Raw genomic sequence first — 72,089 nt, 5'->3', positions numbered from 1 at the left:
TATCTTTGTATGTATAGGGTTCAATATGATATTCAAGTTGTCCAATATAAAACACACTAAATAACATGAATTGACAGATGTTATGTCAGCAACCTGAGTAAAATGCAGCACTGGTTGGAAACCATTTAACTCTTGGCTTATCAAAGGTCAAGAAATGACTGGTGATACAAAGATGTATCTTTGACACAAGTTTATCAAGCCCATATTATGAATGCATGCTACCAACAGAGAGCCTCATCCACAGGCCGTGCACATTGGGAAATTGCAGGCATGTTGCCCACAATTATGCATGATTTCCCAATATGTACAGCTCCTGCTGGTACTGCACATTCACAAAATCAGACCCTATACTCATAACTCTAAGCATGTAAAAATAATATTGTCACCAAAGTGATCACAATGGTTACTGGTTTCAGAATTTCAACAGCATAACATTAGTTGGGTTCTACTTAATGTAACATAATGTCACCCTGTTCAGAATTTAGTTTTGAGCATGGCAGTATGGTATTAGCAAAAAGACTTATGGACTTTTGCCTTGGAAATGGTTAGACTGTTGGGTCAAAGTTGATCTTCTCTTGCAGCAATCTGATCCTGTCTTTCACTTTCTCTTTCTGTAATGGGAATGGTTTCAACTTCAGTGAGACCTGTCATAAACACAGGACAACTCAGTCATTTGGCCTTTTTTTAGCTGCAGGCCTCTCAAGCTTTGCTATCTGGATTTTAGCATTTAGCATCTTCTTCTGTTTCTTTTTAGCAGTAACTGAATTCGCTGCTCATAATACTGTTCAACCTTTCCCTGAACTGAATTGAGTCATTTTGACTCTTTAACATTTCCTTCTGCATAATTTTTTTTCTGTTTCTAAAATAATCTGTTTCTCTCACTGCATCTTTTCCCAGTGTTTATCAATTTTGCCTCTCTCTGAGTCTTCTTAAGACTGTGTCTGTTGTTAGAATTGTCTTTCAGAAAAACTGGTCATTAAGCTGTCTCTTTCTTTTTAGGTTTTCAATATGTTTATTGATCATTTTTGTGGTACTGAAGATTGAGACACAAGTTGACACATCCCAACTATATTCAGAGGGCTCCATCTGGAAATTGATCAATCTCATGGGCTTTGGCGTCTAAAAGGGTAACTCTGCAATTTTGCATCCCTAATGGGGAGCCTCACTCAGGAATTCGGTTGTGTGCTGTGCATGATTTTCCATCCATTAAATGGTTGGAAAATTACGCAATGTGCACCCAAATTTCTAACATGCACCCAAATTTCTAACATGCACACCAGGAGCATATGTCAAAAAGTTACTTCCTAAAGGTCTCTCTTAAGCTGTACTTTAAGCATCTGTTGTCAAATTCTTTTCTCAGGAACTATTTTCAAGCTTGGATACACAAATGTCATAAACCCGTCATAAACACAGGACAACTCAGCCATTTCGCCTTTTTATAGCTGCAGGCCTCTCAAGCTTTGCTATCTGGATTTTACCATTTTAAACATAGAAAATTACATCTTTTTAAAAGTACCAAATATCAAACAGAACATAGAACTTACCCTGTCTGACCTTATTAGATTCATTCCAAATTTTGCTCTAAAGCTGAGAAGCTCTAAAGTTGCATAGCTCACAACAGATTAATATTTAGATTAAAAAACGTGGCACCTGCAACCAGCAAGTGATGTTAGATAGAATCATAGAAAATGTACGGCACAGAAGGAGGCCATTTGGCCCATCGTGTCCACGCCGGCTGAGAAACGAGCCACCCAGCCCAATCCCACTTTCCTTCATTTGGTCCGTAGCCCTGCAGGTCACGGCTCTTCAGGTGCACATCCAGGCACTTTTTAAACGAGTTGAGGGTTTCTGCCTCTATCACCCTCTCAGGCAGTGAGTTCCAGACCCCCACCACCCTCTGGGTGAAAATTCTTTTCCTCATTTCTGCTCTAATCCTTCTACCAATCACTTTAAATCTAAGCCCCTTGGTTATTGGCCCCATCCGCTAAGGGAAATAGTTCCTTCCTATCCACTCTGGGCCCCTTATACACCTTTGTACACCTCAATCAAATCACCCCTCGGCCTCCTCTGTTCCAAGGAAAACAACCCCAGCCTATCCAATCTGTCATCATAGCTAATATTCTCCAGTCCTCATAACATCCTCATAAATCTCCTCTGCACCCTCTCAAGTGCAATTACATCCTTCCTGTAATGTGGTGACCAGAACTGTGCGCAGTACTCAAGCTGTGGCCGAACTAGTGTTTTATACAGTTCCAGCACAACATCCTTGCTTTTATATTCTATGCCTCGGCTAATAAAGGAAAGCATTCCATATGCCTTCTCAACCACCTTAGCTACCTGTCCTGCTACCTTCAGGGATCTGTGGACATGCACTCCAAGGTCCCTCACTTCCTCTACATCTCTCAGTATCCTCCCTTTTTGTGTATTCCCTTGCCTTGTTTGCTCTCCCCAAATGCATTACCTCACACTTCTCCGGATTGAACTCCATTTCCCACTTTTCTGCCCATCTGACCAGTCGATTGATATCTGCCTGCAGTCCATAGCTTTCCTCCTCACTATCAACCACATGACCTATCTTTGTGTCATCCACAAATTTCTTAATCATACCCCCTATGTTTAAGTCCAAATCGTTAATGTATACCACAAAAAGCAAAGGGCCTAGTACCGAGCCCTGCGGCACCCCACTGGAAACAGCCTTCCAGTCGCTAAAACACCCGTCGACTATTACCCTTTGCTTCCTGCCACTGAGACAATTTTGGATCCAATTTGCCACAGTCCCTTGGATCCCATGGGCCTTTACTTTCTTGACCAATCTGCCATGTGGGACCTTGTCAAAAACCTTGCTAAAATCCATGTAGACTACATCAATTACGCACCCCTCATCGATCATCCTTGTCACCTCCTTGAAAAATTCCATTAGGTTAGTCAGACATGACCTCCCCTTATCAAATCCGTGCTGACTGTCCTACATTAGTCCGTGCCTTTCTAAGTGACAGTTTATCCTGTCCCTCAGAGTTGATTCCAATAATTTGCCCACCACCGAGATTAGGCTGACTGGCCTGTAATTACTTGGTCTACCCTGTTTCTGTAATAGTTAAGATATCATGCTGCCACGTGTCTGCGCCCTCAGCCCATCCGCCTTATTTCCTACACTCCTTGCATTGAGGCAAATACATTTAAGGACTGCCAAACCCCTCTGTTTATTTTCTAAGCTTTGTTCCCTCTGCCTTCCAGATTCACTCACTAATTTTCTGTCTTCCATTTCGAGTTCCAAATTTATCCTATCTGAATCCACACTCAGGTTCCCATCCCCCTTCCAAGTTAGTTTAAACCCTCCCCGACAGCACGAGCAAACCTCCCTGCCAGGATATTGGTCCCTGTCCTGTTGAGGTGCAACCTGTCCGGCTTGTACAGGTCCCACCTCCCCAGGAATCTAAAGCCCTCCCTCCTGCACCACCTTTGCAGCCACGCATTCATCTGCTCTATCCTCCTATTTCTATTCTTACTAGCATGTGGCACTGGGAGTAATCCGGAGATTACTACCTTTGAGGTCCTGCTTTTTAATCTTTTTCCTAACTCCTTAAACTCCACCTGTAGGAACTCATCCCTCTTTCTACCTATGTCGTTGGTCCCCATATGAACCACGACCTCTGGCTGTTCACCCTCCTCCCCCCCATAATGTTCTGCAGCCGCTCAGTGACATCCATGACCCTGGCACCAGGGAGGCAACATACCATCCTGGAATCACGCCTGCGGCCGCAGAAACGCCTGTCTGCTCCCCTAACTATGGAATCTCCTACCTCTATTGCTCTCCCGCCCTGTGTCCTCCCCCCCTCCTCCCTCCCCCCCGTACAGCTGAGCCACCAATAGTGGGAGGCAGAAACCCTACATCCACCCCCACCTCAACCAAACACAAATAATTACCAGCTTGGCTTATTCAAGTGAGATTTGTCTGCAATAATGATCTGAATTAACGTTTTAGACAATGTAATGTTTTCTATTTTTTGGGGGGGATGTTTCCTGATTAGAGAGCGTATTGCCGCTACCAGCCTTCACACTGGTAGTTTCTGTAATCAGATTACAATAACCAATTGGATGGTTGGCCCTGTGCAGTGGAAGGATTTTAGGCATCCCATAACCCATCAAAGAAGGGAGGCCACACACACTCACCAGACACAAACCCAGAATTTAGAGCTGGAGCTCCAATCTCCACTCGCTGGGGCTCGAGCACCACACCTACTAACTCAGAGGCAGGATTGCTAACCACTAAGCCAAGGGCTCGCTCCATTATATTTCCTATCATCTAGTACAATTTTTTTGAAGATAACAACAACTTGTATTAAATAGCGCCTTTAATGTAGTAAAACGCCCCACCGGCGCTTCACAGGAGCGTTATCAAACAAAATCAAATCAAACGAATCGGGCCAGGACCTACTCCGTTAATGGTAGGGCGTTGGGGAGAGTTATAGAACAAAGAGATCTAGGAGTACAGGTTCATAGCTCCTTGAAAGTGGAGTCACAGGTGGATAGGGTGGTGAAGAAGGCATTCGGCATGCTTGGTTTCATTGGTCAGAACATTGAATACAGGAGTTGGGATGTCTTGTTGAAGTTGTACAGGGCATTGGTGAGGCCACACTTGGAATACTGTGTACAGTTCTGGTCACCCTATTATAGAAAGGATATTATTAAATTAGAAAGAGTGCAGAAAAGATTTACGAGGATGCTACCGGGACTTGATGGTTTGACTTATAGGGAGAGGTTAGACAGACTGGGACTTTTTTCCCTGGAGAGTAGGAGGTTAAGGGGTGATCTTATAGAAGTCTATAAAATAATGAGGGGCATAGATAAGGTAGATAGTCAAAATCTTTTCCCAAAGGTAGGGGAGTCTATAACGAGGGGGCATAGATTTAAGGTGAGAGGGGAGAGATACAAAAGGGTCCAGAGGGGCAATTTTTTCACTCAAAGGGTGGTGAGTGTCTGGAACGAGCTGCCAGAGGCCGTAGTAGAGGCGGGTACAATTTTGTCTTTTAAAAAGCATTTGGACAGTTACATGGGAAAGGTGGGTATAGAGGGATATGGGCCAAGTGCAGGAAATTGGGACTAGCTTAGTGGTATAAACTGGGTGACATGGACATGTTGGGCCGAAGGGCCTGTTTCCATGTTGTAACTTCTATGTTTCCATGAATTTGATACCGAGCCACATTAGGGGGATATTAGGACAGATGACCAAAAGCTTGGTCAAAGAGGTAGGTTTTAAGGAGCGTTTTAAAGGAGGAGCAAGAGGTAGCGAGGCGGAGCGATTTAGGAAGGAAATTCCAGGGCTTAGGGCCTAGACAGCTGATGGTACTGTGGCCAATAGTGGAACGCTGAGATAGGGAGGGGTGAGGCAATGGAGGGATTTGAAAACAAGGATGAGAATTTAGAATCGAAGCGAATACATAGTAATGTTGATGTACTGGGTTACTGCCAATAGCAAACTATTGGCATCAGCAGTACCTTTGTGATAACATATAACTCTGAGTGGATGATTCAGTGATTTATTTAGCTTTTTTATATCTCTTTCCCTTCTAATTCTAAAATGAGGCACGGTACTACCCGCAACTTAATACTGCAGTGATAAAACTCCACTTAATCTTTTAATTTTGACACAGTCTGTAATACATGAATGCAAAATAAAAGTTTGATACCCTGAAGTAATCACAACATTAAAAACTTCAACATTGCTAACAAGTTTGGGCTTGTTTTTGCATGTGTCTCATTTTGATCAGATTGAATTTTTTTTCTCCCTAACAGCCTTTGGGTCACTCAGTTATTTCTGATACTGTTAAGCTTGATAAGCAGACCAATTTAACTGCAGGGTGAGTTAAATTCAGAAGCCTGTGCACATTACTTCTGTAAGTTAGTTTTAAATTAGCTAACTGAGGGTTTTAGGCCTTTCTACAAAATCATCTCACGATTAGATAAGCTGGAGCTCTTCAGCCTCAAGAGATGTCTCCGAGCAGACCTGATAGGGGGTTTACTTAATGGGATAGAGAAAGTAAACTTGGAACAAAACTTTCTGAGAAGCCAAAGCGGCAGGACAAGGGGGCACAGGTTCAGGGTTGTAAAGGGCAAAATGGCAGTAAATACTTCTTTACGCAGAGGGTGTTCAATAGCTGGAATGGATCAGTAGGAAGGGTAGTTAAGGCCAGGACACTGGGCTGAATTCATAAACAGGTAAACGCTGCAATAAGAAATGGGATGTTGGATTCAGGAAGGACGAGGTCAAATGGGACAAAAAGTCTCCTTCGTCTGAACCTATCTCGTGATCATTCATCCTGTCGTGGGCAGGGAGATGTCATAGTTCTGTGCCCTTCCTCCAGTTGAATATCCTAAGAAGGTAAAGTGAGCAGTGAGTTCTGTAGTTGGGGCTATTCGAAGAGCAACAGGAAAGAAAAAGAGACAGATGGAGAGAATTTTTTCAATTTATTGAACAAAATTCCACAGAATTATGTGCAAAACTCAACAAAAAAGGTGGTTTGAAAAGTATTAGTGGAAAATAATAAAGCATCAGCATCATCATGTTTGTTCTATGGCAATAATGCAGTTCTGCACATTTTTAATATGTTGCAGAATAAATTTTTACTCTCATTTATTTATGGGGAGGACAAATGATAGAACACATGCAATTTCACATTATGATATCCATGAATTCTTTGGCATATTTCCTGCTATAATTGTCATGTAGCCTGAAAAAAGTTTACATTTTTATAAAGAGATGAGTACTTGTTTCAGTCAAAGAAGATTAGTGCAAATTGCTATTTAGGATTTCTTTCTTATATATGTTCAAGTGCCAGCACATACATATAGACCACACAAACAGTGCTACTGAAACCCTTAGGCACAGCATAATCAAAATGTGTTGCAACTGGACTGAGAGCAGTAGACAAGATAAAGTCTGTCAAACAGGGAAACTTAAGGTCAACATACAAACACCCAGAGTATGGTAATCCTCCAGCAGGGACCAGTAGGTGCCAAACAATCAATACAGCTTTGCCATTTATAACACATTCTCATACATTTCTGCCTGATGCTGAAGTCAACTTCAGGCAGAATGGATACAGGCTTTGCATTAGGGAATTTCCAAAGATTGCCTTCCTGTCAGGAGAGGGACTAATGTCAGAATCCATTTCATGAGGAACTGCTGTCAAAAATGTGCAGTTAAAAAGAGCTGATTTAACCCATGATTACTGGTCAGAAAGGAATCAACAATTCCTCGGAGTAAATGGTTAAAGTCGTAAGTCCCAATTTTCCTGTTTCTGCATGCAAACAAAATTTTTGTCATTCACCACAGCCAAAATCTATCAATTGTTAGGCTAAATTCAGAGTTGCTGCGAGTGCATTAGTGGGAAAAAGAGTCTTCCAATTTTTTTCTTAAATTGAGAAACAGAAACCCATAGACTCATAGGGGCCAATCATCAGAAATACAAGTATTCTCTTCTGTCTAGAAATAACATGCGTACCAATACGTGAATTTGATTATGGTAAAGAAGACTTTCTCGCTTTCTCAGTGACTGTCGATATGCTCCAATGGCATGGAAGATCCATGGCAACCAGAACCACAGTGTAACTGCAGTGAATGACCATCCCAATTATTGTATTTGCGAGGATGCTCAGTGCATTGCCCTTCATGCCAGTGAAGCTGTTAAGTCAATCTAGTGAAAAACCCACCAAGTCTGCTGTTGAGGGGCCACCAACAAGACAAATTAGGAATTCTCCCTTTCCACAGAACAGCAGTGACTATACTTCAAAAAGTAATTTATTGGATGTGAAGAGCTTTGGGATGCCCTTGGGACATGATAAGAAGCTTTAATGCTCGGGTGAGTTTAATAGTGCCTCGTCTACATTTTTTAAGATCAGTAGTATTTTATGCTTTTGTTTTAAGAATTCCTATTTGCTAATAATATTTGCTGTATAATCTGCTCTGTTACGAAGAGGAAAAGCTCAACTTACACAAAGTCAAATACCCAATTTATTATATGACTGTTGTTCGAGCAGCATGTGGCATCTCAGTGTAAAAATTAAAATGGGATGAATAACATCTAGTTATTGCTCAATTCTGGTCACTGCAGCACTAAATAAAGACATTCATTGGAAAGGGCATAGAGAATAGCAACAAGACTGATACCATGTGTAAAAGGATAATCTGTGAGGAAAGATTCAAGCAACCCAAGGTCTACCATGTAGAGGCAGGACAGTTAAGTGGAGACACTCATTGAGGTATATAAAGTATTAAATGGTACAGATAAGGTAAACCCAGAATATTACTTTATACCAGGAAAATAAGACCAAAGGACATATATTTAAATTGGTGAAAAGTAAATTTAAAACATAGATTAAAATATAGAACCAATACATTAAAAATAAATTATTTACTCAAAAGCTAACTGTAGTTCAGATCTTGTACCAAACTTATTTTATTATAATATTGCGAGCTTCAAAGCACCATATATTATTTAACATTTATTTATAATAAGATTATTCAATTCTTAGAGCTGTGATCTTTTAATTACTTTGTGCACTTGAGGAGCTAGGTAGAAAGATGGCTACTGTAAATATATACATTATATGACTGTTTATTCATCATTTGTAATTTTAAACTTAAAATTAGATCTAACATGATGATCTACCACTTTTCATGACTAGAGTAAGAAGAGGCATAAGTCCAGTACCTAAAAGCAATTACCAGGCAGGATTTACTTTTCATTTTCCAGGCACATTACTGATAGCTTTCCGACATTACAACAGTGACTACACTTCCAAAGTATTGCATTGGCTATGAACATCCTGAGGTCATAAAGGCGCTATATAAATGCAAGTTTGTTCTTTCTTTTTTCTAGCTTATCTAGATCTTCAGGCAAGGATAGAGACACGTGAAAGTATTGGGAGTTAGTACTCACCCATAACAGTGATCTGATACAGGGCATGATTTTATCCTGGAGCCGGGAAGGGGGCGGGGTGGGGTGGGGGGGGTGGGTGGAGTTCCTGACGGGAAACCCGAAAGTATGAGTTTCAGGGACGTCCTTGTGATTTTGACGTAAGGATGTCGTTACCCACCTGACAGGCCAGCCTGATTGACAGGCTGGCTCTCAGTCAGACAGGAGAAGAGCCAGGAAGAGGACGTGATCGGCTGAGTGTTAGATGGGAGGATGGGGTCATCGTGAGGTGGGGGGGAGTCGGGGGTCACTGGTGGGGGGGTCGCGGATCACCAGTGGGGTGGAGTCAGTCATTGGGGGTGTTCGGTTCAGGGGTCATTGTGGGGTTGGAGATTGTTTGAGGCGTCACAGCAGGTAGGCTTGTTAGGCCTGTGGGAAGCACTCCTGCTCCTCCGGGCCCACAAGCTATGCTATAAAGACACTTACCTGCAGTTTCGGGCCTTCTCGCCTCCTCTCATATGGCGTGAAGGAGAAGGCCCAGGAATCCCAGCTCCCAAGGACTAAAATCAAAAAAGCTTTGAAAATGGAGGCCCGCAGCCACCATAAAAACTATTAATGCCCGATCCACCTCCTAAGAGCGGGTTGGTTGCCCACCCCTCATCCTGCCCCCGTGAAAACCGTAAATGGGCCGGTTGGAGGCGGGTTTTAAATTTTTGCAATTGTTACTGCCCCCCCTGCCCCCAACCCACTAGTTTTTCCAGGCTAAAATCATGCCCACAATAGCAAAAGTAAACTGGGTTAGAAGGTTTGAAAAGACCTAAAAATATAGCAATAATATTTATGATTTCCACAAAATTACACTATTTCTCAATGCACATTGGAGAAGGATTTCCTCTGTTTACAACGTTTTGAAATTGGAAATGTGTTGTTTTGCATAATTATTTACTCCACTTGCTAACATTGGTGAAAAAGTTGACAGGAATATGAAATTGATCTCCTCATCTTATACTCACACATTATGTTACTAACATTAGCAAATGAAGGAAAAATATACTCAGATTTTGGTTTGCAATTTAGTTACAAATAACACATTCATACAATATGACATAAAAAAGTTCTCAAATATTCATGAACTTATTTTTTTTTAAAAAACACTTTGAAATACTCTTTATTCAACCCTGTTGACCTATTTGCCTCTGTAGTTTTGTCCAAATACACAGCGGTTGTTCTTTTTCTAAGTGATCGCTTAAAATTTTTTAAAAGGAATAATGTGCAGGACTTCAATGTCAAAGCTGGCAGTTTAAATAACACAATATAGTCTCACTGTTCCAGATAAGAGAAATAGAATAACTGAGTTATTCCCTTTCAAGCAGTGGGGATGCTTAAAATGATTGAATCTGGACTGCAATGTTGACTTTTTTTTTAAAAAAGTGCTATTGAAGTCGTCCAATCTGTAATAAATGATCTTTACAGATAGCTTTGTATTCCAGTGATTTCTGGAGATTTTATCCCAAAATATGAGGGGAAAAATACTTAAACAGAAGAAAGCCTGGAAATAAACAATTAGAAAAGGTAGCATTTCTATGAAGCCTAGAAAAAAACTATATGGTATTTGAGAAATGAATAGAATGCCTCGGGAAATGTTACTTTGTTAAAGTTGCTGTGTAAGCTTTTGATGTTCCAGACGTGGGACAGACAGTAGTCAGCTGGGCACAAGGCAATGGTGGAAATCATATTACAACACATCACTGAGCCATTTTAGAACCTGGTGATGAAGATGATGCATGGCTTTTCTCTCTCCTCAGACGAGAACATATTTGCCAATCATTTTTTTCAAGGTGTTGGAGTCTAATTAAGGAAAAACGCAGCTTATAGATACTTAGTAATATATCCCCCCTCCCCCCACCCCCACCATTTAAATAGAAAATTGAAGGCAACATGCTCGCAATTCCCAATATAACAGCCATCAAGCAAGGCTGTCCACTGGCAACATGAACTCAGAAAATTACCCCAATAATTCAAAGTGTCTTGGCAAAGAGATTATTCACTTAAAAATAAAATGAAATACATTAATATTTATCATGTACTCCAAGAAAGATAGGCAGGCATCTGATTTAAATTTACAGCTGTCCTCTAACTCAATATCCAAATATTTGATATCATTTTTAAAAGATATTTTATCATCAATTTGCTGTAATAGCAAGATTTTTATTCTAAGAACTCAAAAGGATAGCAAGTCTTCCCTAGCCTTGTTCATCCGAAACATGGTAAAAGAGACCTCAATAGGAAGAACCAGTGGAGCTGGGCATTGATGTCCCTAGTATAGTTAACATTTTCTAATTTCAACGTAATTTAAAAGGGGTAACTAAGCTAAGGCAAGTCATGGCAGCAGACCTCGCACCCGTGATATGCCCCTCCTGCAAGATGTGGGAAGTCATGGACGCTACCAGTGTCCCAGCCGACCACATGTGCAGGAAGTGTGTCCACCTGCAGCTACTGACCGATCGTATCTCGGTGCTGGAGCTGTGGGTGGATTCACTGTGGAGCATCCGCGATGCAGAGAAACTCGTGAATAACACGTTCAGCGAGTTGGTCACACCGCAGGTAAAGGGTGTACAGGCAGGAAGTGAATGGGTGACCACCAAGCAGAGTAAGAGGTGCAGGCAGATAGTGCAGGGGTCCCCTGTGGCCATCCCCCTCTCAAACAGGTATACCGTTTTGGATACTGTTGGGGGAGATGGCTCACCAGGGGAAGGTGACAGCGGCCAGGTTCATGGCACCGTGGCTGGCTCTGCTGCACAGGAGGGCAGGAAAAAGAGTGGCAGAGCTATAGTGATAGGGGACTCGATTGTAAGGGGAATAGACAGGCGTCTCTGCGGACGCAACCGAGACTCCAGGATGGTATGTTGCTTCCCTGGTGCAAGGGTCAGGGATGTCTCGGAGCGGCTGCAGGACATTCTGGAGGGGGAAGGTGAACAGCTCGTTGTCGTGGTGCATTTAGGTACCAACGATATAGGTAAAAAACGGGATGAGGTCCTACAAGCTGCATTTAGGGAGTTAGGAGTTAAACTAAAAAGTAGGACCTCAAAGGTAGTAATCTCAGGATTGCTACCAGTGCCACGGGCTAGTCAGAGTAGGAATGACAGGATAGCTAGGATGAATATGTGGCTTGAGAGATGGTGTAAGAGGGAGGGATTCAAATTCCTGGGACATTGGAACCGGTTTTGGGGGAGGTGGGACCAGTACAAATTGGACGGTCTGCATCTGGGCAGGACTGGAACCAATGTCCTAGGGGGAGTGTTTGCTAGTGCTGTTGGGGAGGGTTTAAACTAATGTGGCAGGGGGATGGGAACCGATGCAGGTAGTCAGTGGGAAGTAAAGTGGTGACAGAAACAAAAGGCAGTAAGGGAGAATGTACAAAACATAACCGGACAGATGGTCTGAGAAAGCAGGGCAAAGACCAAGGGAAGTCTAGATTAAACTGCATTTATTTCAATGCAAGAACTCTGATGGGCAAGGCAGATGAACTCAGGGCATGGATGGGTACATGGGACTGGGATGTTATAGCTATTACTGAAACATGGCTAAGGGAGGGGCAGGACTGGCAGCTCAATGTTCCAGGGTACAGATGCTATAGGAAAGATAGAGCAGGAGATAAGAGAGGAGGGGGAGTTGCGTTCTTGATTAGGGAGAACATCACGGCAGTAGTGAGAGGGGATATATCCGAGGGTTCGCCCACTGAGTCTATATGGGTAGAACTGAAAAATAAGAAGGGAGAGATCACTTTGATAGGATTGTACTACAGACCCCCAAATAGTCAACGGGAAATTGAGGAGCAAATATGTAAGGAGATTACAACCAGCTGCAAGAAAAATAGGGTGGTAATAGTAGGGGACTTTAACTTTCCCAACATTGACTGGGACAGCCATAGCATTAGGGGCTTGGATGGAGAGAAATTTGTTGAGTGTATTCAGGAGGAATTTCTCATTCAGTATGTGGATGGCCCGACTAGAGAGGGGGCAAAACTTGACCTCCTCTTGGGAAATAAGGAAGGGCAGGTGACAGAAGTGTTAGTGAGGGATCACTTTGGGACCAGTGATCATAATTCCATTAGTTTTAAGATAGCTATGGAGAAGGATAGGTCTGGCCCAAAAGTTAAAATTCTAAATTGGGGAAAGGCCAATTTTGATGGTATTAGACAGGAACTTTCAGAAGTTGATTTGGAGAGTCTGTTGGCAGGCAAAGGGACGTCTGGTAAGTGGGAGGCTTTCAAAAGTGTGTTAACCAGGGTTCAGGGTAAGCACATTCCTTATAAAGTGAAGGGCAAGGCTGGTAGAAGTAGGGAACCTTGGATGACTCGGGAGATTGTGGCCCTAGTCAAAAAGAAGAAGGAGGCATATGACATGCATAGGCAGCTGGGATCAAGTGGATCCCTTGAAGAGTATAGAGATTGCCGGAGTAGAGTTAAGAGAGAAATCAGGAGGGCAAAAAGGGGACATGAGATTGCTTTGGCAGATAAGGCAAAGGAGAATCCAAAGGGCTTCTACAAATACATAAAGGGCAAAAGAGTAACTAGGGAGAGAGTAGGGCCTCTTAAGGATCAACAAGGTCATTTATGTGCGGAACCACAAGAGATGGGTGAGATCCTAAATGAATATTTCACATCAGTATTTACAGTTGAGAAAGGCATGGATGTTAGGGAACTTGGGGAAATAAATAGTGATGTCTTGAGGAGTGTACATATTACAGAGAGGGAGGTGCTGGAAGTCTTAACGCTTATCAAGGTAGATAAATCTCCGGGACCTGATGAAATGTATCCCAGGACGTTATGGGAGGTTAGGGAGGAAATTGCGGGTCCCCTAGCAGAGATATTTGAATCATCCACCGCTACAGGTGAGGTGCCTGAAGATTGGAGGGTAGCAAATGTTGTGCCTTTGTTTAAGAAGGGCGGCAGGGAAAAGCCTGGGAACTACAGACCGGTGAGCCTGACATCTGTAGTGGGTAAGTTGTTAGAGGGTATTCTGAGAGACAGGATCTACAGGCATTTGGAGAGGCAGGGACTGATTAGGAACAGTCAGCATGATTTGTGAGTGGAAAATCATGTCTCACGAATTTGATTGAGTTTTTTGATGAGGGCTGTGCAGTAGACGTGGTCTACATGGACTTTAGCAAAGCCTTTGACAAGGTACCGCATGGTAGGTTGTTACATAAGGTTAAATCTCACGGGATCCAAGGTGAGGTAGCCAATTGGATACAAAATTGGATTGACGACAGAAGACAGAGGGTGGTTGTAGAGGGTTGTTTTTCAAACTGGAGGCCTGTGACCAGCGGTGTGCCTCAGGGATCGGTGCTGGGTCCGCTGTTATTTGTTATTTATATTAATGATTTGGATGAGAATTTAGGAGGCATGGTTAGTAAGTTTGCAGATGACACTAAGATTGGTGGCATTGTGGACAGTGAAGAAGGTTATCTAGGATTGCAACGGGATCTTGATAAATTGGGCCAGTGGGCCGATGAATGGCAGATAGAGTTTAATTTAGATAAATGTGAGGTGATGCATTTTGGTAGATTGAATCGGGCCAGGACCTATTCCGTTAATGGTAGGGCGTTGGGGAGAGTTATAGAACAAAGAGATCTAGGAGTACAGGTTCATAGCTCCTTGAAAGTGGAGTCACAGGTGGATAGGGTGGTGAAGAAGGCATTCAGCATGCTTGGTTTCATTGGTCAGAACATTGAAAACAGGAGTTGGGATGTCTTGTTGAAGTTGTACAAGACATTAGTAAGGCCACACTTGGAATACTGTGTACAGTTCTGGTCACCCTATTATAGAAAGGATATTATTAAACTAGAAAGAGTGCAGCAAAGATTTACGAGGATGCTACCGGGACTTGATGGTTTGACTTATAGGGAGAGGTTGGATAGACTGAGACTTTTTTCCCTGGAGAGTAGGAGGTTTAGGGGTGATCTTATTGAAGTCTATAAAATAATGAGGGGCATAGATAAGGTAGATAGTCAAAATCTTTTCCCAAAGGTAGGGGAGTCTATAACGAGGGGGCATAGATTTAAGGTGAGAGGGTAGAGATACAAAAGGGTCCAGAGGGGCAATTTTTTCACTCAAAGTGTGGTGAGTGTTTGGAACGAGCTGCCAGAGGCCGTAGTAGAGGCGGGTACAATTTTGTCTTTTAAAAAGCATTTGGACAGTTACATGGGTAAGATAGGTATAGAGGGATATGGGCCAAGTGCAGGTAATTGGGACTAGCTTAGTGGTATAAACTGGGCGACATGGACATGTTGGGCCGAAGGGCCTGTTTCCATGTTGTAAACTTCTATGATTCTATGATTCTATGAGTAGAGGTTACCTTACCATATCTGTGGTTGCCTTGGGTTGGTTAATTATTCTTGTTGCACCGGGAGCAGGAGGCAGTATACCTGTAATAGCCTACTCCTCACTTGTTTGGCTATGTGTTGTGTTGCTGGTGACCCAGGAAGAGATCAAAGTGCTTGGTAACTTTTAAAGCTAGGTGAAGACCAAACAACGTTTGTTACAACTGATGTATGTCCTACAGAACCTTAGTCCACACTTGGTATGGGTAGGATTGGAGCAGCATGATAGGTGAAGAAGGATCTTCCTGCTGCTGGCAGGGAAAATTGTAAACTGCAAATATATTTTTCAACTGTTATGCAATTAGTGAAATATTGTTTTTATTTTTATGTTAAATATGTTATGTCTTGACTTTGACTCTGAAGTCAATGACATTTATGACTTACAAGTATATAAATAGTAATTTAAACAGTATTGAGGGTTTGGATAACCGTGGAAACCTTAAGTGACCATTCTGATTCAGGAAACTGCTGATTGAAATACCTACCACAAATAACCCAGGAGTATTTAAGTGTCAACTGCGCTCAGTTGGTCACATACCTACCCGAGTCAGAAGGTTGTAAGTTCAAGCTCCACTCCAGCACTTGAACACACAATCCAAGCTGGCACTTCGGTGCATTACAAGGGAGTGCTGCATTGCCAGAGATGCTGTCCTTCAGACGATACATTGGATAAAGGCCCGACTGCCTGTTTCAGCAGTTCATGTGGACGCCAAAGATCCCATAGCACTATTCAAAGCAGAGAAGTTATCCCAGTGTCTTGGCCAATAATCTTCCCTCAGCCAACACCACCAAAATAGATTAACTGGTCATTCATTGCTAGCAGCACTGGAGCAGCACCAGGCGTACCTAAAAATGAGGTGCCAACCTGGGGAAGATAAAACACAGGACTACATGCATGCGAAACAGGGGAAGCAGCATGCTATAGACAGAGCTAAGCGATTCCACAATCAAATGATTAGATCAAATCTCTGCAGTCCTGCCACATCCAGTCATGAATGGTGGTGGACAATTAAACAACTAATGGGAGGATGAGGGTCCATGAACATCCCCATCCAAAATGATGGCAGAGCCCAGCACATGAGTGCAAAAGACAAGGCTGAAGCGTTTGCAACTATCTTCAGCCAGAAGATCCCCACCATCACAGAAGCCAGTCTTCTGCCAATTCAATTCACTCCACATGATATCAAGAAACGACTGAGTGCACTGGACAGAGCAAAGGCTATATGCGGGACATCATCCCGCATGTAGTGCTGAAGACTTGTGCTCCAGAACTGGCTGCGCCTCTAGCCAAGCTGTTTCAGTACAGCTACAACACTGGCATCTAACTGACAAAGTGGAAAATTGCCCAGGTATGTCCTGTCCATAAAAAGCAGGACAAATCCAATCCAGGCAATTATCGCCACATCAGTCTACCCTCAATCATCAACAAAGTGATGGAAGGTGTCGTTGACAGTGCTATCAAGCGGCACTTACTCACCAATAACCTGCTCACCAATGCTCAGTTTTGTTTCCGTCACGACCACTCGGCTCCAGACCTCATTACAGCCTTGGTGCAAACATGGACAAAAGAACTGAATTCAAGAGGTGAGGTGAGAGTGACTGCCCATGATATCAAGGCAGCATTTGACCGAGTGTGGCATCAAGGAGCCCGAGTAAAATTGAAATCAATGTGAATCAGGGGAAAAAATCTCCAGTGGCTGGAGTCATCCTTAGTACAAAGGAAGATGGTAGTGGTTGTTGGAGGCCAATCACCTCAGCCCCAGGACATTGCTGCAGGAGTTCCTCAGGGCTGTGTCCTAGGCCCAACCATCTTTAGCTGCTTCATCAATGACCTTCCCTCCATCATAAGGTCAGAAGTGGGGATGTTCGCTGATGATTGCACTGTGTTCAGTTCCATTCACAACTCCTCTGATAATGAAGCAGTCCGTGCCCGCATGCATCAAGACCTGGACAACATCCAGGCTTGGGCTCACAAGTGGCAAGTAACATTTGCGCCAGACAATGACCATCCCCATCAAGACAGGCTAACCACCTCCCCTTGACTTTCAAGGACATTACCATTGCTGAATCCCCCACCATCAACATACTGGGGGGGTCACCATTGACCAGAAATTTAACTGGACCAGCCACATAAATACTGTGGCTACGAGAGCAGGTCAGAGGCTGGGCATTCTGCGGCAAGTGACTCACCTCCTGACTCCCTAAAGCCTTTCCACCATCTACAAGGCACAAGTCAGGAATGTGATGGAATACTCTCCACTTGCCTGGATGAGTGCAGCTCCAACAACACTCAAGAAGCTTGACACAATCCAGGACAAAGCAGCTCGCTTTATTGGCACCCCATCCACCACCTTAAACATTCACTCCCTCCACCTCCGGTACACGGTGGCTGCAGTGTGTACCATCTACAAGATGCACTGCAGCAACTCGTCAAGGCTTCTTCGACAGCACCTCCCAAACACGCGACCTCTACCACCTAGAAGGGCAAGGGCAGCAGCCACATGGGAACAACACCTGCATATTCCCCTCCAGGTCACACACCATTCTGATTTGGAAATATATCGCTGTTCCTTCATTGTTGCTGGGTCAAAATCCTGGAACTCCCTCCTTAACAACACTGTGGGAATACCTTCACCACACGGACTGCAGCGGTTCAAGAAGGCGGCACACCACCACCTTCTCAAAGGTAATTAGGGATGGGCAATAAATGCTGGCCTTGCCAGCGATGCCCACATCCCATGAATGAATAAAAAAAAATTGTGGGACAAAATAGCTGCTGTTTATCACCTATATAATAACAATGACTGCACATTGCACAGGATGTGTTTTAGAACATCTCTGAAAAATGTGATAAGCTATAAAAAAAAAGTTTGTTCTTTGAATTCTAAAACAAAATCATTCTTCACAGAAGCAAGAATGTTCTTTCTAAATAATATTTGCAACAGTTTATTTCTATTTCGAGTTTAATGTAACAGAAAAAATTCTAATGATCTTCAAATTGTTGAGTTTATAATCTTTCCCACCAGCACATAGAATTTTAAATGGATTTACTATTATAATTGTGAAACTAAACTATGGCAAGTGGTCTCTTAATTAACTAAATGAAAGTTTACTTTAAGTGCAGTAAGAATCTGCAGCGAATATTCTGAGGTAAGGCAACACATAGCCTACATCTCACTGTCTGAATGGCATTATGGTAAACAAACTTTAGAGAATGTTATTAAAACTACAAATGCATCAGGGATTACTAAAAATTTAGAAACAAAATCTATTTTGTTCTTTATTTATGAGGCAAGCTCTCTCTCACTCTCAGTGGAATAAACATATTTTTACTCACTGTGGTAAATACGCAGAATGTAATTCAATTAGTTTATGCATTTCCCTTTCCATGAAAAATATATCACCAAGTAGATAGTGCAAGAATTGGGTCATGTTGATGCACATACTAATGAACTAAATATCCTCCTACTGCAATGCCTAGATTTGTCACACAACCACAAGGAGCCCAAAATGTCCAAACTGTAAACCATTTCAATCAGAATGGATATAAAAAGTTTGCTATTAACATAAACTGAATGGACATTCGATAAATGAACCTTCTCCCCAAAAAATCTACACCTATTAATCAATGCTAAAACATTGAAAATATTTTTTTATCCCTGTATGAATATATGATCATGTTGCCACTAACTCACAGTAACAGTCAAAACATTAGTTTACGTAAGAACATTAGTTCAAATAAGTAAATCTTTAGCAAACAACATTATATATTTTCCTGTTCCTGAAGCAATGGGACCAGAAGACAGTAGGCTTTCATTTGCCAGAATGGGTGTCGGGCAGTCCCTGACAAATCTTTGAGTATTGGCCCTTATTTCATGTTCAAGACAAGCTCCTGGACTGGATTAGACCTGGCACTGGGGGGCGGGGGGTTGGGGGATGGTATATATATGGCATGCATCACCCGTTAAAGGGCTGTGGGCCACAATTAAAAGGAATCAGCTATTTAAAGGCGAGCGGGAAGGAACAGTTTTTCAGCCTTTTAGCCTGCAGCTACAGAGGCAAAATGGCGGATATACACAGTGCAGCTCTGGTGCCAACTGAACTTCTTGGCATCCCTGCTTTCACCTTGTACGACTTCAACCATGAATATTGTATTTGGGACACTTTAATATCATTCCCCTTTATCAATTATAACTTGATTATGTGTCTCTTGGGCATCTGCAAGTTCATATGCATTTAATAATTCAAAGACAGAGGGTAATTTCTGGTGGATTTTACTTTATGGATGCTAGCAAGGCACGTAACTGTGTGAAATTGGATGGGCTAAATTGCTCCCACTGGAGATGTAAATGTCTCCAAACATTTCTTATCCCCCAAGTGCTAAAATAAAAGACCTCTTTTTAGAAAAAATACAGCAAACTAAAATCCATTTTAAAACAGTTCCACTTATAGAAATATATAGGACATAATAGGAAAATTAATTGAGGCTGTGTTTGTAGTGCAGCCTTACTAGGTGGGACTGGTAATCAGAGGGAAGACTATAACAGTATAATCCTAATTATCTGACCTGTGCCGTAGAGCAACACTTTACTCAACTTGCCCAAATATCATACCAAAAGGAGATATTAGGTACATGCTAACATTGTGTCAAACCTCTATGTAATTAATGGTATTCCAAGTTATGCCCTGCTGATAAAAAGTCAGTACAGCTAAGGCAAGATAGTACTACGATTGAATAGGTCAAATATTCAGAATCTGACTTCAATTGCTTAATTTCCACATGACCACCAGCTTTATCCCAACATAATTCATTCTTCACACAAGTTACAAGCCATAATCACGGGCATAAATCACAATATGAATATGATTCTGGGCATTCCACCAATACTATTTTCAAACAGCAGTAGCTCATACAACCTCTAATAATTTAATTATAGAGACAAACATAGTTTCAATAACAGTGAGTCTTAGATGAAATTTCTACGCTTGAATTCAAAAATAGCGGAGGTACGGCACAGATGGTTTGAGCATAACTTTCTGTTCAACCCTTCAGGGGATACCATCCCTCTCCCCTCCCATCTCAAGGAGGACAATTTAATGTGGGTACAGAAAAGACCAGGGATAGAAGTCAGATGATAAGGAAGAGAAGCTGGGGATTGTGGAAAGCATTTCCCATCCTTAACAACACAGCAAACATGATAAAAGATTAAGCGTTCCAGATAATTCACCAAGGCCTAGAATCACTCGGGCAAAATCCCAAGTGGAATAATGGCTCCTGTCTGATGTTAAGTTTTTGGAATCACCCTAATTTTAATAATCCTGACAAACTCCTGGCAATACCTCTGATTTGAAGCTTGTCATTTAGAGATGGAAACTTTTATTCAACTGCAAGATTAAAAGCCTCCAGCAACATTAAAGGCCAGCACAAAAATATCCTTGTGACTGCAAAACTCCAACTGTTGATACTCAAGAATTTCAGTGAGGTCTACAAGAGGACAAAGAGTCCCTTGGTTCAGCAAGGAAGTAATGGAGAAATTCTTTTCATAAAGTCAGGCAAAGGAAGGCCATATTGTTTGGGTCAAAGATTAGCAAGTCCCAAAGCAAAGCAGGAGATGGACAAGGCAGTGACAGCAAGTACACATGGCTTTAGACAGAAAAGATCTTGCCTGACTAACCTCCTTGATTTTTTTGAGGAAGTGACAACCCAAGTTGACTGTGGTAAACCTTATGACATTATGTACTTAGACTTCTAAAAATGAATTTGATAAAGTTCCACACAAAAGATTACTAATTAAACTCAAAGCTATGGAGACTCAGAGCAAAACTTGAGTATGGATAAAAACTGGCCGAAGAATAGAAAACAATGTGTACTGGTTACAGGGGTAATGTCAGCGTGCGGGGGGGATGAACTGAGTCGGGTGTCCCAAGAATCAGTGTTCGGACCACGACTGTTTATAATTTACATCAATGACTTGGATTCTGAAACACAATGCAAACTCGGTAGGGCAGTGGAATCAAAAGAGGCAGCCCAGAAACTACACAATGAGAGAAACAAAATAGAAATACAATATTCATAACCATTAAGGACATGGATATTCTTTTGCTAAATGCTATATGAAAGGAAATATTAAAGGTGGTTTTCTGAAATAAGTTACAGTTAAATCAAATTTAATGCAGATGTGCAAAGTATTGCACACAAAAAGGAGAAATTACAACATGCATATTTCGTGAATGGTGTTGAAATAGTTGAAGCTGAAGTTGAAAGAGACTTAGGAGACTTAGTAGACTCAATGCTCAACATGTTCAGCTAATGCAGAGCAGTATGCAACAAAGCCAATGGACTGTTGAACTATATAGCCAAAATAGGAGAATACTATATCGCCAAAATGATAGAATACTCATGCTACTACATCTCACATTACCTAGCTAACCACATCATGAAATCCTCAAGTAACTCCTACTGAAAGTGACATGTGAACTCGGTTCCTCAGTGTAGCAACAGCGTTCTGGCCATTTTTATGAATCATATTTTAAATCCAATACCCCGAAGAAAGAACTGTACTGTTTGGCAAGCTTGTGGGAGTGGCTTAGAGAACAGGATTGACTGGCAGGAGTTTCGAGCCAGGCTAACATGACTAAGGTGCATTCATATGCAAACGGACATTTCACACTGACAGGCTGGGTGGAAGGGAACCCAGGCTGATTGACGTCATCACCTTTTAACATGATTACTGGAAACAATACCCCGAGAGGTAACTCAGAGACACTCAGTCTCCTGGTGGAAGGCAAGAGATGGCTGGGCCATTTTCTTTCAGGAGAGAAGCCAGTTAAGCAAGCAGGAAACGACAGACACCCAGTAATCAGCTCCCATTGTCTCTCCAGGTGCAAGGCCTGGGAGCGGGAAAACAAAATAGCATTTTTCACAAAGATTTCAAAGGTTATAAGTCACTCCAGGCCCCAGGGAGTGGGGGGGGGGGGTGTCCAGACAGATCATCTGAGTCAATATATCGAGCAGTATCGTATTGGCTTGGCTCGGCTCTGGTGGTCTCTGCTCTTCTTCTCTCTGCTCCTCGGCATCTCTACAGCGAGTCTCTCGAGTGGGGCTCAGCTTGATTCAACAGAACACCGCCAGAAGCTGAGTGCTGCTCTTCATCCCTCATCAACGGACCTCGACTCAAACTGGAACTTGGATACTGCGTCGGCGGTACGGAACCAGGAGCGAGACGTGCAGGAAGAAGCTGAAAGCAAGACAACAGGCAATCGGGGTGAGCATATTGCCGGTGCCTACACATCCACAAGACCACGTAGCTGTGTGGGGGGGTGATTGTAAGTCCCAACCAAACCTTAGAGGGTTTTAGTGCTGGGGGTATCCTGTGTTAGTTTATTTCACCGGGGGGTTTTTTCTCTTACTAGGCCGTGGTAATTTAGCAAGGTAGAGTTTATTGGACAAGCCAGGGTTGTACTGTTTGTACTGTTTACTAGTGCCATAATTAATCTTATTAAACACAATACGGTTGAGCCCGAATACGTGTGTCTGAGTGTGATCTGTCCTTATAATCCCTATCGTTCCAGAACTTATAGTAAGAGGTGTGTTTTCGGTACGCCCAAGAAAACCACTTACATCAGCTATCCATTCCAACCTCCATTTGTCTTCTTTTCCTCTGGATATAGCCAAAGAAACAAACAAAAGAAAGAAGAACCAGGCACCTCTGCATTTGGCCCTACCACCACTGCATCACATATGTCTCCTTCCAAGCAGCAGCCCAGAAACATCTGTGTGGCAGCTCCAGAGATATTTGCAGCAGAGGTCCTAAGATCAGTCTGTGTTTTTCCCATAGATACTCAGGCTGCAGTCACAGAGATCTGAGGTGCTAGATTGCAGAGGATGATCCGGACTCCAAGCTATCATACAGACAACTATCGTGCAGGGCTTTTCTGACCTAATTGGTATCATCAGGTTTGCTTTCCTGCAGATCACGAGCCATGCAGAAGCAGCGCCAAGTCCTAGTGGCACAGCAGAAATAAGCATGGATGGTGCTGCTCTCTCTCACAGCACATGTAGACCCTCCAGCCAATCTCCTCCAATGCTTGCATAGGTGGCTGAAAGGAAACACAGCCCAGGCTTCCTTTGCTGCCACACAAGAAGTATAGCCAGTAGCGGGTGCATCCTGGGACTTTGCTGCCATGAGACTCAAAAGGCCCAGAAAGGCACTCAAGCACTCTTGGCACTCAGGTAGCACTTTGGAGACACACAATGTTAGGTATAAGACATCATATATCACAAATTGGCACCGAGAGGAAGCAAAGTGGAAAGAAGTAATAAGCACTCATAAAAAAAAAAGGACAGCATTAAAATTATGTCTGCCTTTAAATTCATTGTGCATGCCAACATTGTTTATTGCAAGGTTTGAAAGTTGCTTTTATCTGGTGGAATAAATGGGAGCTGTGTGGGAAGTACACAGGGAAGGTTCCATGCATGATGGCATGTTAGTGGTAGGGAGAGAGGAGTGGAAAGATATACACTGGACTATTAATGCAATCAACAGATCTAGAAGTCAAGAGGTCTCCTGTATCAGTGTGACATGAATGAAAAGGATGTCCTTCACATCCTCTTCAGGCAAATGGAGATGGGAGCATCTTCTCCTGTCAGTGCGAAGGTACTGGTGGAGTGGTCACATGCGGCTCCAGTGCCGCCTCACCACCTATTCATCGTCCTCTTTTTACAAGGAGTAAAGGTAGAGAGGAATCCCAATGAGAAACAGATTTAGTATTCTGTCTGAATCAGCTGCCTTTCTGCCATTTGCTGTAAGGCTACTTCTCCACCCCACCCAAAGGGAGTCTCACAACAAATAGTAGAAAGGCAGATGATTGAAAAGGTTTGAAGAAGGAAAAAAATCAGAAAAAAATTATCAGTGGAAAATTAAGGTTTCTGCAAAGCTTTAAAATATCTGTGTTAGGATCTTTAAATTTCCTTTCACCTTTTCTCCACTGTCTTGAACTCTGAATGCTTGTTGTATACAGACATGATTACCCCAAGAATAAATGTGTAATTACATAACATGGGATGTATGCTATCACCTTTCATCATCACCTCATTGAAAAATGTCTGCCCATTTTAGTGTGGAAATGACGGCAGAAAATTGGGCAAGCATTATTTCCACCATTACCTGCCCCTGCCTGCCCAAATACCACAAGAAAAAAAAATCCAGGCTGAAGAGTAAAGTCAAGAAATCATAAAAGCTTCAATCTTGACTATTTGTCCTATCAGGCTGCAGGGGTGTTACGTATTCTGCGGTCTGGTTTCTAAGGTATTCAGAGGGATCTTGATTCTCAGGTCACATGGAACAGGTGGGCCTTAGGATTGTGCAACTGCACAACTAGGTATACAACGTCATGTCAGAGGTCACCGACTTTCTCGGCAACTTGGCAGTAGTGCTGAGAAATCTATATGATGCAGTGGTATTCATCTGGTTTGATCCAGGTAGCCAATTCAAAGCAACATTAAATAATCAACACTCCACCTCCTTTGGAGAACCAGTTTCACAGGCTAATCAATCTTTATTCTCAGAACAAACGAAGATCAGCTTGAATCATTCAGAGCCTGAAGCCTATCCAGGGGTATTCTCAACAGCTTCAACAAGAAATCAAGCACGGAAAAAAAGAAATTCGATTTGTTGACTGAAATTCTATTTTTTGACACAAATAACACATTTTCTGTCTGATTTATCCCTGCTACCTTGACAGCGATATGTATGCACTGGTGTGGTTGCACATATCTGTGCACATAGGGATCATGGTAAAGGTTAATCATGACAGATTGGGACCATAAAATAATAATCACAGACAGCAGGAGTTGGATGATGAATACGACAGATTGCTGTTAGCTCAATCAATTCTGTAGAGGAGACGTGGATTAAAAATGTTTGGATTAATTTGTTCCATCTTCCTCAGCTGACAGTAAAACACATGGCGAACACATAGTGGACTGTCCTCTTACAAATCATGAGCTCCTCATGTGTAATCCTAACTCTCACCAACACAGCTTCTATACAAGTAGAGAAATATAATGTTGAAAGCATGCATTCCGTATTCAGAAATGGCTCCTGGAATCCTTGTTATACATAGCAATACTGTGGAGTACACAACAAGCTATGAGCAACAGATAAATATTCTGAGAGGCAGTTCCTTCAGATTCCTAAATCACATTTTTAGTATTTTAAGTATCCTTTTGCTATCATTATGAGCAAACCAAGGCGTCTGATTGTATCTTTCTTTGGCCGAGTGAATGGGATTTAGAAGGAAGTTTGTTAATTTATGCCTCAAGACATAAGCAATATCATACCTCCAGTGAGCCATTCAGACTTCTTTATGTCTCAAATACTTTGGGGATTGTGCTGGTTAATTATGAGTTACAATGGGATTCTGGGTATTTAACAAACTGGTAACAGATTATGTATATTTCCAAATGTGGTTATAATTTAGATTAACACAAATCCACCTGTTTTTTTGTAGGACTATTCAGTGCCACTTGTCTGCTGTTAAAAGCACTTCAGACTCCAGCAAAGCCAGACATTAGATAAAAGTCATGCTTTGTTTACTCTTGTTGTTCACAGGTCTGAGGTCAATCGTCATAGTGATCTGATTTTCTGACCAATTCAGCCATAACCTTACTGATACAATTTGACACACTAAATGGTTGATACCCATAATGTCTCCGACTGGAACTTGGACAATGAAAACATTGCCTGTCTGAAGCTGTATTGGGGTTAGTGTACATTGTGGACAGAATGCCCTTTACTTCTCCTTACTGTCCTTTCATCCTTCCTCACTAGTGTGTACATTGTACATTCCATCATCTTTGTTCATATTGGTGCTATATCAGCAAAACAAACTTTTTATTGCATTGCTAGCTCCTGCAGATTCAATCCATACTTAAATTATCATGTCACAGCATTTTCCAATAAAGTATAATATGAATATATAAGCCTTAGCAGTACCAAACAATCTGTGTGGTAGAACAAGTTCACGAATAAAAATTCTTCTCTTGAATACAAATATTTGGTAGAGTACAGACTGAAATTCTGCTGCTGTTATAGTGCACACATTATCAAGTTTCCAGTTTTGGAAGGAGATTGAAATGATAGCTTTCAATGAGATTGTAAAACAAGGGATGTGATGCAATGAGGTGATGAGCTTCAGTATAAAAACAAGGCATGGCATTCTAATTCCTTATGTGGTTAGATGTACTTCAAGGCAGAAGGAGCTTTTGGGCAACAAGAATTAGCTGATCTGCCAATTTTTAGCAACTGAACACATATCTGTGATCTACCTATGGTATTACTTACACAGTAGCAATAGGATATGTTGTAGTCAATGCCGCAGTCAAGCATTCTGTTGATGGTTTGTTAGAACTAGAAAGGTTCATGTATTATTATGTGAAGTGAACCTCTACTTAGGCTTCCATTGCTACTTCAATGGTGTTGATATCATAGTATCATAGTAGGTGCAGCACAGGAGGAGGCCATTCGACCCATCATGCCTGTGCTGGCTCTTTGAAAGAAATATCCACTTAATTCCATTCCCCTGCTCTTTCCCATAGCCCTGCAATTTTTTTCCCTTCAAGTATTTATCCAATTCCCTTTTGAGAGTTACTATTGAATCTGCTTTCACCACCCATTCAGGCAGTGAATTCCAGATTACTACAACTCGCTGCGAAAAAAAAATGTTTCCTCATATCACCTCCTTTGCCAATCACCTTAAATCTGTGTTCTCTGCCACTGGAAACAGTTTCTCCTTACTTACTCTGTCAAAACTGTTCATGATTTTGAACAAATCTCCCCTAAACCTTCTCTGTTTTAATATATATTATAACATATTAAAACTCTTACAACTGTATGCACTTCCAGCCCAGAAAACGTGATTTCCTAATATCATGTCTTTGTCACACTTTTATAAATTACTAAGTCAATATGTATTATGGAAACTTTCTATGTAAACTTGTTATGTTGTAATTACATCCTCTAACCAGTGGTGGCACTATAGTACCTCAGTTTTGGATCTCCCAGCTCCTCAGCCTGTGCTGCAGATAAACTCCGATGTTCCAACCAACTCCATTTCTCTGCTTCCCAAGGCAGGATTTTGCTGACACCTGGCGAGTGATTTTAAACCCCAAGAACGGGCAGGTTGGGGGTGGGTGGGAGTTGAAAATAATTGTTATTTTAGATCGCAACCGCAAAATGTTCAGAATTTGCATTGCCAGTGGGGGAACTGACGTTAAACCCGGAAATAAAGCCGGGTTGCGGTCACGACACAAAAAACAACTATTTTCAACTCCCACCCACCCCCAACCCACCTGTTCTTGGGGTTTAAAATCACCCTCCCGAAGTTTCTTGAATGTGCACACTTTTCCTCATCTCCCTCTGTACCCCAAGATGTGCATTTTGCCATTTAACTACAAAAAATAGTATAAAGTCAAAATATTTATATAGAAATTAGAACAGAACTTATGACTTTAAAATGGTGACTAACTTAAATCAGTATGTCCTGGTCCAATTATCCCTTGCCCTCTGGTCCTATTTCATTTGAAGACTACACTTGGTCTCAATTCCCCAGGTGCAACACCATGGAGATCGACTAGTATTTGGAAAAATAACTATGACATTAAAACATTTCAACGCCAGCATCCCAGAGGTATATAATGTACAGTACACGGCTTGTAGCTTGATGACCCAATAATGTGGCTCTTTTCATTATGATAATAATTCCACATACAGTAACTACTTTTCAGCATCTTAAGCTCATAATGGAATGGTTACCTCTATGGAAACTTTCAAATTTTGTTAATGTAACTTGCCATATTGGCACTAAAAAAAGGTATGCTTCCTGCAATACTCTATATAGTATATACTGTGTGTATGGGTGTCTGTGGGTGTGTTTTGAAATCACATAAATCCATTAATTTCACTTTGATGTACTATTTATCTTCAAAGTACACTTCTGTTGAATTATTACTTGATGTTTCAAGTGCTGAGATCTCAAAATATATATATTTAAGGAAAGCAGGATATAATATAGTATGAGGGCATTATACTAAACTGTTTATTTTAATAATACAGTGTTACTTTGTTTTCAGGTTGATGAATGGTCTTATACAGATATAGGGATAGAAATGTCTGTCTTTGATGTTATCAAACAATTGCTAACGTCAAATTTCTTTCTCCTCTATCTAAACAGAGACATTAACCTGTTTTTTTGAAATAGCAGAGAGAGGAAATTGGTATGAGCGAATTAACATCCCCATTTGTAACCTACAGTTTAAAATTGCTTATCTCTCAGAAAATAAATGGCTGTATGCTATGGGTGAAGGGTATAGACCACAGCAAGTGCTTGTTGTTGAAATCTGGGATCTTACATTAAAATGGAGTCTTGTAGTTGACTACGAGGAACTTGTACATGAAATATTGTTGGAACATCTGACAGATACTTTTGTTTGATTTGTTCCAAGCTAAGTCCTTGAACCTTTCAAAATGAAGATGTGCTTTCTTAAATCTACTTTTATGAACATTTCTTTTAAAGTATACTTACTTAATTATCCTTAGAATCAGCCTGACCTCATTTAAATTTTTCAGTACATTATATTTTGGAGGAGTGCAATTAACAATGACATTTGTGATGAAGCCTTTCCTCTAATTGCATGGTAGCTGATGATTAATTAATAAGTAAAGAGTACTATGATTATTTAAGGAGTTGCTGGTACCTTGTTTCTCTTCAATGATAGGTTTTAACTTCTGAATAAATATGAATAAGTTATCAATACTTCCTTGTTTATTAATGTGCTCTACATAAATTCCCCTGTTATCTGAGGACTGCACAAAAAACACATAAATTGAGTAGGAACCATATTCCTAGAGTCCATATGCAGTCGTTTCTCATCACTTCATTTAAATTTAATTCTTACCTTTTATTTCTTAATTGCTCCAAGAAAAATTAAACTTTAATATTATACAATCTTTCTGATTATTCCTTAATTGAAACGTTATAACACTTAGGAATATCGAGAGACCAAACTTTCAATTTCCACTTTGCTAAAATACACATTTCATTCACAGATGATTTTTTGAAAACAGATGGGATTTTCATTTGCTGAACCAGCAAATAGTGTGTATTAAAAGCTTATTGGATTTCTAGTGTTCCAGAACACTGTGGTGTGGATGAAGTGCCAATATAGGAAACAGGTCAATACCCTTTTAATAATACTCCCAGAATTACACTTAGTAAAATGAATTGTGTAGCCAATATGCTGAGTCTTAGATAACGGTTAAAGATGTGTTCCTTCTTCAAATGAATTGACTTATGAGGTCAATGATTAATAACTTATTATTGTAAATGTGGGGGAAATGACACACAATACAACAGAGACACATTTTTAAATGTTTGAGACTCGATGTAACAGAAATCATTTTGCTTGTAACACACTTTATTCAATAAGACTTCAACTGCTGTTAATAAAAGGTTTCGTCAGATGTTTCAGTACATTACCATGTCTGTCTATGACAGCTGATATTACTTATTTAAATGTTATATTATAATAATTACATACTCTACATCCAATTAAATGTTGGGAGAACACGTTTTTCCATTAATCTATTGAAATTTCTTTTAAAATGCGGACACATAATTTATATCTACACAAGTTGTATTCTACGAATTTTGAATGTCAATTATAAATAAGAGTATATGGAATCAAAAAAGGCTTCCTCACTTGCAGTTTTCTCCAGCTCAGTTGTATTGTTAAAACAACATTTTTTCTCCATAATTTTGGTAAAAATGGTTCTATGGTTCAAAGAATAAAGTCATAAGCAACTACAGTCTGTTTTATGGGGTTTAAACCTATTTTAGAACATAAATAGGCATTAAAACAGCTTTGGGTAAGCTAAAGATTTGTAAAAATTATAAAAATGATAATTGAGTTTGCAATATTACTATTTTTGGTTTATATTATATACACTGCACTTCATGAATTGCTTCAATCAAGAGAGGTAAATAACCTCCTCTCCTTGTTGTCAGCTGCTGGAGACCTGCATTTACATTATTTACATCAGACAATTTCTATATTTAAAGGAGCTGGATGTAATTTTTCCTCACTAATTTTCTCCCCTGCCCTCCCCACCTGAAGATGTTGCCTCCTTGCTCATGTATTGGTTCCAGAACTACCAGTTGCCCCTGGTACCTTGTCCAGATAGTCATGATTCATGTGTGAGTCTCGTTGGTGAGGGTCAATAGGGTCAATCAATACACCATACCCAATCCTAACCACAAATGCCATCCAACCCGTATGCTTTGGGCAGGAGGTACTGAGGAGTGGGACTAGACAGACTAGATGCAGGGAAGATGTTCCTGATGGCTGGGGAGTCCAGGACCAGGGGTCACAGTCTCAGGATGCGGGGTATGCCATTTAGAACCGAGATGAGGAGAAATTTCTTCACTCAGAGGGTGGTGAACCTGTGGAATTCTCTACCAGTGAAGGCCAAGTCATTAGATGTATTCAAGAAGGAGATAGATATATTTTTTAATGCTAAAGGGATCAAGGGACATGGGGAAAAAGCGGTAAGAGGGTACTGAGTTAGACGATCAGCCATAATCATTTTGAATGGCGGAGCAGGCCCGAAGGGCTGAATGGCCTACTCATGCTCCTATTTTCTGTTAACCCTGGCTGATTTCCACATCCCTAATTCAGAGAGGTTGAGACAACTATAGTGCTCTTCCCACTGCTCAGCTGAGGTCAGTTCAACAAACTGGCTACTGAACCTGGACTCTTACTGGTCTGTACAGCTCAGCTACTCACTGGATAAACTTGCTTATCACATTTCATTTCATAGAATGATAGAATCATAGAATGATACAGCATAGAATGAGGCCATTCTGGCCCATTGTGCCTGTGCCAGCTCTTTGAAGGAGCTAGCCGATTAGTCTTAATCCGCTGCCATTCCCCTATAGTCCTGCAAATTTTTCCCCTTCAAGTATTTATCCAATTCCCTTCTGAAAGTTATTATTGAATCTGCTTCCACCATCCTTTCAGACAGTGGATTTCAGATCATAACAACTCACTGCATTAAAAGATCTTTCCTCGTGTCGCTTCTGGTTCTTTTGCCAATTACCTTAAATCTGTGTCCTCTGCTTCCTGACCCTTCTGCCAATGGAAACAGTTCTTTTTCAATAAAATGTTATAACTTTTTCCCAAATGCTGTTTTGTTGTTGTTATTCCTATTTACATTTTTAAACAGATCCTTCAACCCAGTCAGTTCACCTATATTCCAACCTACCTCTTTGGTCAAGTAAAATGACAAACCTAATTGCAGGATTGTCATATTTCAGTGTTTTTGGCCATTTCGAAGGAGTTTGGTATTATTCTTTTATTTAAACTTGGCTCACAAGGGATTAAAATCGCCACAATAGCCAAAGGCTGAGGTTGAGGCCGTGTATTAAATTTAGAACAACCAGTTTGTGGAATGATGCTTCTCATCTTACACTCCAGCTTAAGACAATGGACGATGCTTTAGACTCTCCTGTGAATCATTCAGACTCATGGGGGTAAATTTTAATGGGGAGCCGGGAAGAGGGCAGCGGGGGGTGGGGGTGCATTCTTGACAGGAAACCCGGAACTATGGGTTTCCCAGACGTCCTAACAATTTTGATATAAGCACCTTACCTCAGTTGTGCTTTCCGTTTGATATATTTATTTTCTGTTGGTTTCCCTTCCGACAGGCCAGCCAGATTGATAGGCTGGCTGTCAGTCGGGAGGGAGGGCAGCCAGGGAGTTGATGCCAGCAGGTAAGTTTTAGATCGGGAGTTGGGGTATTGGTCATCGCGGGGTGGGGGGGGGGTGTCGGTGGCCAGCGGTGGGGGGGGTGGTTGGGGTCATCGGGGGGGTCGGGGTCTGGGATCATCGGGGGTCATCGGTGGGGTCGGGGTCCTGGATCATCGGGACGTCAGTCATCAGGGGGGTTAATCATCGGGATGGGGGTCGGTCATTAGGGAGGTCGATCATCGGGGTCGGTGGTCATTGGGGGGGGGGTCATCAGGGGCTCAGTCATGGGGGGGTTGGAGATCATGGAAGGGTATCGGGCATGGAGGTGGGGGGGTGGGTCGGCTGATCACGTGTGTGGGATCGCAGGCTTGTTGGGCCTGAAGGAAACACTCCTGCTGCTCCTGGCCCACAAGCAATGCAATAAAGGCACTTACTTGTTCAGCCGGACCATCTCGCCTACTCTTTCGTGGCGTGAAGCAGAAGGCCCGGGAATACCGGCCCCCAGGAGTTAAAAATAAAAAAACTATCAAAGTGGAGAACTGCAGCCTACTTAATAGATTTTACTGACCGACCCGCCTCCTGAGAGCAGATTGGTCACCCGCCCCTCGACCAGCCTCTGTTAAAACTGGAAGTGGGCGGGTTGGAAGTGGGTTTTACTTTTTTACAATTTTTACCTTCCCACCCGTCCCCAACCCACCCATTCATGGGGTTAAAATTTACCCCATGAGCTCTGATTTTAATCTAGCCTACCTGACACGATGTGTAGTTATAAATGAATTTTTACCTGCCCAACTATGTCCTGTTCCTGCTACAACTGCTCCCTTTTCCATGCCATGTCTCCTACACTTTCTGATGCCCATTCCAACTCTCAGTTCCAGCTCTGCACCTTACCTCAGTTGTGCTTTCCGTTTGAACTTCCAGCTCCATTATTCTCCATGCAGTGCTCATGAGGCCCATCACAACAGTCTCAATTAAAGCAAACTAAATACGACAGTGCTTCTGAGCACCCAACAGAGAAGCTATACTTCAGAAACTGACAGGAAGCTGGACCTTAAAATAACCACAGGGCAAAGAATATACCAGAATCTGCCTCCCCTCAGATTCTGCTTCTCTGTTTAATTTCTGCTTTTCATCTGAAAGTTGGTTGAGACATTATCAAAACAACAGAACGTGTCAAATTTCAGGCTTGGTCCTGTTAAATTTGCCCTTTACTTCTCATCCTTCTACCAACCACACAACAGACCCTGGCAGTCAGTAGGAGAAGGGATCTGAAGACGATCAGAGAGGGGGGTGTGCTTTCCAGCATGATCGGGGAGAGGCCTGGGCGGGGGAAGCCCAAGGACTCCTTGAAGGGCCTGGGGGAGCACTCCCGCTCCTCCTAGCTCACAAGGAGTTCCAACAGTAGCAAACATTTCAAAGTCACCGTGGCCCCTTCTGGCCAGTCGGCGCCACCTGCCATGGTTCTGCTGCCAGGCTTCAGACAATGCAGGACTCCCCTTGAAGCTACTATTATGTCACGACACCAATGATATCATCGGGCTGCAACGTTTGAATGTTAAGTAGGCTCCCGCCTGCCTTTAGCGGGAGCCTCGTCGATGGCCTGATTCACCATCATAAAGATTATGGTGGCTGGGATGGAGCCGGGAGCTAGAATTTTCAAATTTTAACCCTTTCAATGCACCATTCACACTGGGCAAGAGGGGTTAAAATCCTGGCCAATGTATGTTTTGCTGTGTTTTAATACCTTCCAAGGTTGATTAAACTTGTACGTAATGTTATTGAAATTAATTCTCTGTAAAAGGGTATATAACTGTCCTGAGCTCAGTTTCAAACTCACACCCTGCCCTCAGTCACATTGCACTACGATTATCTATTGTTTATTAAGATTCTTTGATTACTGTACCGTTTTGCTCTGAATAACGCAGCATTTTTAATTTCTTATTGCAGTGTACTTGTTCATCGTGATGAGTCAATGACAATATCTCTTGTAAATGACCCTTTTTGTATCTCGTTACTGCTGAGAATGCTCACTAGCTTTGCTGAGATAGAAAGCGTAGTCTTCTCCATTCAAAGGCAGGATTTCTAATTTAAGTTCAATTCATCGATTTTACTAAAATAAAGGAGAGTTTGTTTTCTCAGTTGGTTGGTCACCATGTAACGAGGGAATTCGATTTATAGTTAACTGGGATTTTCACTTAATTCTGCTTTCTTTGATTTAGTACGACAGCTTGAAAAAGTCTATGTGTTATAGATCTGTTCTGGGCTTAAAAGGCTCTCCACTTATTAATTTGTGTTTGAAATCAAGAAATAATTATCATAATTAAATGGATTATACTATGTGACAGATTTAATGTAAATTAATAAAACTTGAATTTTTACTGTGTTTATTTCTAAAATGATAAATTTTATATATATATAATATGTACTACAGTTGACTCCAGATTAATACACACCTGATGCTAGCCATAACTTCTCAATCTTTATTTACTGATTACCCAGGTTGGGAAAGCAACAGTGTAACATTAAGGTTTCATTCTAAGGTTTCATCCTGGATTAGTGAAACCAATGAATAGTGAGGTCTTTTTCCCCTCACTCCCATAACAACAATCCTGCTAAGGTTCATTCAAATTAGTTGTTTGATGACTTGGCAATTCCTTTGTTGATGCACAAAATTATAGATACAAATTATAAATTATCTATTCATTCATTGCTTGATCATCAAAAATTATAAATGAATTTATCAATCAGCTGTTGTATTGTCTTTTTCAAAAAAGATATGTAATCATTCATTCCTGGGGGAATGTGCTCTGTGCCTAACAATGCCATAAACCTATTTATAAAGAATAAAATGCACAGAGAAAATTTCCCTCTTCCACCCTTCCCCAGTGAACTAGAGAGACACTCTTAGCTTTTGTGTGCTTGCTCTCTTCAGCTGTAAGATCCCTTCAGTCTTACGCACCAGTTAGTTAACTCCATATTTCCAGCAAACAAACCTTAAAATCCATGAGAGACATTCATAAATGTCCACTAAATCCTTGAAAATCTCAAGCATTTTCTGAACTATTATTCAAGATCTGACCAATTAGTGGAATAGCAGAACTGTGCCCTCACGCTCAAGCTTTATAAAAATGCAGCCTTTTACTGTTGTAAAACCCATTCGGAATTTGGTCCAGCTGTTATTATGTAGACGTGCCTCTTAACAATTCCATGAACCCCATAAGCTAGAGGCACATGCTTGCAGTTCACAATTGGAACTACTTGTTGAAACTAACTATTCACACTGAGATGTGATAAGTAATCTTTGACAGTTCCTTTACTTTGTCTAAATGCTTCCTCCTTTACTCCATCTAAACTAGTTCTGTTCCTATCCATATTCCCACTCCTTTGATTAAGATTTGAACCCTTGTACGCTGTGTATTTCAGTGTTGGGCTGAAATACTTTAATGTGTTAATTCATCCAAACACAATACAGTGACATCAATAGCATCTCCATTAAAAAAAAATCTATATTGTGCAGCAGAGTACAAAAGAAAATGTCAAATGAAAGGAGAAGGCAAGTCTAGGGGGTTAGTTTTTGTTCAAAGCACTCCCCTTTGTACATTTGAATATAATTAGGAATTTCTTTGATTTTCCTTAAAAACATCATTTTTGTTGCTAACATCTAATCTCCCTCCTTGTTAATCTCTAGCAATACAAATTATGGGGAAGGTCCCTACGTATCCAATGTACAGAAAACAATGAGGCCACAAATGATTGATTTAAAAATCCCTCCAGTGACAGATAGAAGTTATGGCCCACAGTCCCAGCAAACAACACTCCGGTCTCAGAAATCTGCATCCCAGCAAGTTGATTTTGCTTATTTAAAATGTTATCCCTGGTTTTGGACTTTTCCATTCGTGTCAGCTTAGTTTGGATCAAGTTTAGTTATATTCAGAATTTTAAAAATTTCTATCAGGTCACTTCAAAATCTCTTTTCCAAAAGTAACCAACCCAACTTCCTTGACCTTTCTTTATAACTTAGGTACCTGAGATCTGGCCTCATCTTGGCTGCCCACACTGCATATTCAGAAGCCAATAATATGCATCTTCTAGTATCCAACACAAATTTCTAATCATTGCCAGATGTAGTACCAACTTCATCTTTTTAGATCTGTTCAGTATTAACTGAAATCACCTCCTATGCATATCCCCCCTGGTTGTTCAAGGACGGGTTTCTTGTATATAGTCAAGTCATAGTATATAGTCATAGGTCATAGTATACCTATGTTCAGATCCACTCTTGTCCTTGGCTCACCCTTTCTGCATGGAATTATACTGTGGATTGAGTATATTTAGTATGTTAGGCATTAGAAACCAGATAATTGCAAACTTTTGCATTTGAACTTGTACCTATGGAACCAAAGAAGTTTATATCACTGAATTAGGTAATGTGCTGGTTCTTTCCTAGAGCAATCCAAAACTAATCCCATTGTCCCACTCTCTGCCCATAGCCCTGTATTTTCTTCTAAAACAATAGGGAAATAAAAAATGGTTGTGGAGCATTGAAATTCTTTGCTTTACAGGTAGGGTAGCCTAATGGTCTAGCACCACAGAGGTTGTGAGTTCAAATCCCACCATGGCAAGTTCATGGTATCATAGCACAGGAGGAGACCATTCAGCCCATCGTGCCTGTGCTGGCTCTTTAAAAGAGCTATCCAATTAGTCTCTTTCCCCATAGCCCCGTAAATTATTTCCTTTCAAGTATTTATTTAATTGTCTTTTGAAAGTTACTACTGAATCTGCTTCCACCATCCTTTCAGGCAGTGCATTCCAGACCATTACAACTCACTGCGTAAAAAAAATGTTTCCTCATGTCGCTTCAGGCTCTTTTGCCGATCACCTTAAATCTGTGTCCTCTGGTTACTGACCCTTTTGCCACTGGAAACAGTTTCTCCTTATTTACTCTACCAAAACTGTTCATGATCTTGAACACCTCGATCAAATCTTCCCTTAACCTTCTCTGTTCTAAGGAGACTAATTCTAGCTTCTCCAGTCTCTTCACATAACTGAAGTCTCTCATCCCTGTTTCCATTCTAGTAAATCTCTTCAGCACCCTCTCTAAGGCCTTGACATCCTTCCTAAAGTGTGGTGCCCAGAATGGAATACAATACTCCAGCTGAGGCCTAACCAATGTTTTAGAAAGGCTTAGCATAACTTCCTTGCTTTTGTACTCTATGCCTCTATTAATAAAGCCCAGGATCCCATTTGCTTTTTTTTAAACAGCCTTCTCAACTTGTCCTGACACCTTCAAAGATGTGTGTTTGTGCACTCGCAGGTCTCTCTGTTCCTGTGCTCCCTTTAAAATTGTACCATTTAGTTCACATTGCCTCTCTTCATTCTTCCTACCAAAATGTATCATTTCACACTTCTCTGTGTTAAATTTCATCTGCTATGTGTCTGTCATTTCACCAGTCTGTCTATGTCCTCCTGAAGTCTGTTACTATCCTCCACATTGTTTACTACATTTCTGAGTTTCGTTTCATCTGCAAACTTTGAAATTATATCCTCTATACCCAAGTCCAGGTCATTAATATATATCAAAAAGAGCAGTGATCCTAATACTGATCCCTGGGGAACACCACTGTATACTTCTCTCTAGTCTGAAAAACAACTGTTCACCACTACTCTCTGCTTTCTGGCCCTTAGCCAATTTTGTATCCATGTTGCCACTATCCCTTTAAACCCATGGGCTTTAATTTTGCTAACAAGTCTATTATGTGGTACTTTATCAAATGCCGTTTGAAAGTCCATATACACAACATCAACCATAATACTCTCATCAACCCTCTTCGTTACTTCATCAAAGAACTCAAGTTAATCAAACACAATTTTCCTTTAACAAATCTGTGCTGACTTTCATTTATTAGCCCATACTTTTCAAGTGACAATTAATTTTGGCACGGATTATTGTCTCTAAAAGTTTCCCCACCACCGACATGAGGCTGACTGGCCTGTGTTTAGCGGGTTTATCCCTCTCCCTTTTTTTGAACAAGGGTTTAACATTTGCAATTCGCCAGTCCTCCGGCATTGTCCGCAAATCTAAGGAGGATTGGAAGATTATGGCCACGGCCTCTGCAATTTCCACCCTTACTTCCCTCAGTAATCTAGGATGCATTCCCAGTTAAGAAAATTAATTAAATAAATCTGCTAACTTAGGGGCTAACACTAGAAAAAATGACCACGAAAGTTGCCAGATTGTTGTAAAAGCCCAATTAGCTGCTCCCCTAGGCCACTTGTCCCAGTACAGTTATGACACTGGAATCTATCCACAATGTGGAAGATTGCCCAGATATTTCCCATTCATAAAAAAACAGGATAAATTTAATCCAGCCAATTACCACCCTCTCAGTCTCCTCCCAGTCATCACCAAGGTGACGGAAGGAGTCATCAAATGTACCATTAAGCGACACCTACCAACCAATAACCTGCTGACAGATGCTCAGTTCAGGTTCCACCTGAACTACTTGGCTGCAGACTCATCGCAGCCTTAACCCAGACATGGACACAAGAGCTGAATTCCAGAGGAGATGTAAGAGTTGCTGTCCTCAACATCATAGAAATATAGAAATATAGAAAATTTATGGCACAGAAGGAGGCCATTTGGCCCATCGTGTCCGCGCCGGCCGAAAATGAGTCACCCATCCTAATCCCACTTTCCAGCTCTTGGTCCGTAGTCTTGCAGGTCACGGCACTTCAGGTGCACATCCAGGTACTTTTTAAATGAGTTGAGGGTTTCTGTCTCTAACAACCTTTCAGGCAGTGAGTTCCAGACCCCCACCACCCTATGGGTGAAAAAAAATTTCCTCAGTTCCCCTCTAATCCTTCTACCAATCACTTTAAATCTATGCCCCCTAGTTATTGACGTCTCTGCTAAGAGAAATAAGTCTTTCCTTTCCACTCCATCTAGGCCCCTCATAATTTTGTACATCTCAATTAAATGACCCCTCAGCCTCCTCTGTTCCAAAGAGAACAATCGCAGCCTATCCAATCTTTTCTCATAGCTAAAATTCTCCAGTCCTGGCAACATCCTCGTAAATCTCCTCTGTACCCTCTCTAGTGTGATTACATCCTTCCTGTAATGTGGTGACCAGAACTGCATGCAATACTCTAGCTATGGCCTGACATGTTTTATACAGTTCCAGCATAACCTTCCTGCTCTTATATTCTATGCCTCGTCTAATAAAGGAAAGTATCGTATGTCTTCTTAACCACCTTACCTACCTGACCTGCTACCTTCAAGGATCTGTGGACATGCACTTCCTCTACACCTCTCAGCATCCTCCAATTTATTGTGTAGTCCCTTGCCTTATTTGCCCTCCCCAAATGCATTACCTCACACTTCTCCGGATTGAATTCCATTTGTCACTTTTCTGCCCACCTGACCAGTCCATTGATATCTTCCTGCAGTCTACAGCTTTCCTCTTCACTATCAACCACCTGGTCAATTTTTGTATCATCTGCAAACTTCTTAATCATGCACCTTACAGTTAAGTCCAAATCATTAATATTTTTTAACAAAGAACAAGGGACCAAATACTGAGCTCTGTGGAACCCCATTGGAAACAGCCTTCCAGTCACAAAAACACCTGTCGACCATTAACATTTGCTTCCTGCCGCTGAGCCAATTTTGGATCCAACTTGCCACTTTCCCTTGGATCCTACGGTCTTGTACTTTTTTGACAAGTCTGCCATGTGGGACCTTGTCAAAAGCCTTGCTAAAATCCAAGTAGACTACATCAAATGCATTACCCTCATCGACCCTCCTTGTTAACACCTTAAAAAAAATCCAATCAAGTTAGTCAGATACGACCTTCCCTTAACAAATCCATGCTGACTGTCCTTAATTACACCATGCCTTTCCAAGTGACGGTTATCCAATAACTTGCCCATCACCGAGGTTAGACTGACCGGCCTGTAATTACTCAGTCTATCCCTCACTCCCTTTTTAAAAAATGGTACAACGTTAGCAGTCCTCTAATCCTCTGGCACCACGCCTGTATCCAGTGAGGATTGGAAAATAATGGTCAGAGCCTCCGTTATTTCCTCCTTTGCTTCTTTTAACAGCCTGGGATACATTTCATCCAGGCCTGGCGATTTATCTACTTTCAAAGATGCTAATCCCCTTTATACTTCCCCTCTAACTTAGTTTATCCCATCCAATATTTCACACTCCTCCTCCTTAACTACAATCTCTGCATCTTCCCCCTCTTTTGTGAAGACAGACGCAAAGTATTCATCAAGAACCATACCAACATCTTTCACACATAGGTTACCTTTTTGGTCTCTAATAGGCCCTACTCTTTCCTTAGTTATCCTCTTGCTCTTAATGTATTTATAAAACATCTTTGGGTTTTCCTTGCCAATATTTTTTCATGGCCTCTCTTTGCTTTCTTAATTTCCTTTTTAATTTCACCCTTGCACTTTCTATACTCCTCTAGGCTTTCTGTACTATTGAGTTCTCAGTATCTGACATAAGCTTTCCTTTTCTGCCTTATCTTACCCTGTATGCTACTTGACATCCAGGGGGCTGGAGATTTGGTAGTCCCACCCTTTTTCTTTGTGGGAACGTGTTTACTCTGCACCCCTTGAACCTTTCCCTTGAATGCCTCCTACTGCTCTGACATTGATTTACCTTTAAGTAGTTGTAGCCACTTCTTAGCTTAGTTAAATTGGCCTTTCCCCACTTGAGAACTTTAACTCCTGTTCTATCTTTGTCCTTTGCCATAACAATGCTAAAACTAACTGAAATATGATCACTAACACCAAAATGCTCTCCCACTGATATTCCTTCCATCTGCCCAACCTCATTTCCTAAAACTAAATCCAGAACTGCCCCCTCTCTTGTTGGGCTTGCTACGTACTGGCTAAAAAAGTTCTCCTGCATGCAATTTAAGAATTTTGCACCCGCTATACCGTTCACACTGTTTGGCTCCCAGTTAATATTTGGGTAGTTGAAATCCCCTACAATTACTGCCCTATCATTTTTGCACTTCTCAGAAATTTGCCGACATATTTGCTCTTCTATCTCCCTCTGATAGTGTGACTGCCCCTTTTTTGTTCCTTAGCTTAACCCATATGGCCTCATTTGATGATCCTTCTATCATATCCCTCCTCAGAGCTGTAATTGTTTCTTTAACCAAAATTGCCACCCCCTCCTTTTTTATCCCCTTCTCTATATCGTTTGAAAACCCTGTAACTAGGAACGTTGTCATTTCTGACCCTCTTTAAGCCATGTTTCTGTAATAGCTAAGATATCGTATTGCCACGTGTCTATCTGTGCCCTCAGCTTATCTGCCTTATTCACTATACTCCTTGCATTGAGGTAAATACTTTTAAGCACTATCAAACTCCCTTGCTGTTTATTTTCTAACCTTTGTTTCCTCTGCCTTCCTAAGTCACTTATTAATTTTCTGCCTTCTATCTCCAGTTCTGATTCTGTCCCATCTGAATCCACACTCAGGTTCCCATCAAGGCATCATCCGGCAGAGAATGGTACCAAGGAGTCCGAGCAAAACTGAAGTCAATGTGATTATATTGGAAAATCCTCCAGTGGCTGTAGTTATACCTGACAAAAAGAAAGGTGGTTGTGGTTGTCGGAAGCTAATAATCACAGCCCCAGGACATCAATGCAGGAGTTCTGCAGGCAAGCATCTTTGGCAGAACCATTTTGAACTACTTCATCAGATTTCCCCTCTGTGATAAGGTCAGAGTTGGGCCACAGTGTTCAGCTCCATTCACAATTCCTCTAATAATGTAGCAGTCCATGCTAACCTAAAGGAGGTGCTGGATAACACCTTGGGCTGACAAGTGGCAGGTAGCATTTACACTACGTAAATGCCAGTTAATGACCATCTCGAACAAGAGAAAGCCCAGCCATCTCTTCTTAACCTTCAATGGCACCACCATTACTAAGTCCTCCACCATCATCATCTTGGGTGTCACCGTTGCCTAGAAGCTGAATTGGACCATCTATATCGATACCATAGCTGCAAGAGTGGGGCAGAGACTGGGTATTCTATAAGTGGCTCACCTCCTGATCTCTCAAAGTCTCTTCATTAATAAGGCCCAAGTCAGGAATGAGATGAAATACCCACCATTTGCTTGGATGGGTGCAGCCGCAACAACACTCAAGAAGTTCAACATCATCCAGAACAGCCCAGTTCACTTGATTGGCCCCTGTGACATTAGACTAAATATCCATCCCCTCGAACACTGGTGCACTGTGGCTGCAGTATGCATTATTGACAGGATACATGACAACAACTCACTAAGTTTGCTTTGACAGTATCTCCCATTCCTGTGAACCCGACCACAAGAAGGACAGCAGTTTCATGGGAACACCATCAACTCCAAGTTTTCCTTCAAAGTCATATGCCATCCTGACTTGAACATATATCACCGTTCCTTCATCATCACTCTTGTCAATATCCTGGAATTCTATACTTATCATTATGGGAGCACCACTGCCATAAGGACTACAGTGGTTCAAGGAGAAGGCCCACTCCCACCTTCTCAGGGCAACGAGGGACGTGCAATAAATGGAGCTTGCGAGCATCGCCCCCATCTCAGGGACAATTTTTAAAAATCCAGCAGAGGGAGTTAAGTCCATGAGGCAATGTTCTTATTTATTTGTGAAGTTACTGGCTGGAGGTAGAAAATCACTAAGTATGAACATGGCTACTAAATAACAAGTGATCTTGAAAAAGGAGTGATTTCTCTTCAATGTTACTCAAAACCAGTTGAACATGCACATTACTCAGTAATTTAGTTGTTAGGAGCCACAATCCCATTCTTGTTGTCTCTTTTCCCAACCCCTTCCATCAGCTCCAGCTACTTTACAAAACTGGCAGCTATGATTGGAGGCTGAGAGACGTAAAGCGGTAATGCCTGTTGAGGGTCACACTTAAATAGGAAGTTGATCACAAGTACCTCCTGTTGGGATAATTCCTTCCTTATCCTTTTAACAGATTCGTAAAGCGAGAGACAGTAATATGTCTGAGAATTAACTTCCATTTAATCTTACTTCAAAACATTCATCATTTAGCATCCCATTCGGTATGATACACATTTAGCCCTGTGTCTGAAACCATCTGTGCAGGGAACGTCTTGGGGGGAAATCACGAGAATGTCGGCAAAGTTCCTACTGAGTCAAATGTTGAATCTCTTTTTTTAACACATTCTCCATCCTGTTGGATGCAACACTATCAGGTATTTTGTGACTCCCAGTTCTTTGAACAAATTGCCAGATAGGGATGAGGGGCCTCATGCCTTTTTATATCATACCGTTACTTGCTATCATTGCTTTTCCCGAGCCATAGCTTTGTTTTACAAACCTTTGATGTATGCTCTATAGCAACCTATTGTCTTTTTATATTGCAGCAGTCTCCTCTCTTACACTTCCCTCTGTTGTGATGAAAAGCCTGTGTTTTAAAAGCCTATGTGTCTTAATCCTAACAACCACATTAGCTACCTAGCTTATTTATTCAATAATCTATCATGTTCTGCATAAAAATAATGTAAAAACATATTTACATTCTAACACCTCCTGGGCCGTATTATAAGTGTTGCTACCCTAGGGTATAAGCCTGTAGAGGGAGAGGCTAAGCCTGTAATAAGGGAAAGAGTGCCAAGGCCTATGCCTACCTAATACATGTAATTTTGCAGGAGATTTATATCAGCCACTCACACCAGCCTGTTGAGGAGCTGCTGCATCCTGCCCCAAGCCTTGCAGTCACATCCTAAACTAATTTTGGGTGGAATATTCTATCTGTATTAACCTTTAAATGTTTCCTAAGCATCCTAATGTTTTTCACCTTTGGAGATTTACTAGTGGCCTCATCAGGTATGATTACCCACTTAAACTGATGCAGTCGAGTGTAAATCAAGGATATGCCACTGTGCGTGGGATAATGCCACTAAATTGCATTTGATTTACATTGGCGTGCGTACTGTGTATAAAGGATAAATGGCGAAAAAAAAAATCTATTATTGGCAGCATTTCAAGGATCTAGCTGCAAAAATATAAACCCTATAGATCAAGTAACTGAATTTTGTACCATTCTCCCAAATTGTCGGCAATGAATGGATTACTTACAGTTTATATTTACCAAGTAGTTTATATTGTAAACTCCATGTTAAATTCTCAGTGGATGTTTTTGAGAACTGAATTGAATAGAATTATAATGTTCCATTTTTGTATGCTGCTGGTTCCATTACTGAATAATGCACAATACATTGTACAATACAAACACATTTTCCCTCTTCCTACATTTTTACTGTGTTAAAATCATGCTTAATTGTACCATCTTGTCATTACCTTTTCACTACTTGGCTTATCCTTTCTTCTTTCCTACCTTGGTGATGAACTGTATGGCCTTGACCCTTCAATTAAGCTTTTCAATTTAAAAAAAAGCTGTCAACTTTTTTTTAAAAATCTGAATTTATCCAAGGGGATTTTTCCAACGAGCTTTAGGAAAGAATTGTGAGTTGAAGTGCAGGAATGTAGAAATGAGGGACCTATTATTCATAAACTATTTATTGGATTTTTTACCAACCACCTTAAATAAATAGAGAACAGGGAAGAATTCAACTGAGTGTTAAGGATTGAGAAACAACTGTACCTACGTCAAAGTAAATGAAAATAGTTTCGACTTATCTTGATATTTAATTTTAATCACAGAAGAGTTTTTCTTCCCTCCCTTCTCTTCAGAGGTTTGACTCCTTAACTGGGTACAGTTTGATGAATGTAGGTAGCTCTACCTTGACAAAGTGGCCATTATTCAGGTGCGACGGACAAAGGGTTTCTGGAGGTCTCTCGGGCGGGGAGGGGGGGGGGGGAAGAGTTCAGAGCAGGCTAGGCTGTGACTTTCCTTGTGGGACCCAGAGGTCCATTCATGATGCTCCTGACCTCACAAAGGAAAGTTTTGCACTTATCTTGCAGGTCCTGTTCTGCCTGGAAAATTGCTTCAGCCTGGTAGGAAAGTCATGGCAGCTTCCCCGCTCGAGCCCCAGTTAAAATCTATAATGGGACCATGATTTACATAAATTCATGAGGCCCCTGCTTGCTTTACGCGGGTGCCTCATCCATCTGTAAGTTAACATGGCGGAATGGCGCGAAAGGGTTGCATTACAAATAGGTAAGTAACCTACTCATTTTTAACTGCCCACCAGTTCGGTTTCCAAAGGAAAACAGGAAGATAGGAACAGGAGTAGGCCATTCAGCCCCTCGAGCCTGTTCCGCCATTGAATTCGATCATGGCTGATCTGTACCTTAACTCCATTTATCCGCATTGATTCCATATCCCTTAATACCCTTGCCGAACAAAAATCTATCAATCTCAGTTTTGAAATTTTCAATTGACCCCTAGCCTCAACACCTTTTTGGGTTAGAGTGTTCCAGATTTCCACTACATTTAGTGTAAAGAAGTACCTTCTGATATCACCCCAGAATGGCATAGGTCTAATTGTAAGGTTACATGAATCAGATCAAAGCTCTGCAGTCCTGCCACATCCAGTTGTGAATGGTGGTGGACAATTAAACAACTAACGGGAGCAGTAGGCTCCGTGAACATCCCCAGCCTCAATGATGGAGGAGTCCAGCCAATGATGGAGGAGTCCAGCACGTGAGTGCAAAAGACAAGGCTGAAGCATTTGCAACCATCTTCAGCCAGTAGTGCAAAGTGAATGATCCATCTCGGCCTCCTCCCGATATCCCCACCATCACAGAAGCCAGTCTTCAGCCAATTCAAATCACTCCACATGATATCAAGAAATAGCTGAGTGCACTGGATACAGCAAAGGCAATGGGCGCCGACAACATCCCAGCTGTAGTGCTGAAGACTTGTGCTCCAGAACTAGCAGCGCCTCTAGCCAAGCTGTTCCAGTACAGCTGCAACAGTGGCATCTATCCGACAAAGTGGAAAATTGCCCAGGTATGTCCTGTCCACAAGAAGCAGGACAAATCCAAGCCAATTATCATGCCATCAGTCTACTCTCAATCATCAGCAAAGTGATTGAAGGTGTCGTCGACAGTGCTATCAAGTGGCACTTACTCACCAATAACCTGCTCACCGATGCTCAGTTTGGGTTCCGCCAGGACCACTCAGCTCCAGACCTCATTACAGCCTTGGTCCAAACATGGACAAAAGAGCTGAATTCCAGAGGTGAGGTGAGAGTGACTGCCCTTGACATCAAGGCAGCATTTGACCGAGTGTGGCACCAAGGAGCCCTAGTAAAATTGAAGCCAATGGGAATCAGGGGGAAAACTCTCCAGTGGCTGGAGTCATACCTAGCACAAAGGAAGATGGTAGTGGTTGTTGGAGGCCAATCATCTCATCCCCAGGACATTGCTGCAGGAGTTCCTCAGGGCAGTGTCCGAGGCCCAACCATCTTCAGCTGCTTCATCAATGACCTTCCCTCTGTCATAAGGTCAGAAATGGGGATGTTCGCTGATGATTGCACAGTGTTCAGTTCCATTCGCAACCCCTCAGATAATGAAGCAGTCGAGCCCGCATGCAGCAAGACCTGGACAACATCCAGGCTTGGGCTGATAGATGGCAAGTAACATTCATGCCAAACAAGTGCCAGGCAAAGACCATCTCGAACAAAATAGAGTCCAACCACCTCCTCTTGATATTCAATGGCATTACCATCATCAATTTTTTTATATTCGTTCATGGGATGTGGGCGTCGCTGGCGAGGCCATCATTTATTGCCAATCCCAATTTGCCCTTGAGAAGGTGGTGGTGAGCCGCCTTCTTGAACCGCTGCAGTCCGTGTGGTGAAGGTTCTCCCACAGTGCTGTTAGGAAGGGAGTTCCAGGATTTTGACCCTGCTACGATGAAGGAACAGCAATATATTTCCAAGTCGGGATGGTGTGTGACTTGGAGGGGAACATGCAGGTGGTGTTGTTCCCATGTACCTGCTGCTCTTGTCCTTCTAGGTGGTAGAGGTCGCGGGTTTGGGAGGTGCTGTCAAAGAAGCCTTGGCGAGTTGCTGCAGTGCATCCAGTGGATGGTACACACTGCAGCCACTGTGCGCCGGTGGTGAAGGGAGTGAATGTTTAGGGTGGTGGATGGGGTGCCAATCAAGCGGGCTGCTTTGTCCTGGATGGTGTCGAGCTTCTTGACTGTTGTTGGAGTTGTACTCATCCAGGCAAGTGGAGAGTATTCCATCACACTCCTGACTTGTGCCTTGTAGATGGTGGAAAGGCTTGGGGGAGTCAGGAGGTGAGTCACTCGCCGCAGAATACCCAGCCTCTGGCCTGCTCTTGTATTTATATGGCTGGTCCAGTTAAGTTTCTGGTCAATGGTGACCCCCAGGATGTTGATGGTGGGGGATTCGGCGATGGTAATGCCGTTGAATGTCAAGGGGAGGTGGTCAGACTCTCTCTTGTTGGAAATGGTCATTGCCTGGCACTTGTCTGGCGCGAATGTTACTTGCCACTTATGAGCCCAAGCCTGGATGTTGTCCAGGTCTTGCTGCATGCGGGCACAGACTGCTTCATTATCTGAGGGGTTGCGAATGGAACTGAACACTGTGCAATCATTAGCGAACATCCCCATTTCTGACCTAATGATGGAGGGAAGATCATTGATGAAGCAGCTGAAGATGTTTGGGCCTAGGACACTGCCTTGAGGAACTCCTGCAACAATGTCCTGGGGCTGAGATGATTGGCCACCAACAACCCCTACCATCTTCCTTTGTGGTAGGTATGACTCCAACCACTGGAGAGTTTTCCCCCTGATTCCCATTGACTTCAATTTTACTAGGGCTCCTTGGTGCCACACTTGATCAAATGCTGCCTTGATGTCAAGGGCAGTCACTCTCACCTCACCTCCGGAATTCAGCTCTTTTGTTCATGTTTGGACCAAGGCTGTAATGAGGTCTGGAGCCGAGTGGTCCTGGCGGAACCCAAACTGAGCATCGGTGAGCAGGTTATTGGTGAGTAAGTGCCGCTTGATAGCACTGTCGACGATACTTTCCATCACTTTGCTGATGATCGGGAATAGCCTGATGGGGCGGTAATTGGCCGGATTAGATTTGTCCTGCTTTTTGTGGACAGGACATACCTGGGCAATTTTCCACATTGTCGGGTAGATGCCAGTGTTGTAGCTGTACTGGAACAGCTTGGCTAGAGGTGCAGCTAGTTCTGGAGCACAGGTCTTCAGCACGACAGCCGGGATGTTTTTGGGGCCCATATCCTTTGCTGTATCCAGTGCACTCAGCCGTTTCTTGATATCACGTGGAGTGAATCGAATTGGCTGAAGACTGGCTTCTGTGATGGTGGGGATATTGGGAGGCGGCCGAGATGGATCATCCACTCGGCACTTCTGGCTGAAGATGGTTGCAAATGCTTCAGCCTTGTCTTTTGCACTCACGTGCTGGACTCCGCCATCGTTGAGGATGGGGATGTTTACAGAGCCTCCTCCTCCCGTTAGTTGTTTAATTGTCCACCACCATTCACGACTGCATGTGGCAGGACTGCAGAGCTTTGATCTGATCCGTTGGTTGTGGAATCGCTTAGCTCTGTCTATAGCATCTTGCTTCCACTGTTTAGCATGCATGTAGTCCTGAGTTGTAGCTTCACCAGGTTGGCACCTCATTTTTAGGTACACGTGGTGCTGCTCCTGGCATGCTCTTCTACACTCCTCATTGAACCAGGGTTGATCCCCTGGCTTGTTGGTAATGGTAGAGTGAGGAATATGCCGAGCCTTGAGGTTACAGATTGTGGTGGAATACAATTCTGCTGCTGCTGATGGCCCACAGCGCCTCATGGATGCCCAGTTTTGAGCTGCTAGATCTGTTCTGAATCTATCCCATTTAGCACGGTGGTAGTGCCACACAACACGTTGGATGGTGTCCTCAGTGCGAAGACGGGACTTCATCTTCACAAGGACTGTGCGGTGGTCACTCCTACCAATACTGTCATGGACAAATGCATCTGCGACAGGTAGATTGGTGAGGACGAGGTCAAGTAAGTTTTTCCCTCGTGTTGGTTCGCTCACCACCTGCCGCAGGCCCAGTCTGGCAACTATATCCTTCAGGACTCGGCCAGCTCGGCCAGTAGTGGTGCTACCGAGCCACTTTTGGTGATGGACATTGAAATCCCCCACCCAGAGTACATTCTGTGCCCTTGCTACCCTCAGTGCTTCCTCCAAGTGGTGTTCAACATGGAGGAGGACTGATTGATCAGCTGAGGGAGGGCGGTAGGTGGTAATCAGCAGGAGGTTTCCTTGCCCATGTTTGACCTGATGCCATGAGATTTCATGGGGTCCAGAGTCAATGTTGAGGACTCCCAGAGCCACTCCCTCCTGACTGTATATCACTGTACCGCCACTTCTGGTGGGTTTGTCCTGCCGTGGGACATACCCAGGGATGGTGATGGAAGAGTCTGGGACATTGGCTGAAAGGTATGATTCTGTGAGTATGGCTATGTCATGCTGTTGCTTGACTAGTCTGTGGGACAGCTCTCCCAATTTTGGCACAAGTCCCCAAATGTTAGTGAGGAGGACTTTGCAGTGTCAACTGGGCTTGGTTTGCCTTTGTCATGTCCGGTGCCTAGTGGTCCGTCCAGTTTTATTCTTATTGTGACTTTTTTTAGCGAGATTTTCCAACTGAGTGGCTTGCAAGGCCATTTCAGAGGGCAATTAAGAATCAACCACATTGCTCTGTGTCTGGAGTCACATATCGGCCAGACCGGGTGAGTACGGCAGGTTTCCTTCCCTAAGGGACATTAGTGAACCAGATGGGTTTTTACGACAATCCGATAGTTTCATGGCCACCATTACTGATACTAGTATTTTAATTCCAGATTTTATTTAATTAATTGAATTTAATTAATTGAATTTAAATCCCCCACCATCAACATCCTGAGGGTTACCATTGACCAGAAACTTAACTGGACCAGCCACATTAATACTTTGGCTACAAGAGCAGGTCAGAGGCTGGGTCTTCTGCGGCGAGTGACTCACCTCCTGACTCCCCAAAGCCTTTCCATCATCTACAAGGCACAAGTCAGGAGTGTGATGGAATACTCCTCATTTGCCTGGATGAGTGCAGCTCCAACATCACTTAAGAAACTCGACACCATCCAGGACAAAGCAGTCCGCTTGATTGGCACCCCATCCACTACTCTAAACATCCACTCTCTTCACCACCGATGCATTGTGGCTGCAGTGTGTAACATCTACAGGATGCACTGCAGCAACTCGCCAAGGCTTCTTTGACAGCATCTCCCAAACCCGTGACCTCTACCACCTAGAAGGACAAGGGCAGCAGGCACATGGGAACAACACCACCTGCACATTCCCCTCCAAGTCACACACCATCCCGACTTGGAAATATATCGCCGATCCTTCATCGTCACTGGGTCAAAATCCTGGAACTCCCTACCTATCAGCACTGTGGGAGAATCTTCACCACACGGATTGCAGCAGTTCAAGAAAGCGGCTTATCACCACCTTCTCAAGGGCAATTAGGGATGGGCAATAAATTCTGGCCTTGCCAGCGATGCCCACATCGAATGAACAAATAAAAAAAAACACCCGTTTGTTCTGGACTCGCCCACGAGCGGAAATTGTTTCTCTCTATCTACCCGATCAACTCCTTTAATCATCTAAATCACCCCAATTAGATCACCCCTTAATTTTCTATCCTCAAGGGAATACAAGCCTAATCTCTGAACCAGTCTTCATAAATTTAACCCTTTTACCACTGGTAGGGTTAAAATTGACCGCTTTGTATCAGCAGTGTTCTTACCCAAATGTGGCAGGGTTGATAAAATGTTCGTGTTCAATATCAAACAGGGTTCAACTCTGCCATTCTGTTTCTATATTTTTGTTGTATAACATCAGGAAAGCTCCGTTTTGAAATTCAATGATTATGCTGTTTAAATATTCTTAAAGATTAATATCGATATTACTTGGCTAACTTTAAATACAACGTGCGTATTGAATTTATATGAGCTCGCTAATACAGTTGAATGAGAACAGTGCATCAGAAAGTTTGGAAGTGTTATTGCATTATCAAAGGTTAACAAATCATTTTCAAAAGTTATTTAATAAGGTGCCACATAAAAGGTTGTTACGCAAGATAAGGGCTCATGGGGTTGAGGGTAATATATTGGCATGGATAAAGGATTGGTTCACAGACAGAAAATAGAGAGTATGGATAAATGGGTCATATTCAGGTTGGTAGGCTGTAACTAGTGCAGTGCCACAAGGATCAGTGCTTGGGCCTCAGCTATTTACAATCTATATTAATGACTTAGATGAAAGGACTGAATGTAATGTATCCAAGTTTGCTGATGATACAAAGCTAGGCAGGAAAGTAAGCTGTGAGGAGGACACAAAGAGTCTGCAAAGGGATTAAAGACAGGTTAAGTGAGTGGGCAAGAAGGTGGCAGATGGAGTATAATGTGGGGAAATGTTCGGTTATTCACCTTGGTAGGAAGAATAGAAAACTAAAATATTGTTTAAATGGTGAGCAACAATTACATTTTGGTGTTCAGAGCGATTTGGGTGTCCTCGTACAAGAAACACAGAACGTTAGCATGCAGGTACAGCAAGCAATTCGGAAGGCAAATGACATGTTGGCCTTTTGTCGCAAGAGGGTTGGAGTACAAGAGTAAGGAAGTCTTGCTCCAATTGTAGAGGGCTTTGGTGAGACCACACCTGGAGTACTGTGTACAGTTTTGGTCTTCTTATCTAAGGAAGGATATGCTTGCCTTGGAGGCGGTGCAACAAAGGTCCACTAGATTGATTCCTGGGATGAAAGGGTTGTCCTGTGGGAAGGGATTGAGTAGAATGGGCCCATAATCTCTGGAGTTTAGAAGAATGAGAGGTGATCTCATTGAAATATATGAGGTTTTGAGGGGGCTTGACAGGGTAGAAGTTGAGAGGTTGTTTCCCCTGGCTAAAAGTCTAGAACTAGGGAGCATAGTCTCAGGATAAGGGGTTGGCTGTTTAGGACTGAGATGAGGAGGAATTTCTTCACTCAGAGGGTTGTGAATCTTTGGAATTTTCCATCCCTGAGGGCTATGGACGCTGAATCATTGAGTATATTCCAGGCTGAGATCGATAGAGTTTTTGGCTCTAAAGGAATGAAGGGATATTGGGATAGTGCGGGAAAGCGGAGTTGAGGTTGAAGATCAGCCATCGTTTGCTGCTGGGCAGATACTAACATGGAGCTGGCAATGTCTACTGTCTATACATTATGCTCTGTAGGCACTGGTCAAAGATCAATCCCTGTAATGAAACCTTTCCCTAGAGCCCAGCAACAATAACATTTTTACCAAAGATTTATTTCTAAATATCCCGGGTGCCATTGATTGTATACATTTAAGTTACATATACTGAACTACATGCATGTTACATATAGTGAACTACATGTAAGTTACATATATTGAACTATTGGAGTACTGTGTACAGTTTTGGTTTCCTTATCTAAGGAAGGATATACTTGTCTTCGAGGGGGACAATGGAGGTTCAGTGGATTGATTCCTGGGAGATGAGAGGGTTGTCCTATGATGAGAGATTGTGTAGAATAGGCCAATATTCTCTGGAGTTTAGAAGAATGAGAGATGATCTCACTGAAATGTATAAAATTCTTGGAAGGCTTGACAGGGCAGATGCTGAAAGGCTGGAGAGTCTAGAACTAGGGGTCATAGTCTCAAGATAAGGGGTCGGCCATTTAGGACCGAGATAAGGAAAAACTTCTTCACTCAGAAGGTTGTGAATCTTTGGAATTCTCTACCCCAGAGGGTAGTGGATGCCCAGTCATTGAGTATATTCAAGATTGAGATCGGTAGATTTTTGGACACTAAGGGAATCAAGGGATATGGGGATCAGGCAGGAAAGTGGAGTTGAGCCATGATTTTATTGAATGGAGGAGCAGGCTCGAGGGGACGTATGGCCTACTCCTGCTCCTATTTCTTATGTAACTACATGTAAGTTACATGTACTGAACTGCGTGTAAGCTCCATATACTGAACTATGTGTAAGTTACATATACCAAACTACACTGAAGTTACATATATTAAATTACATTGAAGTTACATGAACTGAACTACGTATAAGGTACATATATTGAACTACTCTGAAGTTTCATATACTGAACTACATGTAAGTTACATATACTTGAACTGCATTTAAGTTACATATACTGAACTACATGCAAATTACATATACTAAACTACATGTAAGTTACATATTCTGAGCTACATGTAAGTTACATATACTGAACTATTTTCTATATTGCAAAGATTTATTTCAATGAAAGCACAGATAGTCTCTGTGATATTAGAATGGTCATCAGGTGCAGTAACGGCAAGCATTATTGTCAAGTGTATAATTCTGATATACAGTGGTTTATTTGTCTTATTCTAAACAAAAGACTTGAGAATCCAGTTGTTGGTGAAGTACCAAATGGACAATTCTTACGATGTTAATGACCATTTTGAATAATTTACCAGCTGACAAGCATACTGTGTGAAAAGAAATGCTCCTCTTTTTGGATTCACATGGGATAATGGCTGAAGGCTAAGGGCTGAAGACTTGACTAATGATTCCCATTTTAAATTCTTGTATTCCTGCAGAGAGTTATAACCAGGCACATTGAACAACATACTCCATTATCGAAAAGCTAGTTGGAATGCTACAAATGTGCTTCAGGTGCTTGGTGTGTTAGTAAGATACTCTATAGTCCACAAAAAGTTTGCCATGTTTTGAGCTTTGGCTCTGCCGCTTGATCCATGAGACACATTGGGGGCGTCTTAGACAAACCAATGTTTGGTGCATACCATTTGCTAATCAGTCTGTCTCTTGTGTATAACTTCTTTTTTATTTTCTTTCATATTATCTAAGCTCTTTCTTCAGTCATTCTTGTACTCATTTTACACAAGAAACTGCATTTACTTTTCCAGCTAAGGCATGTCATTTCATCACTTTCTCACCTTGGTGGGGTTAGGGATTAAATTCTGTGTTTTCCTAAAGATGGCCCTCCCACAATTCGGGACCTCATCTAGAAAGAACTGCACTTTGAAGGAGGATTGAATTTCAACCCCCCCCTTTTTTATAGCAAAAATGAAGCAAGTTGGTCTACAAAATATTATTTTATTCCTTTATCTTGGGTCACCTATGCATGCAAGATTAAAACTGGTCCCTGCTAGCTGATTTTCTTCAGGCTGCAAGGAAAATACTTTGTAATGCCATGGCTGCTACAGCAAGTCAACGGTTGGGTATTCTGCAGTGAGTGGCTCACCTCCTGACTCCCCAAAGTCTCTCTACAACCTAAAAGCCACAAGTCAGAAGTGTGATGGAATACTCTCCACCCGCCTGGATGGGTGCAGTTGCAACAGCACTCAAGAAGCTTGACACCATCCAGGACAAAGCAGTCAATTTGATCAGCACCTCTACTAGCCTAAATGTCCATCCCCTCCACCACTGGCATATCATGGCTACAGTGTGTACTACCTACAGGATACACTGCAGCAACTCACCAAAGCTTCTTCGACAGCAACTCCCAAACTCACGATCTCCACCACCTGGAAGGAAAGGGGCAGTCAGTGCATCGAAACACCATCACCTCCAAGTTCCCCTCCACGTCACACATCACCCTGACTTGGACATATATCGCCATTCCTTCATTGTTGCCAGGCCAAAATCCTCGAACTCCCCCCTTAATAGCACTTTCACCAAATGTACTGCAGCAGTTCAAGAAGAGGCCCACCATCACCTTCTCAGGGCAAGTAGGGATGGGCAGTTAATGCTGGTCTTGCCAGCGACACCCACATCCCAAGAATGAATAAAAAAGTATGGTATAGCAAAGGCAATCAAATGGAGCTGTAGTTCGTTTCTGTCAAACAAGAGGCTTAATATGCTAATATTATGCATACAAAGCTAATTATAGGCTCTGTGACAACATTCCACGATATAGAAATGAGATACCATGTTTCAAGTATCAATTTTATTATGAGGGTTGGTGCAGAAGAAATATCTTTGTTGTTTTGACATTTTGAAAAGAATATTAAAGTTTGTAATTGCTGTTCATATACTGTTTGTACGAGTACTGTTCATTTAACTGTTTATAAAATAAATCAGTTAGTCTACAGCATAAGCTATGATCTGAAAGAATGTATATTCTTCCACCTTCTGAAGTCAAGTGGCAGCATGTAATATTTCCCAGTAAAGTGGAATAAAGTGGCAAGGGTTCTCTGCTTGACTCTGGGGTCTTTCTACTTTTACCTCGATATTGGTCAGGTGAAAGGACACTGCTTCATAAGGGATGCAAGATCCATTTATGGGAGAGGCCGGTGACACTGAACGCAAAGAGAATATCTCATGTAAAAAGCTAAAAAAGCTGATCTTCAACCTCAACTCCACTTTCCCGCCCGAACCCCATACCCCTTGATTCGCCAAGAGTCCAAAAATCTATTGATCTCAGCCTGGAACACATTCAACAATTCAGCATCCACAGCCCTCTGGGGTAGAGAATTCCAAAGATTCACAACCCTCTGAGTGAAGAAATTCCTCCTCATCTCAGTCTTAAATGGCCGACCCCTTATCCTGCGACCATGCCCTCTAGTTCTAGACTCTCTAGCCAGGAGAAACAGCCTCTCAGCATCTACCCTGTCAAGCCCCCTCAGAATCTTTTATGTTTCAATGAGATCATCTCTCATTCTTCTAAACTCCAGAGAGTATAGGCCCATTCTACTTAAGCTCTCCCCATAGGACAACCCTCTCACGCCAGGAATTAATCTGGTGAACCTTTGTTGCACCGTCCCTAATGCAAGTATATCCTTCCTTAGATAAGGAGACCAAAACTGTACACAGTACTCCAGGTGAGGTCTCACCAAAGGCCTGTACAAATGTAGTAGGACTTCCTTATTCTTGTACTCCAACCCCCTTGCAATAAAGGCCAACATGCCATTTGCCTTCCTAATTGCTTGGTGTACCTGCATGCTAATCTTTTGTGTTTCTTGTACGAGGACACCCAAATTCCTCTGAACACCATCATTTAATAGTTTCTCACCATTTGAAAAATATTCTGTTTTTCTATTCTTCCTATCGAAGTGAATAACCTCACATTTCCCCACATAATACTCCATCTGCCACCTTCTTACCCATTCACCTAACCTGTCTATAGCCCTTTGCAGACTCTTTGGGCTCAATTATAAAAGGGTGGCAGGATGGCAGTGGTGGGAGGGAGGCAAGGGGGTGGGGGGGGGCAATGGGCACGCAGCAAACCCGAAAAATAAAAACTTACCTTTCCTTACGCGTTCACGAGATAATTGATGCTCATTAATCTTATTTCCAGGTTTCACGCCCAGCAGCTAGCCTGATTGATAGGCTGGCTGCCGACAGGAGCTGCAACGCTGAGGTGGGGGGAGGGGGGGGAGAAAGAGAGAGAGAAGTCATCCGGAGCTGTTGGGGGGGGGGAACAAAGATCGGGGGTGGGGTGGTAAAGATCTTGGTGGGGGGGACATCGGACTTTGGAGCGGGGGGGAGACCTCGGAGAGACACTTGATTGGGAGACATCGGTGGAGGGGGGGCAAACATCGGAGAGGGAGACATCGGTGGGGGGAGACATCGGAGAGAGGCAGATATCAGGGGGAGAGATATTGGAGAGGGAGACATTGGAGAGACATCAGACATCGGAGCGGGCGGTGCAGTTGACATCGTTTCAAAGGTAGGTTTATTTATTTTTTTACATTGTGAAATGTTAGTTTTATTCATTTATTTACTTCATTTTTGCCTCATCCCGCAAAATCGGAAGCCATGGGAAAGCCGCCCAGGTAACTTGAAAATAGTTTTAACTACCTAATATGTAAGAAATAAAGTACCTTACATTTGCTTCTTTAAACATTGCCCCGCTTTAATTGCCGCCGGGACATCCGGGTTCGGGAACAGCGCGCGCACCCAGATGCGTCTTTGTGAGACGTGGAAGTCGGCGTGTTGGAGCCAGGTTCATTTCTCGCTCTTCATTTCCCCAATTTTCGTAGCCTCCCCGCCCCCAACGCACCCGCACTTCCATTTTAAAATTGAGTCCTTTGTGTCCTCCTCACAGCTTACTTTCCCACCTAACTTAGTATCATCAGCAAAACTGTTTCAGTACAGCTACAACACTGGCATCTACCTGATAATGTGGAAAATTGTCCAGGTATGTCCTGTCCACAAAAAGCAGGACAAATCCAATCCGGCCAATTACCACCCCATCAGTCTACTCTCAATCATCAGCAAAGTGATTGAAGGTGTCCTCGACAGTGCTTTCAAGCGGCACTTACTCACCAATAACCTGCTCACCGATGCTCAGTTTGGGTTCCGCCAGGACCACTCGGCTCCAGACCTCATTACAGCCTTGGTCCAAACATGGACAAAAGAACTGAATTCCAGAGGTGAGGTGAGAGTGACTGCCCTTGACATCAAGGCAGCATTTGACCGAATGTGGCACCAAGGAGCCCTAGTAAAATTGAAGTCAATGGGAATCAGGGGGAAAACTCTCCAGTGGCTGGAGTCATACCTACCACAAAAGAAGATGGTAGTGGTTGTTGGAGGCCAATCATCTCAGCTCCAGGACATTGCTGCAGGAGTTCCTCAAGGCAGTGTCCTAGGCCCAAACATCTTCAGCTGCTTCATCAATGACCTTCCCTCCATCATAAGGTCAGAAATGGGGATGTTCGCTGATGACTGCACAGTGTTCAGTTTCATTCGCAACCCCTCAGATAATGAAGCAGTCTGTGCCCGCATGCAGCAAGACCTGGACAACATCCAGGCTTGGGCTGATAAGTAGCAAGTAACATTCGTGCCAGACAAGTGCCAGGCAATGACCATCTCCAACAAGAGAGAGTCTAACCACCTCCCCTTGACATTCAATGGCATTACCATCGCCAAATCCCCCACCATCAACATCCTGGGGGTCACCAATGACCAGAAACTTAACTAGACCAGCCACATAAATACTGTGGCTACAAGAGCAGGTCAGAGGCTGGGTATTCTGAGGCGAGTGACTCACCTCCTGACTCCCCAAAGCCTTTCCACCATCTACGAGGCACAAGTTAGGAGTGTGATGGAATACTCTCCACTTGCCTTGATGAGTGCAGCTCCAACAACACTCAAGAAGCTTGACACAATCTAGGACAAAGCAGCCTGCTTGTTTGACACCCCATCCACCACCCTAAACATTCACTCTCTTCACCACGGCGCACCGTGGCTGCAGTGTGTACCATCTACAAGATGCACTGCAGCAACTCGTCAAGGCTTCTTCGACAGCACCTCCCAAACCCGCGACCTCTACCATCTAGAAGGGCAAAGGCAGCAGGCACATGGGAACAACATCACCTGCATGTTCCCCTCGAAGTCACACACCATCGCCGTTCCTTCATCGTCGCTGGGTCAGAATCCTGGAACTCCCTTCCTAACAGCACTGTGGGAGAACTTTCACCAGACGGACTGCAGCGGTTCAAGAAGGCGGCTCACCACCACCTTCTCAAGGGCAATTAGGGATGGGCAATAAATGCTGGCCTTGCCAGCGTCGCCCACATCCCATGAACGAATAAAAAAAACTTGGATACATTCCAATCGGTCCCTTCATCCAAGTCATTAATATAGATTGTAAATAGCTGAGGCCCAAGCACTGATCCTTGCGGCACTCCACTCGTTACAGCCTGCCAACCTGAAAATGATCCATTTATCCCTATTCTCTTTTTTCTGCAGTCTTCAAAGTAAACTCGTTTCCTCCTCCTGACTGTTGCTGAACAATGTCGAGTCTCATTGCACTGAGAAGAGGATTCCACTCTGATTTTTATGGCTCTGTATTTGGATGTAAAAAGGGTCGAGTGGTTGGAGCCATCTCAATGATTGCAATAGCTATGACAACTGAAAGCCTGTGATCCTCTCTGATATGTTTACCATGGGAATTCCTTTCTTTTTAAAAGGGACTCACTTAATTTGCAGCAACTTCCAGAGGTATGAAGCATTGTTGCTGTCTGCAAATTCTTAGCTTGCCACTAGCAAAGATTAAAGTTAGTTATGGCCAACATTGGAATACTGGCGCTGAGTTTCTGTTCGATTGCGATGGCTTTTTCAGCGCAATCCGGCCGAATCAGCTAGCACGCTGCAGAATTTCAATTTACACTGGGCTCAATATATGCCCAACGTAATTCGAGTTTCCACAATGTTTTGCACTGGCTCAAAAAAAAAATCGCACTGAAGCAGGCCCGCCCACAAAGCCGGCCATGTCCGATTGAACGTTGATCGAAACAAAGAGGATGGGGAGTTTCCGCTGACTGTGCCCGCCTGCGGCCGTTCGAGGAGGGTCTTCAAATTAAGCTCATTTTCTTAGGTGCACAGGCACTAGTAGGTGTGTAATAAACATTTTTAAAATTTAATTTACTAAGACATTGACTAGTTTTCAGCAATGAAAGTAGTAAATGCTTCAGGATAGTGTTTTTAAGTCATTATCAGTGATTTAAAACAAGTTATTCATAGATGGAGGACTAGGCACTTATTAAAAATGCTTATTGTTTGTGAGGAACCTATTTTCAACTGTGTTAATAAAACTGCACCAGGTTAAATACTTCATAAATATAACAAAGAACATTTTTAATACAAAAAAAATAAACGATTACGCTCTGTTAAGCTGCCAGATTGCGCTGATTCATGGAAGATTTTATGTTTGTGATTATGTTAATGCAATTTAGTGGAAATTCACAATAAAACCCAACCAGCACAATGTTTGGGCGCATTGCGCCCAATTACCAATTGCGTCCAAAGTGGAAATTCAGGGCCACTTAATCTTATAATGTGGAGAAATGGCTCCAGAAAGATGGAGCTACCAGAGGCAAATTCTAGAATCATAATAGGAGCATCTATGTAGTGCCAACTGACATCAAAAAATGTCAAAGCACTTCACACAATGAATTACTTTTGAAGGATTACTGTTCTATAGGCTAACATTGGCAACCTAAGGAAAGTTTTCAGCAATACTTTGGGGAGTCTCCTGATCCCTGGGATTGTTGGAGGCCAGTGTTGTGCTCCATTTGGCAGGAAGTACTGCAAGCAGCCGGAGCTATTCCAAAATTTGATAGGCTTTGTTAACTGAAAGTGAACAAAAGAGAGGGGAGAGGGTGAGAGATGCTGTCATGGGTGAAGGTATTTGCACCAGTCAAAGGATAGTTGTATGGGAATAAGCTGTAGATAATTGGTAAAGGACTGCAGTTTGATGAAGCGAAACTTAAGTAGAGAAACCATTGAGTGCAGTAATTAAAGGAAAATAATTAAAGCTGGCAGTAAGAGTCCAGTAAAGGAACTCTACCAGTAGAGGAGTCGAGGACTTAACTTTTATCACTCCCACAGTATTGTCACAGTATCTTCACTAATGTTAGCATTTTTTATGTATGAATTAGTGTCTATCGTTAGTTCTGAGCTATTTAGTAAATTAAATGTTATTATTAGCTCCAAAGGGCTAATCATTAAGGTATTCCTATAATTTCTAAAATATTACAGTGTGACAAATAGAATCTTTAACAGATTTCTAAGTAAGCTTTTTCTTTATAAATGATCACACATTTGTCAGGGGCACAGTGATAATAACAGCGTGGAGGAGTTTACAAGTTTTGTACTGGTTTCATCATTACGAGATATAATTTTCCATACTATTATTGCTGGCAATATTTATGTGACCCTGTTTATAAAGGTTAATTGTATAATTTGTATATACAAGAAATTTTATAACCACAAAGAAAAAATTAGGTCAAATAAGAATGCGACTTCAGCACAATTACAAATGGGTTCCCACCAGCAATACTGCTATTTTGTCCACTGAGAGAAAATATTGCCCCTAGTCTTTAATTATGAACTTGAGGTTTGTCAGTCTTCAAAAACAATAAAAAGTAAGCAGTAGCATGATGTTGGAGCATATTAAAATGCCTTTGACTATTAGCTAAATACAGCATGGTTCTCAGTTTATGTCTAATAGCAAATAATTATCCACAGCTCATTTCAATTTGTCACGCTGTCTTTTGACAGATAACCCATTTTTACTGATAGATGTGATAAGTGACATTAGAGATAACCAGCAACATGATGGCTTACCCAGAGCTGCAAGTCATTTTGTTTTTTGAATTATTCACATTTTGTAGCTGTTACTCTCGAAAGGCTTTTGGAATGTGCATTATGATCACTTTTAAAACTTGAAATAAACCAAAGGTAAACAGATGATGGCATTGCCAACAATGTGAGGAAGTCACAAGGTTAGATTCCTGAAGTGAGACATTTATTATAATGATAGCTGAAAGTTAATCTATTTGTAACACTTTTAGCTTAATCGTTTTTTTAAACAAGCTCTTTTGGATGCAATGTAAGAAAATCAGATGCCAAAACTTTGAAAATGCAGCTTTTTATTCTCATTGTTACTTCTCCATTCAAGTGTTAAAAAGTTTGATTTATAACACTCGCATTGTGAAATATCAGCAGATGGAAAAACCATATTTCCATGGACATCACAAAGCAGCTTTGAATGATTTTTATAGACTAAAAAACTACTAATTCAAGTTAATTTTGTTTCATTTAAAAATAGAGTTTTAAAGACAGAACACATCATACCAGGACATATTCTCTGTCAAAATGTACGTTAAATTCTAAAATAATACCACTGTAATGGTTGCAAATAAAAACCCATTAAAAATCCAATTCTATGGTGTTAATGTTTACTTTTATGCACTTCAATATTTGTTCTTTTGGCATTCTCCATTTTGTTTGTCATTTATATGAGGATTTTGTAAGCTACTGTTATAATTATTTTACAATTCTGTAATTTGTTGTGTGAGGTATCTATATCCCCATGTTGTTGAATTTCTTTATTGTGGAACATTAGGTATTTCTTGCTTAGCCTTCAGTGGATACAAGATATTTAGCTCTAGGTTACAGAATCTGAAGCTGAAGATTGAATAAATTTGAATTTTGAATTCTTTCATGTTTCCTGGATTCCGATTAGTGCGAGCTCGAGCTCAAACTATCCATGACAAACCTGCAGGCATGTCTTTTAGAACTACGAAGGATCCTGCAATACAATATTTTAGGTGACATAATCTTTGAGCAAAAGGCAAAAAAAAGGTTGCCATCATTGAAAGTACTTTGATAAATCAAAGTTGCTCTACTGTTCCAAGTTTTCCCTTCATCATAGCACTTAGTGTGTGCGGCTGGTCATCACAAAGTTAGGTATTTTGGGTTTAATTGTTAATTTTACCATTAGCTAATGATTATACTTTGAAAATATTTGCTCCGTAAATATTTGGTGGACCATCTGTGTTCTCTGGCAGTCCAGGAAGAATCATGCCCTGGCTTCCATGATTGAGATTGGTTAGGCTCTGGCTTTACTAATACCCACATGTTCAGAGGAATGAGGCCAAAAGAAAAAAAGGGGGGAATCAATTCAAGAGCTCTATCATACCTCTCAACTATTGTGTTTTAATTAGGATTTCACAACATGAAATAGCACCAGTGAGAAAAACAGCAAATGACAGGAGAGAGTCCCATGGTGGTAACATCAGTTGATTTGCAATACGACATAAAACTGCTTTCGCACCTTAACTATGGCTTTAATGCCATCATTTCAACCTGTTTTAAGATACATTAGCACCACACAATGGTGTTGATGGCTAATCTACTCAGTTGCATGAGACATTGGGATAGATTTTCAACCCGCCGCCCGGGTGTAAAACCGATGTTACAGATCCGCCACCCATTATAAAAACGCTCAATTTTCATTTCCACTGAAATCAATCAAAATGAAAATCAGGCGATTTCTATATCAGATGGCTGATCCGCAGCACCAGTTTTACACCCGGGCAGCAAATTGAAAACCCACCCCATTATATAGATATAGTCCAATGGGCATATAAGGTTATGAGGGTATGTGCATCATTCGATCTTGAAATAAGTTTAGTTGCAGTTGAAAGCAGGAATGAATATTTCAGTCACATAAATACATAGCAATTATCCGAACTGCCCTTCACTTTGCCTGATATGTGAATGCAACACAACAATGTTGTCATAAATCCTGTGCAGCATATATAAACACAGCAAACACTACTGAATTAACATTGATTAAACATCAGTGAAAATGCTTTTACAATGCTCTGTGGCATGCTAGCATTTAACATGAAATATTTGTTGGTAGAGCAAGGATCAACTATGGTTACCTAGAAATAGTTCTAAGCACGTGATGCCTGCTCAGACATCATAGAGTACTGTAGCTTGCCTTGTATCCATTGTGTAATGTTGTCTGTCTAACCATGGTTTGCATTCTGGTTTCTTGTCACTGCTGCTCAATAAGTAAGTACTATGCTGGAGAAAGACAAAGTGATCCTCTCTAGGTGTTCTCCTTAATTCATCGACTCCAAAAGATTTCTTTTTATAGACCCCTGTGCTAAATATATTTTGGCAGGCTACCTGATGTGAAGGCATTACCTAACCTTCTCCGTATTGTCTCCAATTCTTGGATTGCTACTCATGGAGCCAAACTTGCTCTGCAAGGCTTTCTAAGCTTGTATTAACAAATGTTATTACTCTCTTTGGTGGTTTATATGCAATGCACAAACAAATGTTGTCTGCGGATCTCAACTGTTGAGTGATTCTGGTTCGGGAGATGTGCCACACATGCACACGTTTCATCCATCTGGTTCATTGTGCCTTGTGGCACTAATCACCGTAACGCTTGCCTTTGGCATATTCCAATATAGGTGAATACCACTTGGGCAACCACTGGTTGAAGGACAAGCAGGGATAAAGCAGTAATTATTTTGGGATCAGGAATATGGTGCCAGCTGCTCAGGACATCATAGGAAGTAGAGATGAAGCAGAACTTGAAACTCAGGCTGGGACCTCTAGTCCTAATAATTGTGGTATTTTGGGATAAAACCGTGGGGTCAGGCTGTAAGGGCCATTACATGCAGTCAGGTACAAATATTAATTCCACACAATAGCACAAGCCTCTTTAAAATGGGCATTACTTTATTTTGTCAACTTTGAAGAACTATGTATCAAGTAGAACCTCAACAGCATAGCATACAGAGGTTGTAAAAAGTTCAGGAATCTCTGGTATCTTCTGTCTTCAACCGCACAGTATGGTTATAGTCACCAATTAACTGAAAAAAAACTCTCTAGTGTTATGGCTGGTAATGACAATTTGATTTGTTATTAAATAGTCAACTATTGTACATTTTTTTTAAAAAGTGTGTGATGTTAGCTGGAGCCAAACAAAATAATGATGAATAGTGTGGAATATAGACAATGATGCATTCCTGACCCCTTTTTCACTTGGCCTCAGATTAATTCCCTTGAGCCCCCAGGAACTGCTAACAAGCCTGTTAGCATTAGTGTCACTGGCACTTAACTGATAGCATTCCGATTCCACTGCGTCTCACTAGGTAAAGCATCTCTCTCATGAAATACTATTGGATGACAGAGCACTGAACGTTAGTACACCCGTAACTTTTGCTAAAGCTGATTTGAGTTTAAGGGTAGCAGTTTAAAAATTTGCATTGGAATCAACTATTACATCATTTCAATCAATTTCACTCTTTTAATTCATAAAAAACTTGGAGTTATGTCATGTTAGAACAAAAGGACATTAACAATTATTGAATGAAAGGTTATTCAATCCACTTAGTATGCTCCTTCCACTAGCACATGTATAATTTGTGCTGGTGTGAACTATACTGAACTTTAATCTCCTGAGGGAGTTGAACACCACAATAAAACTTCCCAGAAGCTAAAATCTTGTGAATTTTCTCCCTGACCCTGAAGGTAATTGAACGAAACATCCAGGATATCAATCCAACATTACAATATACTTTATTCAGCCCTGAGTGGTTCAGTTTCATACATGATGGATTCCGAGTATTGTACACACACAGCCTGCAAACTCCTTTTGATCTGGCCTGGGAAGCCTCTGTCAGTTCCCTTTTCCTCCATGTGCTCTTTTGCACAAAGCCAATTTCGACTTCAATTCTTTCGAACCCCAGGTCTGAAGGATTGGAAAATGCAGCTCCCTGATTGGTGGACTTTGACCAAAGAGCAGCCATTTTGCATGAATCCTGGAACTTTAAAGAGCTGAAGCTTCCAAATGTTCAAGTTTCAGGGGAGGAACGAGAGGGAGGGCTTGAAGTCTCTCTCTATACATAATATATATGTACGGGATTTTTGTGTGTGTGTGGGGGGCAGATTTATATGTCCGCGGGGTGGGGGTTGCATTTCTTTGTAGACATATGTGCCAATTGACTGGTTTGGACATGTGTATCAGGCCCCTAGCTCCAAGAGGTTCGACGTCATTGGTGTAGAGTATTTAATTATCAATGTATTACTTAGCAAGCAGAGTCCACAGTGCATGACCAAATGGAAAGAAGTCCTGTCACCAGATCAATTGTAGACCCTCCCTAGGGATACACCATACCAGTAAGAGAGGTACAAATAGCCCAGAGAATGTGCCATCCACAGCCACAACCCCACCACCATTCCAGAGCAAGATTCAAGGCCTTTGAAGTCTGCCACAGCAAGTTGATTAGGGCCAACGTCTGAATATCCTGCAAGGTGTGCCTAGTAAAGCAAACAGTAAGGGCTAAGCTTGCTTTGCTCCAGTCACAAGGACCAGGAAATTGGCCCTTATGTTGTAGACTGTTTAATATTCCAACAATTGCCAGCCTCAACGAGTTAGAAGTAATGCTTATGAAAAGATAATTGTGATTGAAGTGGACGATTGCATTTTAAACTATCAAGATACCAGGAAATTCAATCTTCAAACTCAAAAACATTAAAGTAAATCTTCCAATTGTAAATGTTTTATCAGAGTCCAAATGGAAGTTTAATATGCAAATTTGAGATTGCTGAATGTATTATTTGAGAACTAGATAAAAGAAGGAACTTGTTCTGTGGAAAAACTAATTCCATTGACAATTGAACACCTGCTTGGTAGCTTGAGATGTACACAGGGGAATGCCATATGATGTTTTAATAGAGAATGTTTAAACAATTTCTTAAACATCTAGTTTTAACATCATGGCCCCGATTTCAGCACCCGCTACCGGGTGCGTTCTCGGCGGGGGGGCCCCGAAAATCCCGAAATCCAGGTGCGGGACCGGATCGCGCCTCGATCCCGCCCACTTCCGGGTTCCCCGATGACGCGCCGGCAATTAAAGCCAGCGGGATGCCACTTGAGAGTATTTACTTTGCTTGTTCAGGTCATTAACTGACCTGATTAAGGGACTGTGTGTGATTTTGGATAAACATGGGACTGTTTCACACACTGGGGGAAACACTCCCAGTTGAAATGGACGTGTTGCAGCTGTCAGCCTGTGGCAGCTGCTAAGGTCCATTTGACAGGTGGGGGGGGGGGGGGGGTGGGGGGGGGGGGGAGACCCTCAGCCATTGCAGGAGGCCGCTCTGTCACTTGGGACAAAGTTTGGCCTCCACCACCCTCCTCCTGATGGTCGAAGTCACCAACCTGCACACTTACCCCGGGGTCCGGAGACATGTACCTACCTTGCGGACCCCCTCAGATGTACATCTTGCGGATGGGGGCCGCCGTAGCTGCAGTCATGACCTCCTTGGAGGGCGAACAGCATCACCAGCCTCACCAGCCTCGCCATCCACGCCGTCCACCTCTGACACGTGGAGCTCCACAACAGAGTGCTGTGACACATCCACCTGTACAGCAGGAGGGAGGGCTACCGCAGAGAGAGATGCATCGCACAGGGCACTACCCTCGCCACACGTTCCACAGACCGAGGCTCAGCCTCCTGTACCTCTCTGAGCAGCAGTGCACACGGAGGCTCAGAGACAGTCGACATGTAGCCGTGAACATCTGCAGCCTCTTTCATGCCGAGCTGCTCCTGGCTGGCCCGTGCACCATCTTCCTACCTGTCGCTGTCAAAGTCACCACTGCCCTCCCGAACTTCTGCTCCACAGCCTTCCAGGCTGCAACCGGGGACATCCCCGATGTCTCTCCGTCGTCTGCGCAGAAGAGCCCTGCAAATACACCTACACCCACTCTGCAGTGACACACTGGGTGGCATCAGTGGTGGGTCCTCATAGGGATATCCAGGAGTGGGCATTATTGCACAAACCGGACAGGATTCGCGAAGACATGGCAGTAGTGGTGCCAATATAATGTGTGCTGTGAGTTGTTCTGAAATTCAATATAAGTAACAACCATCACAAACCCTCAAACACCCTTGTGCATCCCCTTCATGCTCACGACACGTTTGCCTTACGCTGCCTAATGCACATATGTGATGCATGCCCTGTGGCCGCAGCACAGGTGGTGGCAGGTTGAGTGAGGCTGGCCGTGAGAGAGATGCACGAGAGGGTGAGTATGGGATAGAGCCATGAGATTGTATGAGGATTGGGTTGCGTGGTAGTGACGGGGTGAGTACTGGCGAGGTGAGTAGGTGCAGGTAAGATGAGGATGAGGTTTGAGTGGGTATGAGGGGTGATGTGGACAGAGTAGTGTTGGCAGTGCCGAAGGAGATGTGGGGTGGGGGCAGTGTTGTGGCAGACGGAGTGTAGGGGAAAGACTACGTGGTCTCACTGTGGCTGACCTACTGAGGTCATTGGAGCGCTTCCTGCACTGTATGCAGGTGGGCGATATGTTGGTGGCGCTGGTGACCTCCTCTGCCACCTCAAGCCAGGCCTTCTTGGTGGTAGAGGCAGGCCGCTTCCTCCCGCCCGCCGGGTGGAAGATCTCTGTCCTCCCCCTCCTCCTCACCCCATCTAATGATACCTGGGGTGAGGCATCATTCAACTGGGAGCAGCCTTCCCCCTGGGCTACTCTATGCTGTAATTTTTGCTGTTTGTGGCAGCATCTGTCATTGGAGGGCTGCCCCTTTAAATAGAGCTCCTCCAGCTGACATATCTTACTGCACATGTGCAGCCCGCCCGACGCGCAGATCAGCAGCGGGGAACCCGGAGGAGCAGGTAAGTGGATCCAATTAGTGTGTTGCCTGCTACGATCGCGCGGGAAACCCACTAATTTGGCCCACCCGCCGAGAACCCGCACCCATGGTAAAATCGGGCCCATGTATTATATTCAGAAAGTTGAGGTTTATATAGTCTTATAATATGGTGACATTCAGAAACAATTTCAGAACAGTGTTAATGTTGGACAGCAAATTTCTTCTTAGTAAGTATGATAAACAACACACAGCAATGTTGCAACAAACAATACTGCATAGCTAAGTTCCTTTCATATCTCCCATTAATGGGACCACTTTAGATTTAACAATGGAACTGTTAACCTTAAAATCTATCTTCATGCCAAAACACACTTTAATTTTACAAGTGGATAGTATCACTAATGTTCAGCAAATTTCAGGAATTTAATAAGCGTACTCTGATTCCTTTCAATTCAGAATCACCATATTAGTTACATCATATTATAGAGTTGCATCTGCTGCAATGTGATTTCCTGTGGTTAATTATATGGCTAATCCTTAAATAAATGTTTACCAACTTACTTTTTACAGCAGCAGACCTGATTGGTAATGCAATTACATGAAGTTGCATGTTCCCATTTATACACCTGTAATTTGACAAGGGATTGGGTAATGCAGTGAGCTAGCATACTACTCTTTTATTTCTGGAAACTGGGTTCAAGTTTAAGCCAAATCGATTAGAAGAAAAACCCTCACTTTAAAGCTTATGTGAGTGAAATGATTTTAAACAGATTCACTCCAGTTCTTAATGCTACGAAAATGTCCAGAACTCAGCACAATTTCACTGAATTTGCAAACTTGCTTAGATAAGTCATAAAGATGGTCAGGGGAATCTTCAATCTGCATTTGGTGTTTTCTCTGAAACAAGAGAACTTGATACTGATGTAGGATGTCTGAAAGAGAGGTCACGTATTCCATTTCCCAGCACTGACCGCTATCACAATACCGCAAGTATTCATCAAAAAGTTTTGGGCCGACCTTGTGAGATTCTGTTCTTGACTTTCATAATTGAAATTTTTTTTTAACAAGTTTGCGACCATGTTGCAACTGAGCCTCATTAGGTCCTCAAAAACTGTGCAACCTCGAGTAATAAGCCCCACAATGAATCTTACAATTTGAGAGTTGCCTAAAATTGTTATCTAGGCTTGATTTTTTTGTACTGCAAGCATTTTAGTCACAATTCTATTTCTTACAAGTCTTGCTTCCAGCTACTATTTCACTGACAGCAAGAAGAGTGGGCAGTATGGGCGATTCCTTTAGAGGTTCCAAATGCACTTAGAAGGAAAAAACAGTTCTTCAAAGAACAATTAAAGGAGGTGCTACTACACCTCATGCATTGAGTACACATCCTTACCGAATAGCCCACATTTACTGACCCATATGGATATGTCAGAGATCTATCTTTGGCATCTTCACTTCACGCGGCAGGATCTCATATAACTATGCCATCTTCAGGGAGCTGATCTGCAGACAACTTCTACCACAGGGATAGCTCTTCCTGTGGGTGTGAAGGTTACTACTGCATTAAATGTTTACACCATCAGTCCTTCCAAATGATTGCTGGTGACTATGCCAAATCTACAGATGCATCAAACAAGTGACAGAAGAAGAAACAAGAAGAAGGAGCAACACATTCATCACTTTCCTACAGAAAGGAGGGATGAGCTCAACTCCAACACACAAAACATTTCCCAGTTGGCAGGGTTCCCGAGATCGTAGAGGATCATAGACGACACCCATGTGGCCATCCAGGTCCCTCGCACCAACTCCATGGCCGACATGAACTAAGAGGGCTTCAATTCTATTAATGTCTAGGTGATGTTGGACCATAGAATCTCATCTCGCAAGCCAATGAGCACGTATGATATAATTCTGGCAAAAAGAAGTTATGAAGGAAGAGAAAGACTGGACAGATGGTTCCCGGGAGACTAAGGGATATGTTGCCAGTTCTGAAGGGTTACGCACCATAAATGGCAATGACCTGTCTTTTCTCTTTATAGTTGCTAATTGACCTGCTGTGTGTTTCCAATATTTTCTGTTTCATTTTACCTTTTTGAGCTTGACTAATGACCCTCTGAGAAACAGATCATCATCTGAATGCAGTTACAGCAAAGTAAGTTCCTTGACCAGAATTAGTGTTGAACACACCATAGATATGCTGAAGCAAGTGTTGTGTTGTTTAGACAAATTGAAGTATATCCCAGCAAGACTCCAAAATCATTAGCATTCTGTGGCATGTTTCAAAACTTTGCAAATACAAAATGAACTATCATGTAGAGTAGGGCGAAAAGGTCCAAGGTAAACCAAAGGAGGGTGATGAGAGAGGAAGAAGATATAGATGCAAGAGAATTGTAGCCAGGAAAATTAGTGCACCAGTCACTCATAAATAATTATTTTAATTAAATATGTAATGTGGCTTCTGCACAGTGAGTCCTGCCCAATTTATCACCTTGAGTTGCTATTGTTGTGTATGAAGTGATGGAGGATTGTACTCCCATCTCCCTCTCATGTCAACTTGCTCTCCCCTCTATAAATGCATGATGTTTGAGGGACACTTGTGTCAATCGTCACAAAATTGGCCCACACTATTTCGTACTTCAGTCAGTCCTGGACAGAAACTAAATTTTACTTGTTCTGATTATACATGTCTCTGAAATAGTTTGTGGTGGGCTAGGTTGTACTTAACACAGTATGGGGGCATTGGATTTTCTGACCACTAGAAGTGGAGGATTAGGGTTGTGCCATCCTGGATGTAGTAGAGGTTTCTGATCCATTGAAGGCAAGGCCAGCAGGTAAGGAGTGGATCTGAAGGAACCACAAGGCTGGTCCTAGCCTTTGTGAAACCCTGGACTGAAAACCAACACTTAACTGATGAGATTAGGATGAGGGGGCAGTCCCATGCAATCGATCACTAGAGGAGGAAAAGAAAAGTGTAGGCATTAGTCCAAACTGTGGAGACGCTCGGTGAGTAGAGGTGGAGAGAAGCTGGGTTTGTTCTCCTTGGAACAGAGACGGTTGCGAGGAGATTTGATAGAGGTATTCAAAATCATGAAGGGTCTCGACAGAGTAGACAGAGATGAACTGTTCCCATTGGTGGAATGGTCAAGAACCGGAGGACATAGATTTAAGGTGATTGGCAAAAGAACCAAAGGTGTCATGAAGGAAAACTTTTTTACACAGCAAGTGATTAGGATCTGGAATGCACTGCCCCGGGTTGGGGGGGGGGGGGGTGGTGGAGGCAGATTCAATCATGGCCTTCAAAAGGGAACTGGATAAATACTTGAAAGGAAAAACATTGCAGGGCTACGGGGTTAGGGCAGGGGAGTGGGACTAGCTGGATTGCTCTTGCATAGAGCCGACGCGGACTCGATGGGCCAAATGGTCTCCTTCCGTGCTGTAACCTTTCTATGATTCTATAAGTTCTGACTGTGTTTCCAAAAATTATTCTCTCAAGCATGGGGAATAGGAGGTCCTATGCTATTTTTACTTGCATTCAGAATATCAAGGTAGGGGTGCATGCTGTTCTACAGTGTTGTACCACATTGAATAGTTGCCTGGACACCTGAATCATAACAATGTACTGAAGAAAAAGGACTTTTAAAAATATTTTTTGGTTATGTAAATGCCCTTTGTTTTAATTTAATTTTTTTTTTGGATTTCAAAATAATGAACATTGCACCATTAAATGAAAGCATCTCTTTTTACATAATTGTAGAGTACTTGCCGTAACAGAACCTCTGCCAATTTATTGTGATGTGCAGGGAAGAAATACAATTTAGTATTCACACTGCAGTACAAGACATCAAGCACACTTCTAATCCTCAGAGAAAACCAGTTACTATATTTACGCATTCCAACTGATACCACCTCTCAGTCTTTGCAAGTCTGAAAGAGGCAGCCCATTTGTATGGAATGCATGCATTTGTGTGTGCAGATCTAACAGTTGAGAAATTATTGC

Source organism: Heptranchias perlo, chromosome 15, assembly GCF_035084215.1.
Source record: "Heptranchias perlo isolate sHepPer1 chromosome 15, sHepPer1.hap1, whole genome shotgun sequence".
In the NCBI taxonomy this organism is placed as follows: Eukaryota; Metazoa; Chordata; class Chondrichthyes; order Hexanchiformes; family Hexanchidae; genus Heptranchias; species Heptranchias perlo.
Note: the sequence above shows the minus strand (reverse complement) of the source record.